Source organism: Labrus mixtus, chromosome 21 (assembly GCF_963584025.1).
Source record: "Labrus mixtus chromosome 21, fLabMix1.1, whole genome shotgun sequence".
In the NCBI taxonomy this organism is placed as follows: domain Eukaryota; kingdom Metazoa; phylum Chordata; class Actinopteri; order Labriformes; family Labridae; genus Labrus; species Labrus mixtus.
Window position 1 is genome coordinate 20,504,333 of NC_083632.1, and position 64,520 is coordinate 20,568,852.

The 64,520-nt window shown below is 41.3% G+C and overlaps 3 protein-coding genes across 7 annotated transcripts; 2 read left to right on the forward strand and 1 right to left on the reverse strand.

Annotated features, from left to right (window-relative positions):
* The first annotated feature begins 11,559 nt into the window (after nt 1-11,559).
* On the forward strand, nt 11,560-18,804 carry ercc4 (excision repair cross-complementation group 4). Its single transcript, XM_061028467.1, has 10 exons — nt 11,560-11,881; nt 13,356-13,536; nt 13,839-14,034; nt 14,134-14,341; nt 14,551-14,731; nt 14,848-14,979; nt 15,112-15,216; nt 15,895-16,540; nt 17,517-17,629; nt 17,763-18,804. Exons 1-10 carry the CDS (start codon nt 11,705-11,707, stop codon nt 18,500-18,502), a joined length of 2,679 nt encoding a protein of 892 aa, XP_060884450.1. The 5' UTR covers nt 11,560-11,704; the 3' UTR covers nt 18,503-18,804.
* A 752-nt stretch (nt 18,805-19,556) lies between these two features.
* On the forward strand, nt 19,557-47,568 carry mrtfba (myocardin related transcription factor Ba). 5 transcript variants are annotated; one of them, XM_061028248.1, is made up of 18 exons: nt 19,557-19,704; nt 24,624-24,706; nt 29,176-29,392; nt 34,587-34,652; nt 34,833-34,888; nt 34,971-35,046; nt 35,292-35,453; nt 35,563-35,747; nt 35,868-35,993; nt 36,091-36,338; nt 36,788-36,844; nt 37,814-37,973; nt 39,402-40,430; nt 40,548-40,670; nt 41,073-41,222; nt 41,366-41,500; nt 41,740-41,800; nt 42,758-47,568. In XM_061028248.1, the coding sequence occupies exons 3-18, from the start codon at nt 29,239-29,241 to the stop codon at nt 43,270-43,272; spliced, it is 3,303 nt and encodes a 1,100-aa protein (XP_060884231.1). In that variant the 5' UTR covers nt 19,557-19,704; nt 24,624-24,706; nt 29,176-29,238; the 3' UTR covers nt 43,273-47,568. The 5 variants fall into 5 exon arrangements, with proteins under 5 accessions (XP_060884231.1, XP_060884232.1, XP_060884233.1 ...); XM_061028249.1 differs by having other exon boundaries at nt 35,566-35,747; XM_061028250.1 differs by lacking the exon at nt 36,788-36,844.
* LOC132955402 (uncharacterized) lies at nt 47,076-51,955 on the reverse strand. The gene is made up of 5 exons (XM_061028253.1): nt 51,349-51,955; nt 50,812-50,958; nt 50,064-50,198; nt 49,840-49,966; nt 47,076-48,384 (listed from the first exon to the last, which is right to left on the reverse strand). The coding sequence occupies exons 1-5, from the start codon at nt 51,617-51,619 to the stop codon at nt 48,276-48,278; spliced, it is 789 nt and encodes a 262-aa protein (XP_060884236.1). The 5' UTR covers nt 51,620-51,955; the 3' UTR covers nt 47,076-48,275.
* Nucleotides 51,956-64,520: the final 12,565 nt, after the last annotated feature.

The following is a 64,520-nucleotide window of genomic DNA, read 5'->3' on the forward strand; positions in this document are numbered from 1 at the left end:
TGCTTGACCCAGCGCTGAGTGCCAAAATGCTGCTCTTCCTCATCTATATTTCAGAGCACTGAGGGTGTTCTGTAATAATGTCAATTTGTGAACATGCTGCAGCACTGCTCCTGCCATTTTCCCGAGCACTGTAATCTTTATTCACATTCTGCTAAGGCGCCGAAGTAACAAGGGTCATGACAGCCTGAAATGCTATACTTGTTGAGCCGGCTGCAGCCGTCCTCCATGCAGCCCTGAGAACTTTTATATCCATTGAGGCTCACTGTTACTTGCACAGTTTGCTTAATTCGTGACTGCTAAAAGGCTTTCAGTGAGTCATACTTTTCAGGAATTGACCCTGAGTCAGTTGGTTCAGCCCGCATATGCAGGCTAAAGAGTTTTAGCCCGGCACCTTCATTATTGACACAGTGGTACTTCTGATATCATATGAAAAAACACTCATCGCAGATTTGAATGAGAGAAAAAAAAAATACTTAAAAAATACAGAGCCGTTATAAATTGAGGGTTTTTTTGGTGTTGGACGCAGACTGAGCCTTAAAGAGATACCAAATGTGGAATGAGGGTGGAAGTAAACAAAACCACAACTGCATCTTATTGTAAACCCACGCAACAACAATGTGATTTCAAGAAGGATTTCATTTTGTTACCCGCTTTGTCAGTAAGATATAATGTGACTTGTTCAAAATATGGTAATATAAGGACTGGGGGTTCAACCTAGAGGAAAAGGAGGCAGAGTACCTACAATTTTACAATTCACTTAGCAGACGCTTTTATCCAAAGTGACATACATCAGAGAGTAAGTACAACACAAGCAAGGATCTAGAAAAAAGGGAACAATGTCAGTAAGAGCAAACGATCAGCTTTGAGTCTGATTGGACACACAGGTGCTGACAGGCAAAGCACAACAATGACGGCAGTTTTTGAAAGCTCTAATCTGTATAGAAAACGTTTAAAAAATCGTAATTATCAAACAAAACCATGGTCATTACCATTGTCTTCATCATCATTAAGTTTGTAGGTATTCATGAAGAGCTGGGTCTTTAGCTTTTTCTTAAAGGTGCAGAGGGACTCTGCAGATTAAATGGAGTTTGGAAGTTCATTCCACCACCGGGGGGCAACAGAGGAGAAGAGTCTAGTTAGAGACTTAGGACCCTGTTGTGAAGGTTGGATCAGACGCCTTTCATTGGCAGAGTGTAGTGGGCGGGAAGGAGTGTAGACCTGGATTATAGAGTTTAGGTCAAAGCTCTGTCAAAGGTGCAAAGTTTGTCTGGGCAAAGAGGTTAGATAAAGTCCCCTGATTATATATACAGTAGGTGTGTTAACGGCGTACTGTGTATCTGAACACCAAGATCATTATACGATCAAAAACATGGTGAACACGCAATCTTCATGAGGCAAACAAGTGTAACTCCATTAATTATCACAATCTCCAGACATGCTGACAGGATCAAACTAATGTTCTGTGTGCTAAACGCCAACTGAACTTAAGCTGTAGATGCTCACTTATGTCCTCTGCTTGAATCCTTGTAATCCTTGAATCCTGTATCCTCTAATGAGTATGTAATGGACACTGGTCAGTGTGTATTAAATATCTGCGGGCTTGATTGTCTATGCCTGTCAAATTAATGTTAAAGATTTATTATAAATCTAACTCTGCTGAATGAGAACAATGTAAGTTTATGTGTTTCTGCATGTAGTGGACAGAGCCTGCATAGAGGAGAGATTAGTGATGCCCACTGTCCAATTAAAAACTCCATTTGAATGTATCATAAAAAGGCACTGATATTATACTGTTGAGTTGGAGCGCTGTTGTGCATCCGTGTGTGTGTGGAACAAGCTCATTGGGAGTGTGTTGTGAACTCGCAGAAGTATGCCCATCTTTCTAATGCGGCAAAGACTTTAGACCAGGGGTCGGCAACTAGCAGAACCCAGGCCAAAGCAACAATATCTGGCTTGATCCATTATTTTGATTGTGACTTATATTTGCCATTACAATCAATGACATACACAAAGACATTCGGAACGGAACAGGGTGTGAGCGGTGCTGAAGTGGACAGCTCCTGGTGCTGAAGTGGACAGCTCCTGGTGCTGAAACAAAGCACCGTCATGGCGGCAGTCATCACCAGTATCACCTCCTCTTTAGCATTTGGCCGACAAAAGAGCGAAAGATTTATTTATGTATTTTTTTTAAAACCCCTATGACCCGTTTGGCTATAGAATACATGACGACATTTACTTAATGTGAAAACTGACATCTTGTTTTTTTGGATGTCCAGTGATATGGAGTTTCTTTCCTGTGTCTTTTATCCCATTCATTGAGGAGATGGTTAACACACACACTAGTTCCCACACACATTGACGGGCCGCCCAAGTATATTTCTCACCTGTTTTTATTCATTATAACGAGAGAGAGAGAGCGGCATGGACACTTGGACATGATTGAGCTCACAGATTTGTAAATAGTTTAGGAAACTGTCCCCACAGATTGGAGATTTGTGCGCATTGATTTGCAAACGTTAATGGGAACGGATGTGCAAACGTTTTTTTTCTTACTTGATCCTTCGTAAGCTCTGTGCGACACAATAAAACTCCTGTTTTAAAGTATCCCTCGCGACGCCGTTATCACAACAGTTGAGCCTCGTGTGGGGAGGCTTGTTATCAAGACGCAGCAAAACCAAGAGAAGAATCATATCAGCATCAGAGACAGAGGAGCTGAGACAGAGACAGAGAGAGAGAGAGGGGCTGAGAGAGAGAAAGGTCAGCTGTCCGTTCATCCCTCTCAAAAACCTAACCCTAACCCCACCGACTGAGGTGCAACAATAATGTCAAAACTAAAAAACTTCTCATGTCGTTACAATAAAAAGAAGAAGTCATTATCAGAATAATTCGGATACACATGCAGGCAACTTTTCACAAAATGGAAAGGGAAAAGAATAAAGATACACAATTTTATGATTTCATGCAGCGTAAAACCAAGTCACAGTCACACCTGGGGCTTTTTGTTTCTGACTGTAACAGTCTGTTGAAAATTCAAGTTTCATTATATTAATGAGTCAACTATATAAATGAACATTTGGTTATGTTCTGGCCCACCATCTTGTCGCTTGGAAAAAATAGTGGCCCGAGGCTCAACTTACTTGCCGACCCCTGCTTCAGACTTCAGACCAGGTCTTAGGTGGCCTAAGGTGCCGTCTTCTTCTGCATCCTCAAGATAAGAACGCGTCACTTTTGCTGCTGCGCGACCTTGTGCGCTAACGGAAGCACAAGTGCACACCTGGCTTTGTTGTTTAAACAACACAAGCGCAGGGCATGAAAACGACAACGACAAGTGGAAAAAAGGAAAGACACTATAGCACTGCGCCTGACAAAGAAGAATGCTTTGTGTCAGGCGTACGGTAGGGTTCTAAGATTTCAAGCCTAGAAAGGATTTCAGAAATGATGTGCAGTTGTGTAAAGACTTCTTTTTCACCTTCAGTTTCAAGGTTTTCCTTCCCGCAGTCACAAACTCTCATCCCTATTCCTCGGCATTACTTTCTCCTCCTTCCTTTGTACCTTGCTCACCTCTCCAGGGCTATTTACTTTTCTTCCAACTCTCCAGATCTGCCATCCTCAAAAAATTCAAGTGCCCTTAAACTTTTCCTTCAGACTTCCTCATTCCTTGATCACTTTGCCACACTTCCCATCATGAGCCGTCATACAAGATCCTTTGTTGCTTTCCCAGTACATTCCCAGCTGATATGTGTCTTTGTCAGCTTCTTGCTATGGGTTTTCCCTTTGGAGTTACTGTCACTCAAACCTCAACCTGCCTTTCTGTTACCTGTAGGCCTCGTTCTACCTGCCTGTCTGCCAAAAAAAATAATCCTAAAAGCTTTTCTCGTTCCCAAAACATCACCAAGATGTGCCAGTTTAACTCCTCTGTCTGCATTTGGGTCCTGTACTTCCATCTCGTACATCAAGTCTAAGCCCTTTTCCTCGGTTTCTCCCTTTTGGTGTGCTGGTGACGTTTTGCTAATTAGGTTCAGTATTTTCTATACTTGTATTTCATTTTAATACAATATAAGCAAAGGATAACAACTGTATTTATAGTGAGAAACGTGAGCAAATTCTCTAGTTTGTGGTCAGTAAATATAAAGAAATATATACTTTTAAAGGGATACTTCCCCCGTTGAAACATGAATCTGCATTGACATTGGGTCATATATGTAGTAGAAATGTGAAATACATTTTGAAGTTGGTGCCTTCTTGACCGAGAAAAGGCAGAAAGTGTCTTTTTGGCTCAAATCCCAGAATGCACAGCACCGCAGGCCACTCCCACTAAGGTCCTCTATATACACCTGTCAGCAGCAGCCGTCTCGCCGCTATATTTATATTTTTTCGCCATTATCAGCTTTCATCATAGAGCCTGTTAGCATAGCTTCTAAACAATATGACGGACGTTAAGTTTCGATTCTGGGAGTGAGTTCCCACCCACTGATCTGTGATTGGTCTGTAGCTTCAGTGGTCGAAAATATGAGGAACTAGCGTTGTAGTTTCACCCCGCTAACCACAACAGCTTCCAGTGACGCAAAATGACGATTTTTGCGTCACTGGAAGCTTTTTTTCAGACTCAGAAATACAAAGATTTCACATCTCAGGGGAAAATGAGGGCGGGATGCACGACCATTCAAAAATACTACCAGGTTTCTAATGATTCAAAGATTAATGCTAATGAGTGAAGTATCCCTTTAAGGCAGGACAGGAATATAAACGTTATTTTGGTTGTTCAGGCAGGCCATCCACCAACGATCCAAACAACCTAAGAGAGCTCCCAGGAGAAGATGTGGTCAGTAACTGAGATTTACAGATAACGACATGCAGTAATATGATGTGAATGCACAGCCAAGAAACAACATGTTCGTCATTACTACTGACCCAATTAGCAATCTCAGCTGCACATCATCTGGATTATCAGCGACCCCACACCACTAATTCCCTGCCGGTCCTACTTGCCATAACCCAAACTGGAACTCCAGTCTGATTCCCTTACATACACCCTGCCCTTTTTTGAGGCCTATCTGATCTCATTGACCTCCAGTCAGCAAGTCCAGACCTGATCCCCTGGCCTGGCATTAAATCCCCTGTCTCCTGCCCTGCAGATACCCCTCAGGCCTCCTGAACCTACACTAGGGATCCATATGTCATCGACCACTCCATCCCCAGTCATTTTGGAAAATGAAAAGTAAAACTTGGAGCTATGAATAGTTTGACATTTTGGGAAATTAATTTCTTCACTTTTCCGGCTGTGAGTTAGATGAGAATATTGATTTGATATTGATGTCTGTACGGTAAATATGAAGGTACTCCCAGTGGCCAGTTAGCTTAGACTGGAAACTGGGGAAACTGCAATATAAAAATGAGAAAAAGTAAAGAAAATTCACTTTCCAGCAACTCAAAATCTCACAATCATGTGAAGCAGCAACCTGTTTTTGAGTCCAGATAAAGTCTTAAACAACATGTGTTTTACGAGGATTTAATGATTTACAGTCCAGCAGTAAATCCCCCCCATTAAACCAACAGATTCGTTTTACTGATGTTGATTTATTGAACTTTATTGGTTCTGGTAGGTAGACCTGTTTTCTCTGGGCACAGCCAGGCACACTGTAATCTTGAGTCCATAGTCTTTGTGTGCCAAGCTAACCAAACCACTAGCTCTACCTGGCAAAGGGCTACTCCAAATCAACATGGTTAATTGTGGTAGAGGAGTTGCAACGCCAAGAAGAAGCAGCCAGGTGTGAAACAGCCATATGCCAAGCCAAGCAAGGCTTCTGGGTGAGATATGGTATCACAAAGGAGTGAATGACATGCAGTGAGCTGTGCAGCATGAAGCGAATAGGCTTCACTTCCTCATAAGGACCACACACTGTATGAAGCCCTCCCCTCTTCTACAAACCTACATCTTTTGGCTGGGAGAGGATGCAACCTCATCTAAGTCAGTTATAAAACCACCCTATCACCTGGCAACACAAGTTGACTTGGACTTGGTAAATGTTTTATGGACTTGAGATTAAAAAGCCTTTCTTGGTTTTCTTATGACTGGGGACCACCACTGTCCCTGGAGGTGGTTTAGACACATAACCTAAATGGTGAGTGGACTTGAGCCTGTGTGTTTTTCTAGTCTTCTGACTACTCAAAGCTTTTGCACCGCAAGTCACACCTACACATTCACACACTGATGGCAGAGGCGAAGTCCGCCCCTTTATGCCAACTAAAACTCACATTTAACTTATCGATAAAACATCAGAGATTCATTGGGTTGGCTTTGAGTCATGGCATTTTAAACCCATTTTTCTTACCATCAAATGACTACTCAAAGCTGATCTTCTCAGAGAAATGGAAACCTGACATGAATCAGCTTTAAACAGAAAAAAACGTGTCAGAAACCATGAGAACAGTTCTATGCATTACGGTTTGATAGTTTGACCCATGTCCCATCTGTTAACATGGAGGAGGCTGATCTTACGACCTGTGTGTGCAGCTAGTCACCAGGGGGAGCTCCAAATGATTTGGCTTCACTTTAATGGAAGTGTCATGTCATCCATCCTTTTTTTTAACAGTCTATTGTCATATTCAAGAACAACAAAACAATCCAAGTGCAGAAGCCTCAGCGATTGAAATTCTCAGTACCTCAGATCAATTTCACCTTTGGACATGATCCAGCCAAGATGTTTCCCTTTCTTTCCAGATTTTGTGCTATGTTAACTGGCCTTAAGTTTCATATTTAACATGAGTGTAGCCTCGGCCTTATTATAAACTCTCAGCAACGGAGCCAATATGGTTATTTTCCCCCGCAAGCTGTCGAGCTAGTCCTCTAAAGAGAATGTGCCTTAACCTCCAGAGGCGGCAAGTTTGGCCCTTAGAGCCTCGCCGACTCTCAGGCTTAGCCCTCCATTTTAAACAAAACCACGCTGCTTCTCTCTCTTCCTAATGAGGGCTGGAGGGATATATCAGCCCTTTAGCTGTATTCATTTCTCTCTCTGTTTTTCTTTCTCTCTCTCTCTCTCTCTCTCTCTCTCTCTCTCTCTCTCTCTCTCTCCTCCTACACTGCAGTCAGGCAGTCGGTGTTAAATATCTCATCATATTTTATCCTCCAGCCTGCCATCAATTTCAAGCTGTTCTCCTCTCATTTACAACGGTGCATCACCATCCGCGATATCAGGATGCACATCCGCTGCCAAAACGTACACTTCTACTCATCTCTCTCAGTGCGATGAAGGCAGATGAAGAGTTTTCTCCCTCAGTGGTAACACGCTGCGTCCTCCAAGCACATTTACGCATCATTCGATTCAATTTCATGAACCATAAAACTGTAATAATACCAAAATCAATTATACTGCTTTTTTTTTCTTTTTTAACCCTCTATCTCTCTCTCTCTCTCTCTCTCTCTCTCTCTCTCTCTCTCTCTCTCTCTCTCTCTCTCTCCCTCTTGTCAGTCCTAATGGTGTCGTGTTACAACTCTATCCGGGCAGCTTGCTTCATGTTTTTCTCCTGACATGAAGCTGCTGATTGTGTCCCACAAGAGCTCCGGCTGCACGCGGACGCTCTCTCTCTCTCTCTCTCTCTCTCTCACATCACACACACATACACACACACACACACACACACACACACACAAGAGGCAGACTCGGGTGAAGTGTGATGTGTGGGAACAAAGTGCTCCACTGCTCTCTATAGGCATGTTCACGACAGTGCATTAGTGTAATCCTCCAGGAGCTCTGTGTGTCTGTGCGCTCTATTACCTGACATGTCTCTCTCTGTTGAGAGTATGACTGTACTCTCACTCATTCAGAGGTACAGTCTTGTTTTCCTTTTCCTTTTTCACTCTCTTGACTTTCTGTTAGGCGCACCTGTTAACCTCTCAGGAAACATTTCCATGAGGCACAGCACAGTGAGCTCGACATCGTGTTTCCTGTTACCTTAAGGCTCATTTTTTGATCAGGCTGAAGTTTTTGGAGAACTTTAAAATGTCTCCGTCTATTTCTTCAGCACGTATGCCCGTTTATGAGAAATGTCAGTGTGAGATCACACCACAGGACGACTTAACAAACCAGACATAGGAATATAACATCTTTAAGCAAAACTCACTTGGACACCAGAATATTACATCTCTGGTATTATAAAAAAACGATTTCCAATAAAGCTGCTGCTATATATCCATGCACATTTTATATCCCCATCTACTTTCAGACAGATCTTTTATTACCCTATTCAAAGAACATGCAGTAACATCTACATCAGTCTTACACACTGAGTTCAAAGTATTAAAGGAAAAGAGCAGAAGTATTAAAATATCCTTTAAGTATCAAAGGGAGAACAATAAGTCTCTTAAAAATGGACCCTGTGACACACTGATATCGTCAGATATGCTGTTGTAGTTGATTGATATGGAGCTGATTTAATAAAGAGGACAGTGTACAGTAGAGTGGAATGGTTCCAGACCTAAAGGTCGTGGCCCTCTGCAGGATAATTACCAGGTAGGTTTATACACAGTAAACTCTATTTAACAACAGTGATCTCTAACAGTTCCGTCAAGGAACTTTAATGATTTTTTTAAAATTCTGTATACAAAACAATATAAAACGAAAAAAATGGAGGAGCTGCATAGTTTGTTCAGGAATTTGCTAAATGATCTATTTATTATCTATACCGCTTTTCCCATTGACGGTCGCGGGGGGCTGTAGCCGATCCAAGCTGTCATTGGGTGAGAAGCGGGGTACATCCTGGATGGTTTGCCAGTCAATCACAGGGCTGAGATGTAGCAACAGATACTGTTACCAACCACACTCACATTCACACCTAGGGACAATTTAGAGTAACCAATAAACCTAACAAGCATGTCTTTGGACTGTTTGAAGAAGCTGGAGTACCCGGAGAGAACCTACTGTATGCACAGGGTGCAAACATGCAAACTCTACACAGAGAGGCTCCTGTCTGACGGGGATTTGAACCAGGAACCGCCTGGCAGTGAGGCAACAACGCAAACCACTGCACCACCGTGCAACCTTGGAAAATGATAGAAGTTCTAGAGAAAAAATGTAAATGTCGACAAATAGTGTGCAATGTAAACAGACAACTCATGAGTCGGAGTACTTGAATGGTTTTGGATTCATTACAGGGATGTTCATAGACTTCTTAGATGTGTCTCTTCATTTTTGAAATGCTGCATATTTAGAACTCTTTTTTTTGCACCAGATATTTATGAAAGGAAATTAACAATATCTTGGAAGTTTCCAATCTGTGAAGTGGCTATTTAAAGAAGTGTGAGCATTAAAAGACTTCTGAAACATGACAGTACTTTTTTAGAAGGTTTCAAAAGCCAATATGATTGGGTGTTACAAAAATCTAAAAAGAAAAAGAAAGAAATCCAATTTTGGAAAAAAAACTTTTTTTGTATGGGCCTGGCTTCAATTTGGGCCTGTTCCATGTTATGTTGAAACAGAAAATGACTGATGACACAAGTTTAGAAGCTCTGTCCTTATGGGAGGCAGGGCTGGCGTAGGTCCACTTATTATCTTCAGTATAAGACTACCGTATTAGTCTTCCTTCATTTGTTGACAGCGTTAATGAAATTCATTAGGGATGGAAGAGTCACTGAAAGATGAGTTTTAATTAATGCTTACTTAACTTTAGCAACAGTCCTTCACCCCTCATTTATTCAAAATCAGGATATTAAAAGAAATGAGTTGACACACGTGTGCGCGCGCACACACACACACACACACACACACACACACACACACACACACACACACACATACACACACACACACACACACACACACACACATACACACACACACACACACACACACACACACACACAGAGTTTCCTGAGTCACTTCAAGGTTAAACTTGAACCAACTTTGCAGAGGAGAATGAAGTAAGAATGAAAGTATTGTCCTGGTAATTCATCATAATGAGTCTCACTCAAAGGGTCCATGTGTTGTTTTTCTATCATCTGGCTCCACACACACACACACACACACACACACAGTCACAACAGATGTAAACATCAAAGTGGCTCAAATTCAAGCCTGAAGTCTCTCAAACTTTGATGAGTCGTGGCCGTGTTTCTGTGATAGAACCTCTGTGAGTTTGTTTTTGTGTCGGTGTGTTTGCATGATGGGCTCGGCACGGTCCTGCTCCTCTGCGGTCGTTACTGAGCCCACACTCTTCTGCTCCCCTCAGCCTCCTCTCTTACAGCGCAGAAAATGTGGGCTGACACAACAGAGTTTTACAAAGCCCAGCTGGCAGGCTTTGTTATGCAACATATTACAGCTTTGTTCCTGTCAGTGTAATACAGGAATAATCCAGACGAAAACACATTAATACTGTCACTAATAAAGCAACTGGCTCTGCAGCATGCCTTTCTGTGCCTGTTTGATTGTTTGATAATGCATTTCTTAGTGCTGCAGGTGACTGAAATTGGATTAGAGTTTTATGTTGGTCTGATACAGATATTATTACTCTGATGCTTACAAAATCCAGGCATTTCACCGGTATTTAACAGATATGAAAATGTATGACTTTGCCACCCCAAAATCAGTTTTATGTCTTCAAAATGTTTTCTTCTTGTCAGCTATAAACGTATCTCAAACTGAATTTAACAGCGTGTTGTCAATGCTTCAGCAAAATGAATCATGTGTATGTATCTATGACAAGAAAAACAATTAGGACAGCACTCCAAAATTGCATTTTAATTGTCACATGAACATTTCAAGCAGACGCTCTTCTTCGGCGTTTAACAGGCGATTTCTCATTATTCTATGACAAACCAATAACCAAAATGTTTGAAAATGTGAAATTGTTTTAATGTGATGAGTTCACATGCTTATGGGACAATCCAACATTGAATATTTGATTAAACAGTTGTTATATTAGTTAAGTTAAGTTTAGTTTAGTTTATTAAACAGAAAATTAAAACAAATAAAAAATAAAACACATGTGCAGGTGAGGTAGAAACCCTTGAGGGCTTATCTGAAAAAACCTCACTTTAAGAGATTAAACAACGTGAAAATAAAATACAGTAAAAATAACAAAGTAAGAATATTTACTATCACAAATAAAATGTACCCGATTGAAAATGACCTAAAACATTGAAAACATAAAAATAGAGCAAAACAGGACATGCAGTATGTAGACAATATAACAAAATCAGGACAATTCACTATTCATTGTTTAAAGCTGGAACAGAAATACATTGTTTCCATGAATTTAGCATGTTGTTAAAACTTAAGTAATCAATTTTAGAAATTCTCAATAGGGCTACTACATTTTATGAAAATATTAAAAATCGATATTTACAATAGAGAGCCCATAATTATTTTCATATTAAATAAGCCAACAGCAACTGGATTAGTCTAAAATGTAACCACTGTTCATTAAACAGCTTGATATGAGATAATTAGAAAGTTGAATCAGTTGTATTACCTGTTATAACCCTCCGTGTCACTAGGTGGCGCTCTTGATCTTCAATGCCTCTCTCTTTAGCGCGCTCTCGTTTGCTTTTCTGTATCCGGCGACCGGATGTGCAAGTTCAAAACATTGAACAACAGATGTGTGCAGCCGGTCAGTGGCTGTCTCATGATGATTTATTTCGCTTTAAGCTAACATTTGAGGGATACAGTTGGGGATTTTATTGCAGGTGTTTTGTGTCTGTGGCTCCAACATGGCGGCCCCGCTGCTGGAGTTTGAGACTGAGATGTTTCTGAGTCTGTTCGGCTCTGACGGGCTGCTGGTGGTGGCGGAGGGGATGGGGATAGACCGCATCCTGCTGCAGTTTATGCGGGTTTACTCGGAGCCTGGCAGCCTGGTCCTCCTGCTCAACACAACCACAGCCGAACAGGTGAGAGACACAAAGGCTGAGGACGTTAGTGTTACTAACAGGTTGCTAAAGGACAAAGTCATATAACACATTGAATCAAGACACAAAGAACTTTCTGCTCTGTGCAGATATTTTAACTAGTCAAAAGCACCGTGTTATTAATAACTACGTAACATAAGTCATGGCTTTATTCATTCACTCATATTCAATTTATTTGCTCATTTCAGTGTATGATTCAAACACAATAACACAACACATCATACAATATTTTTACATAGTAGTTATACACTTTTTATAAACAATCCGGAGCAGGATGAAGAAACACATATAAGGCAAGTTTATGTATGTAGCACATTTCAACAGTTGCTTCACACAATACATCAAAAGCATCATGACAGAGGAAAGAAAAGAAACAAAAAAAGAAAATGTAAAAATCACTGAAATTATTAAATCTGAAAATATGTTCAAATAAAAATAATTCAACTGAAATTAATTGAAATAAATAAATAAAGTAGAAATATAAAAAGAGTTAAAAGTTACAGTGCAGAGTTAAAGTTTAAAATCTTATTAAAGCTGTTTAGTTAAAGGCTGTAAACAGGTGAGTCTTCAACCTCCATTTAAAAGAGCTGAGAGTTTTAGCAGACCTGCAGTTTTCTGTGAGTTTGTTCCAGATATAAGGAGCATAGAAACTGATATACAGTGTATATATATATATATATATATATATATAATACCTACTCACCCCTGTCTTTATACCATACGTTACTGTTGATACAGAATCACATAGCTAACATGCTGTTTACTTTTTTTTCACAAATCATTTCAAATAAACAATACTACTGAAATAATCATCTCAAAGTTAGTTTCTGCTCAATACATTCATCATTTCCAATTTCTTTTTCTTTATTCATTCTTTTAAATAGATTTTTTTAGGTTTATTTTGGGGATTTGTATGCCTTTATTTGAGGGTTAGGACAATGGATAATGCCATATATCCAGGAGAGAGAGAGAGCATGAAAAAATAAATCTTAAAAAAAACAAAACATTTTATGTTCAATAACCTAATCGACCCGCCCAGGTATCGTCTATGTGTGGGAAACATTGTAAAATCTATTACGTTGCCAATTTAACATGCAAGTTAGACAATGTGCAAGTTAAAAACAGAAACTATCCTCTATGGGTTCAAAGCAAGGTCTACTATTTTTTTCTGTGGTATTGAAACAGGTATTGATATCGTTTGATTTTTATCATATCTACGTTGTAATTTCTGGTATCGTCATGACAACCCTTACTCCTAGAACCGTCAACAGTCCGACATAACTCATTTTAACCGAGGCAGCCAAAGTGTCCCACAGCCCACTGTATTGTCCTGTGTGATCAAATCATTATATATTATAAAGTTTTACAGGTACCTCTTTCTGCACCTGTCCTGTGAGGAGGTTTAACTCTGCGCCTTCTTTCTTTAACTTGTTTTTTTTTTTTTTTTTTTTTTCAGGAATATTTCACTGAGCAGTTGCGAGTGGAGGGTGTCACCCACCTGCCCAGGATGGTCACCAGTGATGTCCAGAGCGCCGAGCGCTATAATGTTTACACGGAGGGAGGAGTGCTGTTTGTCACCAGCAGGATCCTGGTGGTCGACTTCCTCACTGACCGCATCCCAGCTCATCTTATAACAGGTCAGGACAGCCGTGTTTCTTTTGTTACAGAATGTTTATAATCGCATTATTATGATTCCTTTGTCTGTGACTTTTTATTTGCATCCTGAGGTCAAAAAGCTCCAGCAACACTTGTAGTATGAAAATCAACTTAAGAAATTAGTAAAACCACAACAAGGAAATAGAACACAAAAAAAAAGGTTTATAACCGCTGCTGTAAGATTTGATGGATGTGTCTGTTTTTCTAGCCCCTCCATGTACTCGCTGTACCGGATAATAACCTACACTAACATGCTCCCACTTCCTGTTCAAACTGCCCTCAGGCATCCTGGTGTATCGCGCTCATAAAATCATCGAGTCGTGTCAGGAGGCCTTCATCCTCCGCCTGTTCAGACAGAAGAACAAGACGGGCTTCATTAAAGCCTTCACCGACAAGGCCACGTCCTTCTCCTCGGGCTTCTGCCAGGTGGAGCGTGTGATGAGGAACCTCTTCGTCAAGAAGCTCTTCCTCTGGCCAAGGTGTGAAAGAATGTTCTCGACTGTTTTCACAGCAGACATTTTAGTCATAGCTGTACCAAACACTGCAATGCTTCTGTCAAAACATGCTTCCATCGACAGGTTTCAAGCCTCCGTAAACACAGCCCTCGAGCGGCACAAACCAGACGTGGTGGAGCTGCATGTTGCTTTGACTCCGGCCATGAGGGCCATCCAGAGCTCCATCATGGATATCATGAGCGCCTGTCTGAAGGAGCTGAAACGCTACAACCCCACCCTGGAAGCTGAAGACCTCTCCCTCGAGAACACTCTTGGCAGCGCCTTTGACAAGGTCTGTCTCTGTGGTATCAACACATACTGGGCTTCTTTGGCACAAGATTTTAAGTCTGAGTAAGATTTCTGATTCTAGAGCATGATTGATTACAGCTAGGAATGGCTCATTACATTTTTAGAAGGAATAAGAAAAGTCAGATCCCAACAACTTAAAGTGGGATTTGAGTTTTAATAATGACTTGATGTGTTTGCCTTACTCCCATGTAGACCATCCGTCACTACCTGGACCCCCTGTGGCACCAGCTGGGAGCAAAGACCAAGGCCCTGGTCCAGGACCTGAAGGTGCTTAGGGTTCTCCTCCTCTACCTCACCCAGTACGACTGTGTCACCTTCCTCAATCTGCTCGAGTCGCTGCGCTCCAGCCAAAAGATCTTTGGATCCAATTCAGGTAATCTTTATGTGCTGATCTTCTGGAAGTGCTGCAAGATGTTACCGTGTGTCATCTGATAAATCATCTCTGTACATGTCTGATCTTTGTTTTTAATCCGTTGCTGTTACCATCAGGGTGGCTGTTCCTCGACTCCAGCACCTCTATGTTTATGAATTCCAGAGGTCGAGTGTATCACTTCCCTGAGAGCAAAAAGAAACTCAAAGTGGGAGCGGAGGCCGAGAAACAAAAGCCATCGTCGACCACAGGTAACAGAGCAAAGATCAGATCTCTGAGAGCTCTGTTCTTCAGAGCAGATATCAGCATGTTTACTTTGTATGTGCACTCGTGTTAAAAATCCACTAAAGGCTTCAGTGTGTGTGTGTGTGTGTGTGTTTCAGAGGTGAAGCGGGAGCTGGTGCTGGAGAAGAGCCCAAAGTGGGCGGCTCTTACCGAGGTACTGCAGGAGATCGAGAGGGAGAACAAGTGCTCTCAACATGAGCCAGGTTAGAGCTCATTTTATTTTAAAGCGTTATGAGGGTCCATCATGTCAACAGTAAATGTCACCCCTACTGAAAATATGAGGCTGTATTCAACTTTAATAACAGAATTACATACAAACGTTTGATTTTCTAAGCGCAGTGTTGGTGCTGAATCACCTTGGTCTTAATGTGATGTTTGCTGTCTTCATTGAACTTACATAGAAAAACTTTGATAGAAGGTTAAAATAGAACTGCATTTAAAATGTAGAATCAGTCTGAATACTGCACCCATAGGGTGTGCTTGGGAATTCAGGTGCTACTGCTGCACAGCAGAGGTCTTCTTCAGGTCCACTAACTGGTGGACGGAGCTACAAATGTAGAAATGTTAGCCTCTGTGGATCATTAGCATGCTATAACAGATCTTCCGCACGTTAGTTTAAAACTAAAGACGCCTTACAGAGGAGAGGTGAAATGTCTTCAAGATCTTCAACCAAGTCCAGTTGCCTTTGGATCAGGCTTTGAATTTACCATGACCTGTATCACTGAGAACCTACACAGACATCTATGAAACACAGACAGCTATGTTATGTTAGTACTATACTGTCAACAAGGTGTTCCTGCAGTTTATATTGTATTTACTATGATTTAGAAGAACCATGTTGTGTGTTAATCAGTCTAAGTTTTTCCACATGTCCCCTTCAGGTCATGTGCTGATCTGTGCCAGTGACGACAGGACTTGTGCCCAGCTGCAGCAGTGCATCAGGCACGGCTCTGACTGGCTGCTCAACCGACTTTACACCCGCACAGTCGGCAAACGGGACTCTGCTGCTGCCGCTGCTCTTGCCCTCGACACGCACAAGAAGGGGAACGGCTGGCCAAAAAAAGGAGCCAAGGGCAAGGAGCCTGCACGGAAACATAACTCAAAGTCAGCAAAGAGTAGAAAGAGGCCATCCCTGACCCTGACCCAGATGGTGGGGAAAGAGGAGGCGGATGAAGCGGCGGTGATGGGCAGCAGCGGAGACGATGAGGAGGACGAAGAACAGCTGCAGCTGGATCTGTCATCGGACGCCTACTACGGTCTCCTAAAGGAGCCGCTGACCGTCATCCACCCGTTGAAGGGCCTCACCGACCCCCACAGCCTGACGCGGGTGCTGCATGAGGTGGAGCCCAGCTTCGTGGTGCTGTACGACGCTGAACTCAGTTTCGTCCGCCAGCTGGAGGTTTATAAAGCGTGCCGGCCGGGAAAGCCTCTGCGAGTGTATTTCCTCATTTATGGAGGCTCGACAGAAGAACAGAAGTACCTGACGACGCTGTCTAAAGAAAAGAAAGCCTTTGAGCACCTGATCAGGTCACAAACATTCATTCCAATTGATTATATTGTATTCACTTATGGAGTATATGGTAATGTGTGTTTGGTTGTTTTCTTCCTTAAAATGTTCTATCAGTTGGTCTTAGATTTTTTTACAGACACAGTCCAACATAGATTTTCTTATTTTTGACATGTAGTCTCTTTATTGCTTTTATTTATTTAAATTAATTGAATTAAGGACCGTGCATATTAATCAACATATCACTAATACGCTATGCGGTGTTAGCAGCATTAACTAAATGTAATATGTAGTCCTAAAGCACTTATAAACATATAACTTAGAAAAACAGGACAGTCCACCAGACAGCACACAGAAGAAACATTTTTTCCACACAGAAAGCAGAGTCATTGGTTACATCACAAATAACAGACCCACATACGATAAGCTGGTAAAAATGCAGGATGAGCCAGAAGCCCCCCTGGAACAGGCACCAGAGGAGGAAACAGATGAATTAGGACATGACTGGTTGCTTTTTAACTAATGTATGAACTATTTTACAGGATGTTTCAGTCTCTGATATGTGCAGGTGTTGTCGGCCTCTCAGGGGCAGCACCATTTCTTTTTAAAGGTTTATGTCAGGGCTTTTTATGCCTTTATTGTAAAGACAGGACAGTGGTAAAGGAGCCCACTTTGAGGGGTACAGCCTCTGTACATGGGGTATATGTACTAACCACTAGGCACCTGCGCCCCAGGCAACACCTTTTGACTATATTTTGTTCTATGCCTAGGTTTGGTTACTGTCAATGTTAAAAATGTTGTTCTTAGTTATGATATATCAATAGTGGAAATGAAAGAAATGTCTGTCCAAAGCTGTGACTGTCTTTTTCAAGTTAGTGGGATTTAGTGTGCTCACTGTCGTGTGTGACCAGGTCGTAAAGCAATATTTTTAAGTGAGAAAATATCACTGCATGCATGCTGACTGTGAAGTGATGTTTTTATCGTTTTTCTCTGCAGGGAGAAGGCTACAATGGTCATCCCAGAGGAGAGGGAGGGGCGAGAAGACACCAACCTGGACCTTGCCAGAAATTTAGAGCCTGCCAATGCCACCACCAACACCCGCAAAGCAGGCATGTTCATTTGAATCATCATTGATAGAGCTTGAACCTTTTTTTCCTTGTTTTTGTTGTCTGAATTTACACTTGGAAAAAGTCTAAAGTTTTCTTAAAAAAGTGTCTTGTTGTTTTCCTGTCTCATGACCAGGCGGCCAGGAGCAGCACAAAGAGCCTTCTCGAGTCATCGTGGACATGCGCGAGTTCCGCAGTGAGCTGCCCTCCTTGCTGCACCGTCGAGGGTTGGACATTGAGCCCGTCACCCTGGAAGTAGGCGACTACATCCTGACCCCGGAGACGTGCGTCGAGCGCAAGAGCGTCAGCGATCTAATTGGCTCGCTACAGAGTGGTCGCCTTTACACCCAGTGTCTCTCCATGACTCGCTACTACAGGAAACCAGTGCTGCTCATCGAGTTCGACCCGGCAAAACCCTTTTCCTTGATGGCCCGTTCAGATTTCAGACACGAGATTTCTTCTAGTGATATTTCTTCAAAACTCACCCTGCTAACCCTGCACTTCCCTCGGCTTCGTATCCTCTGGTGCCCCTCCCCGCACGCCACAGCCGACCTCTTCCTGGAGCTGAAGCTGGGCCGCTCTGAGCCCGACGCTGCAGCCGCTCAGGCCGTCACAGCCGAGTCAGACATGGTGACTGAATCAGCAGAACTCTACAACCCTGGACCTTATGACTTCCTGCTGAAGATGCCTGGGGTCAATGCAAAAAACTACAGGGCTCTAATTAAAAATGCAGACAGTCTGGCAGATTTAGCAAACATCAGCCAGGACAAGCTCGCAGAAATACTGGAGAACGCTAACAGCGCCAAGATGCTGTATGAGTTTCTGCATAATAACACTGATGTGCCTGCGCCTGTGCAGAAGGCCAAACAACGATAAGAGATGGTAAAACCACTGACTTCATATTTATTCAAACATCTTATTGTATTTGTGTGTGTTTCATATTGTAATTCAGGATGGTGCAGTGAGAGTCTTCAAAGTGTACAAATTGGAGGTTTTTTGGAGGTGTGTGTGCAAGTAGCAAGTCGGATTAAGAAATAAAAAAGATAGCTTTGCAGAATATATAAAATAAATATTTTTAAATTCTCACTTAATAGGATAGAACAAATAAACTAAATTCATGAAATGCCTTTTATTGATGTTTTTCATGCCATTTGTCTCAAATTAAAGCTTTTTTAAAACAACATTGTTTGTCTTCTAAAGGATACAGCGCACTCTTAAAAAATATTTCTTTAAAATCAATTATTCTTTTGTGCCTTTTAAAATGGATCGCAAGGGAATCTGGAATATTATGAACTACTTAAAGAAAAGGGTCGAACCAAATTTAAATTATAAATGTGAAAATAATATCAAAAACGACGTAGCTCTGAGTCCTCTTGTTGATAGTCAGAGCCAGCTTATTTTATCATTAATTATGACAAAATGATTATTATTACACAGTGATGAGAACAACACTCCTCTTCATTTATGAAAAGCAGAGTATAATATATTTATGTCGAGTGAGCAATGAACAACTTAAACTCTGACAACAAAAAAGAGGATTCATTAGTTTGAATTCTGTGTGGTTGTTCATTAAGTTTAAAATAATAAAGATGTTCTGCTTATTGGCACAATCCTTAAACAAAGATTGAATAAGGATGGCTGATACTCTCTTTTAGCTTCACTGTGGCTGTTATGTAACTCTGGCAAAGCACATGTGAGAAAGGACATGACATGTGGATCCTATAAAAAATAAAAAATAAAGTTTACAATGGGGGGGATCCGTTTAGCTGTTTTCATGTGGTACAGCCTACTAGAAACACTGTTGGGTCAGACACATGGATGTCTTATAAACGATATGCTGACCGGTGGAGAGGATAGTGAACCCTGCCCTGCACCACGCCCCCCAACAGTTCCTGTCCGACAGCGTCATTACGTCACTCTGCATCCGAAGCATAGACCAGTCGCAGCCATTTTACTCCGCGAAATAAACTTCAATCTCAACAGCTGGGAGGAAAAACACATCACGGACACATATCCCCGCTGACATTAATGGATATCTTGTTGTGAAGCAGTTTGGGGTTTCAAGTCTCCGCACTTCGGTGAGACCACAGTGTCTTTGTTTTTAGCATGCTAAGCCTTGTGTTAGCTAAACCGTGCTAACTAGCGAAACTGTGAGGAGGTTGTTGTTGAGGTGCGTCCGTGATATGCAGACGAGGCTAAGGTAAGAACACACTACAGAGCATGGACATACACGAGTCAACATACGTGTTTTCTAGTCCTTTAATAGAATAATTACCACAGAAGAAGCGTCTTTGTCCTCAGTGGTTGGCATTGACTGCAACTCCCTCACCTGTCAGATTTAAAGTAACCAGCTAACGTTAGCTTATCCCCCCCTCACCCCCCTCCAACACTGAGATAAGAAGTAGACAAACAGAGGTTAATGCGTCCCACTCAAACCTCAGTGCTGTTTAAACCATCTAGTTGTCAGATACATTTTCTTCATAGAATAGAATTACTTTATTGATCCCAAACTGGGAAATTGTGGTGTTACAGCAGCAGGTTATCCAAACACACAATATGAGTAAAAAACACAATATTAGCAAATCTAAACACAATATAATATTAAATACAAAGTAAATAAGCACTAAAAATATCAAAACTAAGAATGGGAATATATACAACCAGGATTTAAGTCAGCATTACTAGTCTTAAATAGGAAGATTAAATATGAAAGATTAAATGTAAATGTGTAAAAACAGAGTTGTAAATGGACAGTATTGACATAAGTTAAAGTGCATGAGTGTAGACATATTATAAGCAGAAACTATACAATAACGGCGAGTAGACAGACAAATGATGTGAACATGAGAGCAGGGATAAAAGTGTTTAGTGTACTATATGTTTATTTCATATGACATGTAATGTTATCTGTAAAATATGCTGAGGCATGGCATAAAGTATCTTTGGTTTTAAGTTGGCAGCACTTTTACTCAAGTCATACTAACAACACACTGTGTGTTAATCCGCTGTGTAATGACTGAGGGCCCCTTTGGCTTTCACAGACTGGATTGATGGTATCTTATAGAGTAAAGTGAGGTATTGCTGCAGCAAAGCCAAGCAGGTTTTTAGGTCTGTGTGAGTCATACAGGCGGGCAGGATGTGGTCGACCACATCCAGTCTTAAGTCTGTCACAGGAGAGGAGTGTGAATTGATAACAAAAAACTAATGCGTATGGGTTAGAAGGGAAAGTAATTATCCAAAGGCTGTCATGTATCCCTGCGCGGGGTGCTGGTTTCCACCTCCCAGTGCAGTATAAGTTTGCATAAAGACTCTCTGCTAGCATGACTTGTAGGGTTTCCATATCTCTCCCTGTGGATAATTAAATGAAAATATAGCGTAATATTACAGAGTAAGCAGCTGCTTTTATACTAGCTTATACTACGTTAATAATCATTTAATATTTGACTGGCAAAGAAACTCTATGGAGTAACTAGTACTGAGATGAGACTCATCTTATCACAGTAAAGAGTATCACCCTGGGCCGTTTATGCGGGTTTTCATGTCTCCGAAGCGTCTTTATATAACCAGCCTACATTATGGTTCATTGCAGTTGGCACTTTCTCAACTCCCCTGTTCCTTCACATTAGGGTTGTTGAAGTTCAGCTAAGTAGCTGCAGTAATTGTCCTTTCCTTTTTAAATGTGACAGTCCCATGGCGTTTGGCTTTCAGAACCTGAGTCCTGGTGTTTTCAAGTTTGTCTGATCTGTTTTTTTAAAGAATATCGTTTCAGTCCACAAAGGCAAGTCAGGAAGGAAACGACAGCACACGTGTGTCTGTGGGAACAGAGCAGAACAGAGACTCTAGTGAATGAGCCACAGCGATGACATCATTTCTGTCTTATCTCTGGATAAAATAAGACATTTTTCTTGGACAAGACTTGCGCTATTCAAGGCCCAGAATACTGCAGACTCAAACTTTAGCTTGGCCCTGTGGGCTTTTCATGCTGTGTGCTTGTTTTGCTAATGTATGTTGGGGTTTTTTATTTTTAACTGTGTCAGTTTTATGGAATGAAATGGCTTATGCAACTAGGAGTTACAAGCAAACTTAAATATCTGAGATTATTCATTTAAATGAGATTTTTGACAAAGTCTTGTTTGCTTCTAGATGGGAGGTATCTTTCTGAAACTGGTCTCTGTCAGGGCGTCATCACAACATGCTCCTGTTTTATACACACTTGTCAGTGGTATGTTTATGTCCTGTAACAGAAGCCAGACCTCCTCTGCTGTTCCTGGTGTATTAGCTCTTTGCAGAAGGTGGCAGTTTCCAGTTATCTAATTCTGTCAGTAAATGACTGAAACCAGGCCTATTTGTAGTAAAGTTGACCCATGGCCTCTCCTTGTCAGTATGCAGGACTTTGAAGTGTTGCTTCTCTGTGTTTGTTGCTGTCATGGATACATCGCCATGTGGGTGTTTTGATTCTTAAACATTTGAATGGCTTCACAATAATCAACCTTGTACTCTGAAAAACATGATTGTTGATTTCTGATAGGGCTTTGATTCACAACGACATTGGAGGTTGTCTGTTTTTTGTTCTGCGAGTCCGCCTCATCGAGGGAGATGTTTTTTGCAACACGTCATATAGCTTCTCACCTGCGCTGCACACGTTTTGGCTTTTACAAGGCTGTGAGAGTAAGAACAGCCTCGGGAGACAGACACACCCACATACTGCCATTGTGCCAGTTTTTCTGTTATAGTTGATCATATATTCTTTGGTGAATTTAGCTTTGGTTGCGAGCCCTGCACTGAGCTCCACAATACGCTTTTGTGATGTGGAGAATCAAGCTTCAAACCAACCCTCAAACTGAAGTCTGTTGGGTGGAGATAATACTGGTGTTTCATATCTTGTTTAGAAGTCTCTTAAAGAGGATGTATTTTTAGCTCCTCCAGTGACACCACAGGGAACAAACGATTGCATTGTCAGTCAGATTGTTGAGTGTTTTGCATAAGTGTCACGCAGCACCTCTGGATTTTTCAGGCTGCAGAGGACATTCAGTTTTTGTAAATCTCCAAATCAGACCAGTTTATGACCAACACTTAGCCAAGCTCTCTTTTTAATGGCAGTTAGACAAACAGTTGCTGTTATTATTGGTACAATGGTACAATTAACATAGCAGACGCTTTTATCCAAAGCGACGTACATCAGAGAGTAAGTACAACACTAATCCATTCATACACCGCCAGCGAAGTAGCAGGAGCAATGCAGGGTTAAGTGTCTTGCCCAAGGACACATCGGACATGTTGCTCAGCTGGGGATCGAACCCTCGACTTTGCGGTTGAGAGGCGACAGCTCTACCAACTGAGCCACACCCGCCCTGTGTCTATGGTGACAGGGCGGGTACATTTTTATCACAGGACAAAAAGCATGGGCTAGCTTTGAAAAAAACAACAGCAACAAAAACACCCAATGGCAAAACGAGACAGCACTGTCTGCCTGGCTGCATTATAATATAGTAGAACTCTGACTGTACATCTGATGGATCAGAGAACTACTCCTTTTTATAGCTATGACCACACATTGTTGAAACCTGCATGGAAAACTTTACATTTTAGCATGAGCATGAGTTGTGGATCCCCCAGTAAAACCCTTTTTTACTCTCCACTGTCGACCCCACCTTTAACTCTAGTGGTGTGCTACCGTGTGTGTGTACACAGTTCTGTCTGTATCAGACCTTTGATGAAACACATGGTCCTTGTTGCCCCGTGCCATTAAAAGAGCAGTCCAGGGCAGAGCGACACACAGCGCCTGCCATCTGGGTCTGCTCTTTGATTCTGCAGGGGCCGCGCCGATGTTTATCCCACAACGCCTCATCAGCCGTGACAGTCGTTTGTTCCTTCTTCTGCCCCTTGCTTGTACACCCGGCTGCGTTCCTGCCTTTCATTTTGCACCCCCAACTCATAAACACACGCAACACGTCGTGCTTCTTTTGCCCTCACCTCTCTGTCCTCTTCTTTCTCTTTTTATGGCTTTCTATTCATGCTTTTTATCTGAGTTTTAGGTTTATTTTCTCTAACTCTGTTCCAGAAAGCTGTAACGAGACACTAGTCACCCCCAATAAGCATGTATTATTGCCTGAAAAAGAGCCTGACAGATATACATACGCAGATCTTGGCTCGTATTTGAAAAATGTTCTGTTCCACTTACTAAACAATGACAAAAATCCCAGAAGCTCACTTAAATTTCCCTGTGACTGCAAACAGAGCTGGGCAATCGGAGGAGAGTGGGCAAGGTGGGAGGGGGGTCTTAAAGAGACAGAAGTTCAAATGAACCAATTCAGGCAGAGGAAGAAATGAGGGATATTACTGATGCCAGTATAAGATAAATAAAGAGGTTTCTGAGCTACACATCTCACAACGCTACTTGATAAGTGTCCCAGGCTGACATGATTAATGATGAGAGTGGGTATAATAGATCTCCTTTAAAGCTTGTGTTTCTGCAGTTTCATGGCTCTTATAATGAGAGCCTCTCCCTCAGACTGCAGTGTGGTGCTACATTAAAGCTCTTCAGAGTTTTTATTGTCTCTCCATTGTCATAGAGACCGCTGCAGGTTTTGCTAGCAACCCCCTGTGATTCATTTTCAGGCCCTGATGCAGATTTAAGTGTCGGCTAGTTTCATTCAGACATCTTGAAGTGGTACCTATGGTCTGTTTTTGATTCTACAATTCGTTTCAGACGAGTATCTTCAGAGACACATCAGTGTTTGGTTGAGCTCTGTGTGTGTATATGAGTTTTTAATTTATTATTTTTGGATGGATTTTAATTTGTTGGATAAAAACACATTAATTTCTTCATTTTATAATGTATTTCTTTTGTAGTGTTGTTTACCCTCATACTGTAAAAGAAAAATCTTGAATCTCTTATTGTATTTGTATGTACTTAAAGTTTTTTTTTATGATTAACTTAATCTTGAAATCTTTGATAATACATGATACTCATGTTTGCCTCTTTGTCTCCTAACAGGTCTGACTCGATGGCTTAACGTGACTTTAGAAACTCTTCTGGACATCTGTTCCTCTTTCCTTTGCTGTCCTCTGCTATTACAGGTAAGCATGACCTCATTAGCTTAATGTTGTTGCGATAGAACTATAACCAAACCTCTGAGTTGCCTTTGTAGATTTGGCCCACAGTATCTTGCCCACATACAGTAAAGCACACAGAAAAAAATTGACGTAGTTGCGCAGGGTTGAAATGCATTCTAAAACGTATTTCTTTATCATATTCTCTTTTATCTTCTTTGTTTTTGTATTTCTACATGAAACTTCATTTTCAGGGAATGGTAAATTGATTTGATGTTGGTTTGATATTTTCAAATGTTGTAATAGCACCTTGAGAATTTGTTGTGGCTGGAGTTGTGGTGCACTCCTGTGATCGCAACAGTTTGATCTAAAATAGTCATTAGACTCTGTCTCAGCTGTCTCTCTGCTTCTTGTCCTGGCGCTCTGAAGAAAGTCAAACGTGTAAAGTATTTACAGATTTATTTAGTTTTGGTTCATGCAAATAGTAAAGTTCAGTAGGTGCACCCTTTCAAGCAGTCAGCGGCACACAGATAATAAACATGGAGGAGACTCCTTGGAGGTACAAGCCTCTTCACACACAAGGGACAACATGATAGCGAGAAGGTTGCTCACTGATGGGACATGGTGCTAATGCAGCAGCAGCTAGCTCCAGTGAAAGTTTGTAGTAATAGTGTGAAAGAAAATGCCTCACTGGTTGCATGTAGCTCTTAATGCTAACTTCAGATAAAGCAAACCACTGTACAAAGAAGGGCACCTATGAACTAAAGATACTTCTTGTTTGTATTCCTTCTAGTGGAATTAAGCCAGAAACTGAATCTAACCAGGAGTGTAGTTTTCATCCAAACTGAGTGCAAACTTTTGGAAACGGCACCATCTCCTGTCGCCGTGAAAACTGGTAAAATTAATTCTCTTTGTAGTTTAGAGTAAGTTGGAGTAACATCCCCATCTCATCGTCCATCCACACAGCGTTTGTGCGTTAATAATTTCTGTAAATTCGCACCTCTGTGCACCTGCTCATGTTGTTTCATTGAAGAAGCAGAGTGGGAAGATCGACAAATACATTTGTTAATAAAATTGATCTTCATACTACAAGTGTTGCTGGAGCTTTTTGACCATGTTGTTTCATTAGCAAGTCACACTGCAACTACTGGTCTGCCATGTATACTGTTGTTTTTTTTTTTTTTGGTGGAACCGTGTACACAGCGGTTGTCATCAAAACACGTTGTCATCTGAACGATGAACTTTTTTCAAAACGACGAGCGAGTCTGCTTTCAGAGGGTCGTCCTTTTGTCAACGTGGCCTAGGTCTTGTTAAAAGTGATGTTTCAAGTTCAAAATGTCTCTTAACAATCTTGGAGTTTGGGATTTGAATTGTCGCAGACTTTGAGAGAGTTGCTAATGTACACATGTCCCTCACAGCGGGTGTTTTTTTTAGGGGGACAGACAAGGGGGGTTGTCCCAGGAGGCAAGACATGGCATTAAACATGGTATCTGTGTATTTCACACACACGGCTTACCCTGAACATTTCAGGACATTTTCAGGAGTTTTGTGCATGTGTGAAAATAGCTTTAGAGATCCTTTAAATTCCTTTTGGAAATCTTCTTAAAGTATTTTCTAAGATTTTCCAGAGTCTTCCAGTGTGTATGATGGATATTAAACACCAGTGAGAGTTTTTTTTTAAACTTTACTTTGAGTTTGTGTTAAAATAAAACTGACCTGACAAGCTGATGTTGAATTTCATCGCCAAACAACCTCCTACTCCCACTGAAAGACAACCTCAGAGAGATGAATGGCACTTGACCACAGTGAACTCAGTCCTGTTTCTAACTGCTTTGTTTTTGGTACTGACGATTTGAAACAAAAGGCTTTACAGCACAATCTGATTGAAATCTTTATGAAATGCTTACATGCTGCAGAGCGGAGACTGGCTTCACACTTGATGTGCTGTTACTGGAGATCTGTTTCTGCAGTTCTGTGACAGAAAAAAAGAAACACTTGAGGTTAAGTCTTTAAACATCAAGCTCTGGCTCGCATCTGTAGCTTGGAGTTTTAGTGGCACTAAATCATCATTAAGGGTCCAGAAAGTGGCTGTGGGTCAGAAGCCAACTTTAAGAGAGTGGTGTAATTTTGTAGTGTTTGCCACATTCACTGTGTGCACCAGTTCAGACTGCGACTAAAAGCCAAGTGAACTGGGATTGGTTTTCATGTTAATACTTTGTTGTATTGATTGGCTGAGCTGAATCTCGCACACAATAATGCAAGTAGCAGTTTCTTCATTTTACATGCACTTATTGAAATCTTAGATGGAGGTGTCATGTTAAATTTCTGACTGCCAAAATCAAAAGAAAATGATCAAACTCGCTTGATTCTTATATGGATAGAGTAGGAAATCTGGGAGAGATAGTGTGGTGTGACATTCAGGAAAGGAACCACAGGTCGGATTTTGTTTCTAAGGACTATAGCCTCTGTACATGAGGTGTGACCAAACCGCTAGCCCATCTGCGCCCAAAACTCCAAACTAGTGGATGACAAGCCTCCAAAATGTACCATAGCTGTGTTGTTATATTTGTTTGTATTAGAGGGTACAATGTTCTTATCTTACTTAAAACTTGTATCAGGTCAAACTTAACTTTAGATTAATAAACATCTAAACATCGCACAAAAGGTAAGGTAATATGTGTTTGGTAGATTATTTCTTTGTTGTAACAATGCTTATTGGCAATAAATCTTAATTTTGGAAAGACAGTTTATTTCCCTTTTAAATGGTGCCACATTTGTAAGCAACATGCATTTGTGGGATAAGCAGCAGAGCTGAGTGTGGGTTGCGCCCATGAAAATCTTTTCTGCCAATGCAGAAAAATACTTAAAGTTTTAATGGTCACATATGCGAAATACATTTTACCATGGTGTGACTAACACGTGTCTCTAGTCTGTCTACAAACCCCCGACAATACAAAGTCCATCCTGTCCATCTTTTGCCTGCTCCACTTTTCAGAAAATGTGTGCTCAAACAGGCCGTTCTGAGATTTTTTCTTTGTGACATTACAAAGGGCAGAAGCCCCTTACCCAGGTGGGTGGCACTTCCACAGCTAGGTTTTTTTTTTCCTGCCCTCTGAGTCTGACAGGGGCGTGGTCAGAGACAGCTCATTTGCATTTAAAGCTACAGAAACAGAAACAGCCTGTTCTGAGCAGGGCTGAAGAGGGGTTTATAGACATGATCAAATACAGGATCAGAGTGGATTTAGAACAAGAAACTTCACACACATGTTTTGGGCACCTCTGAGACTTATTTACACTTGTTGAAAAGGAGGATAATATATAAACTTTAAATAATGATGTAGAAAATATCTTTGTCGTTGTGATTATTCAGAAGTTTAAAAACAGAAGTGGAAATAAAAGGCATGGCAGATGCTGTGGAAATAATGCAAGATAAAAATAGAAAGACTTTGAGAACAAAGTAAAAAGTCATACAATGAGATGAGATTTAAAAACAAAAAAGGTTGAAACACACAGAAAGAGAATAAAAATGTGATCTCCCATTACTACCTGGTCTGTGTTACACAAATAATAACATGAACTAGACATTGTAAAGGGACTTTTTTAAGAACTCTTCTTGCAGCAAGAAAAGGCATAAGCATAAAATGATGGTCAAAACTAGCCTGAGATCAAATCTGCAGCACGAGTATATATTTAGATATTAGCAGAAACCATGAGGCACAGAGCTTGTTTTATAGATCTTTAACTGCAGACTCAGAGATGATGAAACATGGTCTTAAGGGTCTGTTTCGTTTGAAAGCTTCATGTCTTTAGCATGCAGCCACCAGAATGTACATCATTGGGACGTGTTGAAACCACATGTGTCTGAGTCCAGTTTGGTCCCACAGACTCTCTGAGCTGTTTCATGCCTCTGGCGCTTAAGAGGCCCATCAAGGAGAAATAAAAAGCAGCCATAGGAACACAGAGATTCTCAGCCAAAAGCAACACATCAGGCCTGTCTGTAAAGAGCGCAATGGTCCTGGAATGGATAGATGTGTGGTGATGCTGGAGAGCGATAAATAGCAAACATGTAGAGACCCAGCAGTCTGTCATCTGCTGGTTAAGAGACCGTAGGGAAGCCATGGATACTAAACTGTTTGTTTTGTTCCCCAAAATGTTTCCGTTACCTCCGTTTTAAAACCGCCACAGCGACGTCATATTCCTGATCATGAAGCCTGTCTGAACAGAGAGGACATTTATGCCCACGCTGGCGTTGTTTGTCATGAGCAGCGGTTTGAAGTGATTATTCAGTATAATGGACAGCCCCGCTCCTTTAATGAATAATTTGGGCTGAGCTTTTCCAGATGGCTGAAATGAAATGCCACCCTTAGCATTTTACCAGTTTTGGTGAAGTAGTCATGCCAACAGGATGATGGTTATGACTTCTGTTCAATGAGTGAAACAGTCACTAGCTTTCCCTCTAACTTCTCCTGCTTTCTCTTTTCTTTATTTTGATGCAGGTAGCAGCGAGACGTGACCAAAGGGACGTTGATCCGTAAACCCGTGTCCCCTCCAGAGGCAGCATGGAGCCCCAGGCCTCTCAGGGGCAGCTTGGAATAGAGGGGGATTGTGGGATGTTGAATCTGCTGCTGCCCAGTCCCCAGAGCGAGGCGGTGACCCATGAGATGGAGGAGCTGTCCCTGCAGCCGCTGCCTCCACTCAATGAACGCAAAAATGGTAAGGACATGCTGCTGCTGCTGGTGTTAGGGATGACGTCATTATTCGATGTATGTTTCACTACTCGCACGGCCGAGGACACGTTGTTTGAATCTACTTCACAATAGGTTAACTCAGTTGCCTTACATGAGTTACTCAGCGTTCCTGGTTTGCCTAACTGAATATACTTAGTAAGAAAATAATAAACGGTACACAGAGGTGTAACTTCTCCTGCCACAGCTTCAGCTTTATTCAACATACACACACACGAACAGTGAGCTGGATTGCAGCAACAACAACTGTTCTACGGCAGCAACAGGCTGCTGAGCAGTCTGTTACAGATGCCCATTACCAGCCGTGACCAGGAAGAGGAACGTCTGGAATTACTTTGACCAAAAGACTACGATAAGGTGTAGTGCAAGACATATGGGGTTAAATGTGCATTTCATACTAGTTCTATGGTTAACCACATGAGCTTAAAGCACAAAGAGAAACCAGCAGAGACAGACTACCGATAGTCTCATATCACATCTTTGCTAGGTTGTGTGATGATGATATCAGAGCAGAGAAGATCAGCCTGCTTATTACTTAAAACGGTGACTGGAGATATGCTCCCATTAAGTTCTGTGGAAGAAGAAGTTTGCCGCGAGCTGATGGTGTTTATTGAGCAGTTACACTCCTGGTTTGATTAAAAAAAGCAAATTAACTGTCATGAATAAAATAATGTTGGTGACAGTCTTCTAATTTCCAAAGGACAATGTATTTTATAACAGCACTGCTACTAATGAAGGCTCTGGTTTTAGCTAAATGTTCCCATATTTATGATGTCTTTAGAGATATATGAACAACACAGTTGAGTCAGCGAGGTTACAATGAAGCACAGTCACTGACTTGTAATTTAATCTCTGTTTTGCATTGACCCTCACATCCATGTGCTCTAACTCAGCTTCTAAAAGTTCTGAATGATCACTCTGATATTTTTCACTTACCTTCAATAAAAACCTGTCAATAGCAAACAGTCACCGTCATGTTACTGTGACAGTTCACTTATATTAGGAGAATTATTGTTTAATATCAAGCCAAGCCAGAACACTCAAAACATGCTACATGCTAAATGCTACAGTATGCTACTATCTATATAGATATAAAACTAAAGGATACTTTTGCACACCTGTGTTTTTTGAACAACCAATCAAAGCAAAATATCAGACATTGATGTTAAAATGATCTGCATGTGTATTGACAAAAATAGACTCGGTGTAAAATCATAATGGAAGACCCCCTCCCCCAAAAAAGCATATTAGTGGATAGAAAGGGGACAAAGGCGATTCCTGGATTAAATAACTGAAGTGAAACCACCCAACCTGCCAAGCTCTACCACCCTTCATGTACACTGGCACATTCACGCAGGCAATAAAATGGCTCAAAATAGGCCGTTAAAGTAAGTCTTCACCCCCTAAAACTCCCACCTGCTTCTCGTTTGTGCAGCGCACACAAACATTATTCTCGTCATGCTAGCCAGCCTGCATGTTAGCCTCCCTCACCCTCACGATGTCTGTGTTGTTCTGGCAGCCGCATGAGACTGACTCAGACACTGATGGATGGCTCACGATTATCAGGCTTTAGGAGCGGGTTAGATTCACAGCTGCCTTTGCCAGTTCCTAATCATGGCTTAGATGGTTACAGGAGATCAGTCCAGTGCAATCACTGCAATGTTGATCAGCATGCTTAGAGAAATCTAATTTGTCAGATACAGTCAACAAACGCAGGGCTGTGCAGCCAGGCTGGATCAGACACGTTTTCGGATAGCCGTGGGATTTTGAGCTGTTGTGCTCTGTGGCTGCTGCTGCTGTCTGCAGGAGAACGCAGTAAAATCTCTCGACTGTGGTGGAACATTTTGTGGAATGTCAACAGTAGTAGCACCCACTCATCATCTCGGCTTTTGTCATTTCCCCTGCACTGAGAACACGCACCTCATACTTTCCAACCCCGCTAAAGCCTTCCTCCAGCTCTTTGCCAACCGCAGAATCTTCCCCTCTCATATTAGTTTTAACATCCAGGTGTTAATCTGTCTACCAGCATGACAGGTCTGAGTGGCTAAGACCACTTGTGTTGTGTGAGCCAGGAGGATGAAGTCAGGAGGGGGTAAGGCAAGACAAGACCCCAGGGCAGTGAGTTTGTTGGGACGGGGAATGATGTGACCAGTAAGACCTTCCCTGTGAAATTAAGAAAAACACAATCACTCAATCTTTTTTTGTCAATGACTGACTAAAGGTTAAACTGTTATCATTAAATGTAGTTCACTGTGGACTACTTCGTGTATAAATTGCCAAATTTTAGCTGTAAAAATAAGATCTTAAAATGATTATTGGCTACTTGTCATGGGGCATACACAGAATGAATGTATGAATATTGAATTTAGTCTATAATTAAATATGTAATGACTTGGAGGAAGAAGCTTCTGGCTGTAGATTTTCTCCCTGATGTGTGTATTCGATGATCTTGACAAACATTTGCTGTCATTTGCTGTGGCTGCTCGTTGTTTGTGTGAATCTCTGTAAGTTGTGCTGATACTTGTCTCTGGAAAAAGAGGTTTTTAATCTCAATAAGTTTATTTCTAAAGGTTCAATAACTAAGTCCCTATTGACATGTTTAAAATGCAGCTTTTATGAAGTCAATTAAAACTTTGTATGTATTCAAAACTTGTTTTTCTTTAATAATTAATTCTGCAGTTTTGACCGCTTGCTTGGTATTTACAAACATTGATAATTTTCCACTTTGGTTTTCTGCACTGATTAAGCAAACAAATATCAGATATTGGAAGGCAGATTTTGTTACCCGTTTCTTTCTGTTTCCAGACGTTATGCTAAGCTAAGCTAACCAGCTCCATCTTCATACGAACAGATCTGTATGAAGGCGGTAAAACGTCTCATCTCACTCTCAAGAAGAAATCAAATCCAACGTTTTTCTAAAAGTGTCCAACATTTCTACACTTAGCTACACTAAGCTAGCATTTAGTTTGTTGGATACGTTTTGAATCAAAGTCTAGATAACATTAAAGTGTTAACTTTTTAGAAACAGGCTCTTTCCTCAGTTGACCAGATGACTGTGTGTATGTGTGTGTACATTAACAGTCCTGTCATGTCATCCACCTCTGCGCTCAGTCCGCTCAGGTCACAGGTCAGCATGTGTTTGTCAGCCTGCGTAGCATTTCCCAGAGGAACTCAGGACAATTCCACTGACTGGAAGTCTATAAATATCACCTTAAAGCAACATGTCTCCACTGAATATCTTTCTCCAACAACTCGCTGAGCGTAGCACGGCTGTTTATCTATCAGCCCAGTATAGTGTCTTATCACGCTGTGCAAAATGTTCATGTGAAAATGAGCGCTAGGTTGGGATATCAGTAAATGATTTACAGTCCTAGTTGGAGTGAAAGTAGCAATGTTTCCTTATAGTTTGGAGGGGGGGAGGAGGAATCTACTTTTCTGTAGCCGACAAGGTGATGCAATCAGTTAAAGGTTACAACCTCAGCATATTGTGACAATAATAAAAGCTAAAGAGATGAGAGACAGTGTGGGAAGTGGATGAGGTCAGTTGATTCCTGTTGGACGCTCAGGGCTTGTGTTTCACTGTAAGTCTTTATGCAACCCTTCCTGTGAATAGAGAAGCATCTTTACTCATGGTCCGGGTGAGATTCGTGGAAATGCTCACCTCTTCCTGTTAATGTCACACTTGTGTCATCCCAAAAAGCAAAACGTTGTCTTTTCAGCTAGAAGATGGAGTCGTTTTTCGCTCTTTGTCTTCAGTCAGTGCTGACTCAGACTCAGTTAGATGGAACCAGTGTAGTCCTCCACATCTGGTGGTGTGAGGATCGCCTGTAGCCATGAAATAATCCATCCCAAACCGGCTGAGTAACAGGGGGAAGTGAGAGTAGAGAGGAGCCGGTTGTTTTTGTGTAGAAGAGGAGGAGTAAAAAGGGCCGGGCTGAACGCTACTTAACCGTGATAAACAGAAGGGCTGCAACACTGTGGTTATTTGTTATAAACGAGTTAACCTCGATGCACTGGGACTAAGAGGATACGACCCATATTGTGGGCCTTAACAAATGTTTACACTTTGGGTTTAAATGGCTTAATCCCTCCGCTGTAGTTTGGACTGCTCTGTCAGTCTCAAACAATGGCCTGTATGGAGGTGGAGACACTCAGCGACTGCTGCACCGGGGCCAGAGCAGGTGAGCATTCCTCTGCCCTGTGTTTATTTTTATAGTACGTGTATGCTGTTGTCAGACAAAGCTGCAGTTATGGAAGCTTTGAGAAGTAATGAAACATCATTAAACATTGAATAATCATGATGGGGGTAAGGCTTTAAACATCTTTGCCTCTTTTTTTATTTCCTTGTACTCGTGTTTTGTTTTCTGTCAGCAGTGATCCAGTCATTAACCTCGTTGCATCGTATATAGAAGACCAGGAAATGTCAGACCATAGTTTAGAGATTATGAACAAAGGAGGAGGTGTGATTGTTCTAAATAGCAGTTACTTCCAGGAGTGAAGTAACAAAGAGTTTCAGGTTTCTCTGTGCAGAAGTTTAACCACACTAACATGCACTTCTCTTTGAAAACCCATAGACCGTATAAAACACGGACGTAGATATGCAAACAGGGTTTTTTTTTCTTCCTCAAAGAGAGGCGGTGCTAGTATTGTACCTTTCCTAACTTGTACATGTGCAGATGTACCGTGCATACTGGCTCAACACTTTAACCAGCAGCATTAGGAGTTTTACTAACTGTGCACCTCACATTAAACCCTTATTTAACACAAATGAATGTGCCCCTGTTCAAATTAAAATCATTACAACATAAAAGCTAATTGGATCATTTTGACAGTTAGAGCAAAGATTTTGAATAAAATTAACCCTGTGGGAGTCTGGGGGCCATCCCCCCATGAAATTCATTCTTGTAGTCTGGTGTATTTTTGTGCACCAATTTGGCAAAATGTGTTATTTTCTCTTCATGAAAAAGGGGACCAATATGGTAATAACAGATTTGCTGTACTTCCTGCATGGGTGTCATGGTAAGTTAGTAAGTGTTATCTTTTCAGTTTCATCTAATTTTCTTCCCTTTTTGTGTTTGACCCTTTTTTTAAAATATCTACTTGGATATTAAACACACATAATGCCTCTCTTTATCTCACTTTTTTTTGTCTTGTGTTTTCAGTCCTGCAGTTGAGGCTTCAGCAAAGAAGAACCCGGGAGCAGCTGGTGGATCAGGGCATCATGCCACGTGAGTACCATCAGGGCCAGGTGTCCATCACTCACCACGATGACAATGAAGCATGGGCGGGAACTTGACAACAAACGGAGTGTCTCATAAATTAAATCATGAATGTATTTGCCCTTTTTTTTTTTAAATAAACATCATTTGTCCTAAATATCTGTTAATGAAAAACGTTCGGTGTTGCAGCTCTGAAGAGCCCGGCAGCTTTCCATGGGCAGATTCGCAGCTTGGAGAGAGCCAGGGTAGGTCAACTAGTTTGTTTTAAATGTGGACTTGAAAAGCAGCCTTTGGTACAGACTGTTCATTATCCGTCTTTGTCTTCAGACTGAGAATTTCCTCAAGCACAAGATCCGCAGTCGTCCAGAAAGAGCAGAGCTGGTCAGGATGCACATCCTGCAAGGTACCTGGGCACAATGGTTCTCACTATGTATATGTTGTGCATCATCTAGTGTTCTCGAAGCAGCTTTAGATCAAGCATTTGAGTAAGAAAACTGTGTCTAGATTTGAATGGAATTGGCAGCAGTCAAGATGTTATGAATAAATATTTACTTATCCAGCACCATAGACTATCAGTCAAAAAACTGACAGTAGTATACAGAGGGGCATATACTCAACCTGTTACCTTTCCCCCGCCCCCCCCCTTAGAGACCGGAGCAGAGCCCTCACTTCAGGCCACCCAGATGAGACTGAAGCGAGCCCGACTGGCCGACAACCTGAACGAGAAGATCGCCCAGAGACCCGGCCCCATGGAACTGGTCGAGAAAAACATCCTGCCGGTTGATTCCAGCGTAAAACAGGCCATCATCGGTGAGAGCCAGTGATGATAAAAAATGACTACTGCCTTCAGGGAGAAGCATTTGACTTAGTGGCCATGCAGGGGAGAGATGATGATAAAGTACTGGCTTTTTTCTCCTAGTAGGCCAGGTGAATTATCCCAAAGTCCTGGATGAAGACAGCAGCGAGGCCTTGTCCCCAGAGCAGCCAGCCAGCCAGGAGTCTCAGAGCTCCATCCCCTCTCCCGTGGAGAGCAGAGTGCCGGAGACACCCTCTCCAGTCCTAGCACCTCCTCCTCCTCCACCCCTACACAATACCGTGCTGCAGGTCAGACACAGGGCTAGCACCACTTGTTTTCATGCATGCTCGCCCCTAAAACTTGGGCCTCACACAAGTTCAGAGTTTGCATTTCAGGCATGAGTGTCATTTTTGTGTCATTTTCTTCAGGCATTCCCAGTTTCTCCACAAACAGCAGCTGACTTTGTGAAGGTGATCTCCATCAATGAGCTGTCTTCCAGCCGCCCAGCTATCCAAACAGCCGCTTCCTCAAAACCAGGCCCGACACTGGTGAAAGTAAGGGCACTTTTTTTCCGCCCACTTCTCTAACATCACCTCTGTCTGTACGAACCGCTGGACAAACCTGTATGTTGTCTGTTTCCTCATGCTACAGCAAAGCCAGCAGAAGACTCCCTCAGAGAAGAGCCGCAGTAAGAAGAACAAAGAGCCCAAATCCCGGGTGAAAAAGCTCAAGTACCACCAGTATGTTCCCCCAGACCAGAAGCAGGAGCCCAGTGAAGCCCCCATGGACTCCTCTTACGCCCGACTACTGCAACAGCAGCAGCTGTTCCTCCAGCTGCAGATCCTCAGCCAGCAACAGCAGCACTACAACTACCAGACCATACTACCTGCACCCCTCAAGTACGTGTATCACACATCACAACTAAAAATAAATATCAATCAGGGATGTGATTCTTCCAGAATTAGCCAGAGCTTCAGATTTTCTGACCTGAAACGCTGACCCATGAGACGTTAATTATCCATATGGATGTTAGACGATGTTTAGCTGGAACTCAATATGCTGATTTGAAAAAGGACGGCTGTGTGCCATCTTTCCAGTTGTTGATTGTTAACCATGCTGCGAACATACTCTAAAGTAACGTAGGAAGTCTCCATTAGCAGGCGGCTAATAACACAGATGTGTTGAAGGATAATATTATGTGTCAGTTACAGGCAGCTGTCTGCTATGATGCTGCAGAGGTCAAACACCTCAGTTATTGTTTCCTGATTTAGAAAAACAAAACTGCCATGTATAACTAAATAATGACATTGTGATTTATTTCCATTCATATTGATCGGGTTATAAACAGCTGGCAGCAGAGCGACTCATCTGTCTTCTCACACTGTTTCCATGCAGGCTGGCCTAAGTGAGTTACTATGACAACAGGGATGCACCTTGTCTGTCAGTTAAACTTTCTCCGTTAACTCTCCGTTCTGCTGCCGTACAGTACTTCAATTCTGGAAAAGGCTTCAACCTATTTTTTGTTTTGTTTTGTTATTTTTGCAATTCATTTAAATTTTCCTAAAACAGTCCAGTACTTTGTAAATGAAGAAAGATGGATGAATGTATTCTTGATGTGAGCTTGTACCAGATTCAAAAATAAAGAGGTTACATCTAAAAAATCAAAAGACACCAAGATGACAAACTATCAAAAATTATGCAGAAAAGCCATAAATGCAGCTGTTGTCACACTAGCATCTAAATTACGAGTTATATATTTGTGCTGCTTAAACTTCGATGCACGCTGTGCCCTTCTCTCTGCTTTTTTTTTTTTTTTTTTTATCCTTTGCCAATCAAACGCCTTAATAATGGTGTTGAATTGTTTCCCCTCTTTGTCTGTACTACTACAGTATTTTCTTTAAAAAAAGCACACCAACATATTTTCCCTCTCAAATGGTTTGGCCTCTCTCCCAAAGAGTTAATCTAAAAAAATGCCCTGAAAGCAATCCAAATGTTGTTTTCAACGACCCAGAGAACCGTTTGATTGTCTCCAATAGCTCGTCTGCAACTAATGATATGAATAAGTAATAGGATGTTGTTTCACCTGCTGCTGTCGTTCTTAATGTCCTCACAGCAGCAGCATGGACAAGCTGCCTTTAAACTGTGCTGGCGCTCTGTTGTTTGGTGTAGGCGCAGGATGGATGCTCTGCTCATATGAGCAACAGATTTCCGTTTTCTCTTTCCTGTCTTTCTCATTTCTCTCTCTCTTCAACAATATCTTCTTTGTCTACCTTCCCCCCTCCTCTTCCCCCTCTTTCTGTTTCCTATTTATCCATTGTGTAGATCATTTCCTGAAGTTATGACCTCATTTTTTTTCTTTCTTCCCCCTCTGTAGATCTGTGGCGGAGGGGCAGAGCAGCAACGGCAGCACCCTGCCAACCTCCATCATGGTGTCTCTGCCCGCTGCACCTCAACCTCCCCCCGTGGGTCGTCCAAACAACTCGCTCTCCAACCGCAGGCCGGGGGTCCTGCCTGCCAACCTGGAGGAGATGAAGGTATTTTGGAAACCAACGTGCACCGGCAATGTGCACGTTGCGTGTGAATGTAGGCTAAAGGGGGATTTTAATCAGCTGTATGAAGACATCTCACAGATACAACAGGAACGTTTCCATAGAAACATGACTGATCCTCACAAGATCTGAGAGGGGTTTGGCTTTTTATTTTTTCTCTTTATTTTAGCTTTGATAAACTCTGAGTATCTTTGTTTTCTCTTGCAAAGACTGAATATTTTACCACTATTACTAAAAACTATTGTATTTTAAAATGGTTATTTTCAACTGAAAACAGTAGGCTCGCCTATTGAGTGAAAAAAGTCCTGTGAAGAGTAAAGTGGGTTCAAGGTGAGGGGTCGGATGAACTGAAACAGGTTAGCTGTATAGCCAGTCTTCCAGTCTTTGTGCTAAGCTAATTTCAGCTGGTTGTAGTCTAATATATTCAACCAACAGACATGACAGGGGTTTCATTTTCTGATCGTACATGTAGGGCCTCCCCAAAAAAAGGTCAACAAATCAAATCATCAACTCCAACTTGAGTTAGCATCAATAGAGCTCACCAGTGACCGGCCACTTTTTCGGGTAAAGTAAATTTCCCCATTCTCCTTTGGTTTTTCACAAAATCCTTATATCAACAGATTGTTGCCTGAAACCAAGACAATCAGCTACCCCAATACTTGGGACTATATTACATTTAGTTCAGCACCAAAACAGCATTAAAAAACGGAAAAAAAGGCAAAGGTACAAGACTGTGTACATCATTTATGTCCGGAGTCAAGGAACTACCCATCCCACAATCCACTGTGAATGATATTGTTTCTTCTTAAAAGTAACTTTTGTCGTTGTTAAAGTGTTTATACTGTTAATGCAAGTGTTGTACTATCTTGTAGTTTGTGTTGTGGAAATTATAAACTGCATTCACAGCGGCATGACAAATTTATTAGTACTTTTCGTGTTAGCTAACTAACTAGCTAGCATGCTAGCGAAACTTCACAATACAGCACAGAGGGGCGGGAAAAATTGCCATTGTGACAGCAAGCTGAACCAATCTGATGCGTCGCTGTGACCAATCTAGGATCATGGGTAGTGATTTTTTTTTTGAAAGAGATTGCAAATAAAGCCTCTTTTTCTGAAAACGAGGTCGATTCTGGGGTAGCTCAGGGTAATTGTACCTTGGATGGTTATTATATAAAAGCCAAAAATCAAATTCGCTATGGAGAAAATGAATGGGATTTTTACTTCCAGCATCACACTGTTGAGCTCTATAGAAAAAAAGAAGGAACAAATAGTTAAAGCCAAATGTGGTTCTACTGACAACCTTCTGAGGTCGGTGCAGCTCTAAAAACTTTCAAAAACAAAAGGACAATGTTTGAATTTTCTTCGATTATTATTTGCACTTATATACAATAAATGATGTTTTTATTTGTCTAGGTGGCGGAGCTGAAACTAGAGCTGAAGCTGCGCGGTCTCCCCGTGTCGGGAACAAAGACTGATCTGATAGAAAGACTGAAGCCTTTCCAGGACAACACCAGCATCTCTGCTCCTTCCACCATCACTGCCCCTTCCACGACCACCCTCTCCTCCATGCCCATGGAGGTCACCTCCACCAACACCGCCCCTACTATAATCCTTCCAATCCAGCAGGTAGCTGCAGGGAGTGTTAAATCCACACCGCCGGTCTCACCCAATCCCACTGATCGCTCCACCCTGCAGCAGGATGTAGGCATGTCGGAAGGACCCACCGAGACTCCGATGAGCGCCGGCTGGGCAGATCCAAGCTCCTCCCCCCTCCAGTCGTTCCGAGTCCCGGAGGAGAAGGACAGGAGGCTGCATGAGAAGGAGCGGCAGATAGAGGAGCTGATGAGGAAGCTGGAGCAGGAGCAGAGGCTGGTGGAGGAGCTGAAGATGCAGCTGGAGGTGGAGAAGAGGACAGGCACCACAGACTGTGCATCTCTGTCTCCCATACTCACCACTGTACCTACCATGACCGCTGGTCCTGCTCTTCTGAACTCAAACGTGGTAAAAATGGAGGGTACAGTCCTGTCAAACTGTTCTTCCACCACAGCTTCAATCCCAAACTCCATCCTGGGCTCCCAATCTCTCTCCCCTCTGCCAACTGTGGTCAAGTTAGAGGATGTGACTGTGTCCTCCGGCAAGCCGATCCAACTTCAGCCCCAAACCCAGCTCATCGCCCAAATCCAGCCACAAGCCCAGTCCCAAGTGACCACCAGCCCTCAGATACTCCCGCAGTCACAGAGAAGCCCCAAACCCCAGTCCCAGCCTGCAGCCCCCAGCCTGCAGCAGTTCTTCATCAGCCACACAGGCCGTGTGTCCCAGGTGCTGGGTCAGCCTCAGACCTTGTTGACCACAGGCCAGGCTGGAACCCAGATCCTCCTCCCAGTCTCACTACCCAACAACACTACTGCGATCCAGCTGCCAAACAACACTGTTAGCCTGCAGGTACGCTAAATCAACTGACAGATACGTTATGTTGTGTTGTTATAAATCTGGATGTAAACGCAATTTTTTATAAATAACCAACTCCTAATGACTCATTACTCATCCCTCATCCCTCAGCCGGTTCTTCAAGCCACAGTCTCCAATCCAAGCCTGGTTCAGACTTCAGTTCCTCAATTGAGAACCACTAACATGGAGACGACACTCAACAAGCACATGAACAACCGAAACCCACTGATGCAGGTCAGTCATAACACATAATGTCCTTGCTAAAACGACGGTGCTATCATTTTATTTTACTGTCAATGAATATGTTGTTGTTTTATTTCTGGATTAATAGTCAATGTGTTGGACAGCAGAATGTCAGAAATGAGGTGAAACTGTCCAATTTCTCACAACATTTATTTTGCTTTTAAAAATAACCTCAACATAAAAGAAAATGTCAATGTTGACAAGACATGAGGCTCATCTCCTCTCCTCCGACTGTGAGATTGACAGGAGTGTGTGTTAGTAAATCATGTCCTATTTCCTCTACTTTCACTTCCTCCTGTTAAAAAAAACAGCCCACATTGTTTTTGTCTACGATGATGTCATTTCCATTATTCATGATGAACTGATGTGAGACTCTGTCTGGTGTCCTCACAGACTCTGACTATGTGCAATAACACGTCGGGTTTGGAGAACCAGGCTAGGCCTGAAATGAATCCCCAGTGTTTCCTGAGAAGTTCCCCAGAGAGCAGGGTCTCTCCTCGGGCTTCACCCAACCACCACATCTCCAACGGACCATTCAATAAGGTATCAGTGCAGAGTTATAACTGGAGGGTTAAAGCTAGTGACTTTCTTTTTATTTGGGGACATTCTATGAACTCAATAAGTGTTTGCTTCTTACAGAGGATTCTGAGTTCTGCCTGTTTTTTCTCTCTCTTTTATTCTCACAGTCGTCCTCTCCTCAGCCTACCTTCATCCTTCAGCCCACCTCCCTGGTTTCTCAGCCTCCGAAAACAAAAGAGCCTCCCCGCTATGAGGAGGCTGTCAAACAGAGCCGCAACATGCACGTCAACAACATTTCACAGGTTAGAAATGCACCAGCCACAGCTCAACACACACACACACACACACACACACACACACACACACACACACACACACACACACACACACACACACACACACACACACACTCAGCTACATTATCCTTCAGAATACTAAAAAAGTGTTGAAAGCTATGAATCTATTTTTGAGTCTTCCAGCCTTGAGGATTTGTTTTTTTTCTTTCTATGGTCTCTTAACCTTTTTTTGACTGTCTTTTCAGGTTCCCACGGCAACCAGCCAGCAAATGGATGATTTGTTCGACATTCTCATAGAGAGTGGAGGTAAGGAGTCATACACAGACAGAACAAGCATGAATCAATGTAGTCTCAAGAAAATGCTGCAGCAGTGGTTTCTCTTTGGTACATCAGTACTAGAAATGATAATTTATCTCAGCCTATCAGAGGCGTCTAAAAGTAGTTTAAAGAAACTGGATGGGAAGGAAATTCTAACCAACAACAATACAGTAAATATACTGTGCTTAATGAGTCGTTTCTTCATTCACAAGTTTGTGCAAACCGTACAAATGGTTCAAATAGTAAATTAATTTGTGGATGTGTATAAAATATAAAGTAAAGGATTAACTGTTTAGCACAGAATCATTGATTAATGGTCATAATGTTGACATAAAGCCCCAGTGTCCACCTAGTGTTTTTTTTTGGAGCGCCAGAGTCTTTTTTCAATTGTTTTCAATGAGTAGAGAGCGTTCTCAGCAGAAAGCAGCTGCCTGGAGAAAAAGTGCAGAGCCCAGCGTCTTTTCGTCCAGCTCTCCGCCTTTTTTTGTGCGGCCGTTCCAAATTTTCAAGTTGAAAATCTTTCATCTTTTCAGGGTTGCTGTTAACATCACCGGCGGCCCTTTTCTAAATGTATAATATTTCTTGTATTTTAGCCGCCTATGGATCGTGTCTTGTACTCACATCCTCTTTGCTCCGTGTCTGATCGGGAAATAAATGATCTAAATAAAAGACATGCAGTGCAAAGTAACGGAGCAGTGTCGGTCATAGAGCGGCCGTTGTTAACAGACTGTTGTCTTAGAGACAGGATGGACGTGCAGCGCTTTTCATCTCGCCGCACAACCGCTTCATGCAAGCGCTCCGGAGCGCACAGTCAGTGCTTTTCTGCCCGGAAAAAAACACTTTTCCTGTGAGAATTTAGTTTCAGTTATTTCATTCAAAGAAACTCTCATTGGTGGAACCCTCATAATAATCAAAAAATTTTAATTCCCTGTTCTCCTTTTGCAGAGATCACTCCATTCATCCAGCATGATCCCTCAGTGTCTCTCACTAAGACCCACCCAGTCACAGCGAACATCACCACCCTGCCCGTCAGCACCGCCATCTCCAGGCCACCTCCGCAGATCCAGCTGGCCCCTCCCCCGACCCTGAGCCCCGTCATCGGTCAGAACATGCCCAGCCTCTCCTCACTGGCCTCAGACAACCAGCTGGAGGCCTTCCTGGAGCGTACACTGGCCGACACCACGGCATCATCAGACCCGCGCACGCAGGGCCTGATGCTGGAGCTGCAGGCGCAGCTGATGGAGCAGCAGCCCTACTCGCCAATGGACACGTCAGACCTGTCCTTCTGCGACTCCTCCTCGCCGCCCTCCTCCCTCAACATGGGACTGACGGACCCCGGCCTGGACAACATGGAGTGGCTGGACCTCACCATGCCACCGGGTCCAGCCGGGGCGCTCACACCACTCGGGATACCTACGGACTTCCTGGATTCACATGACCTGCAGCTGCACTGGGACTGACGGGGGGACAGCTGAAAGAAAAGATCCAGAGAAAGGAGCCGCAGAGCCACAGAAAGGATTTATGGATGGATAAGAAGAAAGGAGGAGAAAAAGGAGACTGCAAAGATGAAACGGTTTCAAGCAAAAAAAAAAAAAGAAAGAAGGCAAAATAAGGAGGAAAAGTGGCATTCCTGTACCATCTCTCTCTGCACAGACCATCCATACCACCTGTAAAATTCCCACTTTATTACAATAAGAAGTGCTGTACAGGCAGTGCACTTAAGTGAAACTACGAGCAGGAGTTTGCACAGCTTTAAAAAGAGGTCTCCTGACGCCACTCACGGGATTTTAAACGTGATTTTAAGGATGATTTGCAGATATAAGAAGACAGAGCCAAATACCACTGGTAGCATGGACTGTTTGTTAATACACTTTAACCCACACTAAGGGCCGTTTTCACATATGCACTCCCCAAAAACTTCGGGACACTGTCTCAGACGCGTGGGGGGAAAAAGAAGACCCAGAAGCAACAGAGTCCGCTACACACTGCTATAATGAAATGATTTGCCTTCATATCAATGCTACAGTACGTGTAGTTCTAAGAATCACAATATCAACAAAAGAGCTAAGAAGAACATACTGGAGATCAGAAACAATAATGAAGCCGTTTAATTATGCGCACACCGGTCGCATGCAGGCACTCTGGTCGAGCACTGATCGCAGGGAATAAACATCACCACTCCCTCGAGGTGAATTCTCCAGCAGCGTTCCCACATCAGCTCATTTAGACTTTCTGTTGGAAAAATACAAGGGGGCTGTTTTGTGCAATTTGCAAACAAGGCTCAATACACCTGAACTTTGTCTCGGGACAGTGAGCCAGATATCAATGGCCGATATTTTCCTGACTGTTTCTGCTGGAAGTCTTTTGCCCGGCTGGCTTTCAGTTTGAACATGTACTCTGTGAGCACAGTAGCAGCATTTGAAAGTGTTCCCTAAAAAACTTCTGGAGTTATCCAGACATGAAGCCGTCTGTTCTGCTGAAGCACACTGTGCCATTCAGCATATCAAAGCTACGTCAAAGCACAATGACTGTGTGACAAGAGTGCAGAAGAAACCCAGTTAGATTGAATAAATCTAGGACATTAGGTCCTCTTTATTACACGTTTGAAGCTGGCCTTGGACAGCTACGTTTTATCACTACAGGTTCTGATCCTGACCACTGGGAAGTCTTAGACTGACTGGGGGTCTGGGATGCTCTATCCTGTCTTGGTGCTGGACAAATCAAATGTTTAAGTTCCCTTTAAGTCTAACGCACGAGTCAGCCAATTTTTAAAGCGACCCCCAGCTGAGAGGAGGTGAAGCCTCTTTTCTCACTGGTCCACTCTAAACATTCTGATGATCATAGACGACATGTTTGCTGACTAATCTGATGTGTTGTATCAGATGTGACTGTTTTCTTCCGACCCAACACGACCCGGCTGGTCAAGCCGATGAACCAATGACTGTAAAGAACAAAAACGCTCGACTTAAGTCGGACGACGAGAGGAGCAAGCTCCTCCGCCTCACGTGAGAGCTATGCACTAAAAAAAAAAAAAAAAAAAAAAGGCGCCTCATCCACCTCAGAACAAGGAAATGTGAACTTTGCATAAAACAAGGTGTTTTCTCATATGAAGTGATCCGTTTCAAAGATCACACGGCCAAATGCTCCAGAGAGATAATGCAGTTGTTGTCCAAGAATCAAACTTTGAATGTAGTTTTTAAAAGATTGAAGAAGAAAAAAAAGGACATTTAAAAGTTGGCAGCTGTTTTTTTTCTCCTGACTTTAAACTGACATAAAATGTTGGAAAGGGAACATATATCAATTTATAACACAAGCAGACACGTATAGGAAAAAGGGGTGAAATGTGTGTGTGTGTGCTGCAAATTATATCAAGGAATCAAGATGTCTTTGGAGGAGATGAGCTTTATATGGAGCTGTCCTACAGTATATCCCTGCACTTTGTGTGTGTGTGTGTGTGTGTGTGTGTGTGTGTGTGTGTGTGTGTGTGTGTGTGTGTGTGTGTGTGTGTGTGTGTGTGTGTGTGTGTGTGTGTGTGTGTGTGTGTGTGTGTGTGTGTGTGTGTGTGTGTGTGTGTGTGTGTGTGTGTGTGTGTGTGTTGCAAATTACTACACCTCTAGCCAACTGATGTGCTAGCTAATAACTACCTGTTGCTAATAAGTCAATCTGCTTTAACAGCGGCTAGCCATTATGTGGAGGAATCAAAATAATCCAACATTCGATCGGTGAAACAGTCTCACTTGTGATGCGTCTAAACGACTTTGTTTCCCGACCAGGGAGTAAGTTAAGCAAGAAAGCATGTTGATTTGTGTGTGTATGTATGTGTGTTTGTCTTCCTGTCTCTTGCATGTTCACCTGTGTCTCTGTGCATGATTGTATTCATGTTTAATCTCGGGCTGTGTCGCCTGAAAGTCGTCTGAAGAAAATGTGCTGATATCTCTAACATCAAATCTTTTATTACAGATCCGACATATTCCAAAACTCTACTAATCAATCGGCTTCTGATGACTGTTTCTGCTTCGTCTCTGTTGTTCAGTTGGTGTCCTCCAGTCCAAAAAAAACACGCAGACACCTCTGAGGAGAGACGCACAGCCGTCAGTGAAGAGGGTTTAGCGACTTTTAACTGATTGCATCATATCCTGCTAACTGTTTCTTTCAAAGCTAAATGTTGACTTCCTGATTCAGTATGGATCATATTCCATTAGGGTTGATGCAGTTTATCTGTAAGGCACTTCAATAAAACATTTTTTTTTTTTTTAAATCAAATGATCATTACATTAAAAACACTTTATCCTGTCATTTCATCCATAGGCACTAGAGGGCACTACCTTGTTTCTTGTGCAGCTCCCCTTCCCATTTTCACAGGCAACACATGCTCACCTCAGGGTCACTTCAAGCAGAAAAAAAAATCTCATACTTTTTATTTTTTTGACGCTGATTTTATGCTCACATCAGCAATAACTTGTTGACCCGAGAGCCCTTAATGCCGGTGCTGTTTTATCATCAGATCAGGCCAAGTTGAACTCCAAATACTGCACACACCTGCATTTTGGCTGTGTTGTTTTTCTTTTCTTTCTTTTCCTCGTCAAAGCTCCGTTCAGACACGACCTCAGTCGTCCTCACCCTCTGGTTCGTGCTCCTTTGGTTTTAGTTGCAAGGACCCTGAACCCCACTAAAAAGCTGCCTGCAGGGTTCACTTGTATTTCATTTGGTTTTTAAGTGTTGAGTCTGATATAGAAAGAGCTGTTCATGTGCATCCAGGAACAGCTGATGAGTTATTGTGGGTTTTTTAAAATTCTGGATTCTTTGAAGTTTTGAGGATATCAAATTAGATACTGAATTACCAAAAAAAAAAGGCATCGGGACGTAATATCACATTGAGTTAATTTCTCACTTTTAAAAAAAATATTTATCAGTTTTTTTAAGGGTGTAAAACAAAAGAGAAAAAAATACTCGTGTTCTGCTTATGTAATATCTGAAGAAGAAGATTTCATGTGTATATTTTTGGTTTGCATTTTTTCTTTTTTTCATGTTATTTTCCATATCAGATATAGTCAAACCTCTGGGCTGCAGTCTCTACACATGTATGCGATGAGCACTCAATGTGACACCACTTAACATTGACAGGGACAGCAAAAAGCAATAATGGCTGCTCTCCCTTGATGTACTGTACTGTATGTCAGATCCTGCCTTGGTTTCATTATTATGAGAACCTTTAGTTCAGAGTAATAGATAAAGAAAAAAAAAGTTCAGAAGCACTTACATGTGAGTGGTTAAGTTGTGGTTTATTTTGAATAACCCTCGTGATGTTAGAGGGTTTTTTTTGGAAACACTGTTAGTCTGAAGGTTCCTGTCAGCTTCTTTACTTTGTACCAAATGGAGGTAAAGGTGTTGGCTCAGGCTTTCCCATATCAGCTCGTCTGCTTGTCTTCATTCCCTTGTTCAACATCATGTGAACATTGAACATCTTCAGGTGGAGAAGCTGGACCACAGAACAGAACTACATTTTTATTATTAAAACTGAAATTCACGGGACATTATTGGAAGGACACCATCCTCTGTATCTCCACCACCCATGCCACGCCTCTTGTTGTTTGTATGCCATTTGTTTTGCACATTGTGTACATATTTATATAGATGTAATGCATATTTTTATACATGTGTAACATCCATGGGTTCTCTATTTTGTAAATATTCCAAAAGATGTATATAAGTACTGTATGCCTTTATGTGTCAATAATAAAATGGTGTACTGTGAACACCTGTCGTAGAAGTGAATACCAAAACAATTCACATCATAAAGTGTGAAATAGCTTTGTTCACAGAAGAAGAGAAGAACGAAGAGAAAAGCCATCACACATTGGACCAGGTTTTGGATGACAGTCTTCTATGGTGGACTTGTTTGTTTAGAGGTGAGTGTTTGCATAATGCCTCGGATGTATTTCCATATTCCTGTTTGATAATGGATGTAGTCAAACATTTTCCTCCCTCCTACAGACAAACCACATAGCTATAGTCTGACATCAGCAGCAAAGAGGCTGCTTTAAATCTGGGCATCAGTGTTCTGACGCATTCTCACAACTTATTGAAGTGAGCGGTGTTTCCATAACAGTCGAGGTGAATGCCCGCATGAAGTCCGTGATATTCAGATGTCTCGCAGGCAAAACTGAGGCTGTCTTTGACAGCAAGTCATAACAGCGACATGACAAGATCATGGCAGTCATAGAGCCATGTTTAAATAAATATACCTGAACCTTTATGCAGTTCATATCAGCGCTGTTAGTCGCCTCCAGGCAAATGTACATCATCAGTTGAGCCAAGAAAAAGTCAACAAGTAAAATAAGTTCTCATCCAGATGAAAAGCAAATATGAACATTGTTCCACAGGAAACAGTCTCTCCTGTATAGAAGACATGATATCTTACTGTCCAAGTCAGATTCAGGCTGATGAAACTTTAACCTCTTTTTCAGATTGGCCGGTAGGTGTGTATGTGTGCCTGACAGTTTGGACACTTGTGGGGGACGTTCCTCAGACGGTTCATGAAGAAAGGGATCAAGCAGCAGCCTGCGATGCACCTGTAAAAGGAAGGGAGGTAGATGAAGTAAGAGATCTGGCCTGTTACAGGAAGTAAGGTCAGGTTTAATCTAAAACTGCCTGTGTGTTTTAAAAAGGTGCACCAGTTGTGAAAATCAGGGCAATACCGATTTTCAGAATCACCATTTAACTGATTGCCATTTCTGATACCAATAGTTTTTTCACTACTTATTCATAATTCCTAGTTTCTGTTTATCAAATGAGCTATGTGATTTGGTGTATCACATTGCTGCTAGTGGGCTCTCCTCTTGAAATGTCACTGGAACACAAACTGCAAGTCTAGATCTTTCCAAGAGATTGTATAAAGATGCCCACAGTGCCAACATTTTCTTTCACGGTTGACCATGCAAATAACTCAGATGATCCAACAGGTGACTTCCTCCCAATAACAGAACACTTCTCTCTGAATCAGCAAGCCTTGCCAGTTTTGTGACATAAATAAATGATCACTCAGGTTAATACTGGGCAACTTAAACTACAGGTCTGTAAAGCCTAATCATGCCACTTCACAGCAATAGGGCTAAAGTTAGCAAACATTAGCTTACTCATGCTAGCTTTAGCTACTGGATATAGCCTACCCAAGTAAGGTTTTGAAAGCAAAACCTCTAAGTGTATTGAACAGAATAATGGAGGGTGTCTACCTTCATAAAAAAAAGTTTTTAGCTGCAAAATGTTAGTATTTGTAAATATAAATTACAACTGGTAGCATTGTGAAGCTAATAACGTATGTCTGCCATATTAGCACACTACTAGTTTAGTTTCTTAGATCCATATAAAGTAATTAAAGACCTTTATTAAAAGTCAAATTAGCACTTTAACATATTACATGTTCTTATAACAAAAAAACTCATCAGTAAGAGTAGCTAATAAATAAAAAAAGTTCCTCTCATGAAAGATTTAATCTTAATCTAAATCAACACTGGCTTTAATCCATGTATTGACCTTCTTGCCAGGAGTTTCAACAATAATAGCCTAAGTCTCTCATACAGTAGCTGTCTGTTGGCTATTAAACTAAAACCCAAAGATAATTAGCATGTTTTAGCATAAAGACTGGAAATAGGGTAAACAGCTTGTTTAACTCAGTAAGAGTATTTATTCTGTTAAATCAGTCAGCCAGTGTCAAAAAGTACTGATCCAACATAAACCAGAATTAGGTTATTTTTAATCCTTTGCTTTTGAAAATAGAAACTCAAGAAGATATCCATTTTACTGAGCTTTACATGCAGTTTCTTAGCATACAAAACCAGGCTAGCTTTTTTTATCCTGCTTCCAGCCATTATGAAAAGCAAAGCTAACTTCTCCTGTAGTGCAGACATGAGACCCTGAGCAAGAAACAGAATAACTGTAGTTAAAGAAATAACAAGCTAATCCTTTAAGACCACTCTTTAGAAAGCAGTCAGGCATTGTCAAAATCTTTAAATTGAGTTGAGATGTACCCAAACATGATGCAGAAGCAGGAAAGCGTCCACACAGCCTCTCCAACTTTTTCATGGGTTTCTGTGAAGACGACCTCATGACACGATGGACACTGAGTGACAGCTGCCATTTGACCCAGACTGTCCACTTGCCCACAAGAGAGAAAAAAAACAAAAAAATAAATAAAAAAATGCATAACTGATAGTCTTACGCCTTTAACGTGTGTGTGAGGTGGTGTGACTACCTGGAACGACTGGGCCTGTTGGTCTTTCTGTGGCAGGTGTAATGTCCTCCTGTGTCCGCTGGAGAGGTGGCAGCATGTAGACCCCACCGAGGGGTTTCCTAGTATAATGAATAGTGGGACTTGTTTCCTGTTGACCTGATTTCAAAGAAGTAATTAGAGCTGTCAGCCATAACTAGTTAATCACAATTAATTAAGGTCTGAAATCAATGCATTCATTCTTTTATTCACGATTAATCGCTTGCTATTCTGTCCCTTTATGTGCCCGTGGATAAGCCTCCGCTGTCTCCCTGTAGTCACAGGGATGCAAAAGAACGACACTGCTGCATCTTTGAATGACTAAATGTTTTTAAGGCAGCTCAGTTGAAAGTAATATCAACCTCATGACATCACATATCTTACGTTCCTTTGAGTGGTTTTCATTTAGTTTTTGATCCGTAACAAGTTTATTTTTCTGTAGTTAAGTTAATATTGTAACCTTGGATCTACCAGTTGGTCCTTACTTTATTTCAAAATAAAAGCAGGGTTTAATTCAAACAGCTAGTAAAGTACCCTCAGCCTATACAGTAAAGAAATTCAAGCTTTCCAATTTTAATTTGAAATGTGAATTAAAGAAATTTAAAACATGCTATTAAAATTTTTGATTAATCACAATAAAACAATTGTAACCTTTTGACAGAATTAATATAATTTTTAAGTGACATTATGGATGCATTTAGTAATATCTTAATGTAAAAAAAATCTCTTAAACTGAGAGGGATGGTTGTCCAAGAAGTGCCATTGCTGGATTTGGAGCTCTTGTCTTGTTTTCTCAACTCCTCCATTTGGACCTGCAGCACCTCCAGCTCCCTCTGGATGGCTTCCAGCTCACACAGTTTGTCACTGTCCTCACTGGTCACTGATATCAGAAGAGATAGTTACAATCATGAGGACATGTTCATTGCAGTAGTTTTCAATGGAGCCCTGATCTATGCGCAAAACCAGAAGTTTTTGCAGAAGTGCAAAAAAAACTGCAGTTCCTCAAGTGTCTGCTTAAGGCTGGCAATTAAAAAAAAAAAAAAAAGATTTTCAGTATGTTCCTTTAATATTATATTGTACACATTCAGTAAGGTGATGATAAGGAATTAATGAAAAATGTGTGGGGATGCAAATTAGTCTTCATTTTAATAAACCAGGTTTTAAAAAATGACTTATTTGAAGAAATCACATTGTCACTGAATTAGGAAGTTATTGTGTGGACTTATCATTCTCCTCATTGAAAAATGAAAAAATTGAAAGGATGACTCACATTCCTCTGTGGGTCCGTCACTATTGTCATTTTTCTTGACTCTTAAGTTTTGCAGCTTAAGCAGAAGGAAGCGCCTGTTTTGTAGCTGCTGTATGCGAGGCTCGATGAGGGCCAGCGTTGGGGGGGCGATCTTTGGCTCCAGTGGCCCCTCGAAGGAGTCAAGCTGGGTCACATTCTGCTGCTCTGGCTGTTGGTCTGAACTTACGTCTGTGTTTACCTCCATGCTGTGTAACTGTCTGAACGCCTGAAGGAGCACGTCGGGGTTCTCCATTCTGCTGTTTATGAAGTCGTTTTAACCGCACATTTAATTAAAAAGAAATTGTATAATCAAAAAAACAGAAAAAAACACAGCCTGGATTCAAGTCCCAAGTCCTTTTAAAGCTGGTTTAAGTCGTGATTTTTAGCTTCTCATTTGTAGTCCAGAGAAAGTAATGCTGTCACATGTCAAACATTTCTGTTGACGATTACCAGAAAATAAAGGTTTCTCTGAACTTCTTTAAAAAAGAAAGACATCCATGGCAAAGTAAGATAGACTTCTCAAAGCGATCCCTTTCCATCATCTGGCTGTCGGCTCATGACATCTAAAGCATTTGATCTTATGTCACGTCAACACGTCCTTTTAGAGGATACTAAAAACAGAGAAGATGTAAAACATGCAAATACTGCTGCTGCCGCCGGCTGAACTCAAACTGGACTATGGTCCAGACAAGAAGCCTCTTGTTACACTGCAACCATTTTTATTCTTATTATTTTATTCTAGCAGGCTCTTGATTCCATCTTCATATCAAACCCCTCATGTACTTTTGGCTGGTTGGTCTTTAAACAAGCTGGTTCAATTGTTGTTAAAAAAAAAAAAGAAAAACAACAACACAATGCACAGTGGAGAAAGGTGAGGCCAAAAGCTTTGTGTGACATTTGCACGTCACACATCTTTTCTGTTTTGAATAACATCACACATGTCAGTGCTTGTATGAATTCCAACTGGAGTCAATACCATTATAAATATTGCTTGTCCTTTTTTGCATCCTCTTTTGGAAATACATTTCAGATACCAACAAATAACATGCAAACCTGACTAAAATGTGTCCTATATAACCAATTATTATCTGCCTTAGTGGAAACAGTTCAGTTTTTTTATACATCTTGTGATGTTTTTTTCACATGTTGACTGGGGGGTCAAATTAAAAAAAAAACTTACGTATTTTTGTGTAACAATCTCACGATATTTAAATTAAAATGGGATGACGGTAGTGTGCTTGTTTGGCTTTGTTTGTCAGGCCTGTGTTAATGAAATCTGATCAAGCCCTCATGAATAATGATATAGATACATTATAGATTATAAGTCATATCCAATTATGATATTTCCTGAACTTCAACTTTGAACTGTTTTTCCGTCATTTTTATGAAATGTTACATAACAATGCTTTGAGCAACAATTGTGTTTTTTCCTGCTACTAGCAGGCAACGAAAGTCATGTACATTAGCATTGATTTTCTGTGCATCTCATGAATGGACTTCCAATGTGCACTGTCCTTTTGCTCCTTTTTTGGGCTCAGCAATGTCCCGAAAAATGTGTCCTGTCCGTGAAGTGCTTTTTACTATACCAGCTAACCACTTTATATTTCTGTTGTAATGTGTCAGCCCACATCAATGCACGGTTGGTTCATATTTTCTTTGTACCTCAGAGGAGCTTCAATAAGAAAATGTTGTTTACAGTCATGAGGACAACACAAAACTGTGCTAATGCAAGAAAAACCAAAACAAGACTGCTTAAAGATGCTAAAGTGCAACATGGTGCTGAGATGAACGCCATGTTGGGTGAGCTGTGTGTCCTCATCACACACATTCACATTTTCTAATGTCTTTTTTACAAATGTTACACATTATAGTTGTAAGGTTTAAAGTTTTATGAGCTCAGGGAACAAACATTCAAATAACCCAAAAAACTTTGACAACTTTCTGCTTCCTTTCAATTTATTTTAATCATTAAACAAATCGGAGTATATAGTGTAGTGTAGTTCGATGGTACACAGATAAACAGATAAAGCTCAAAGGTCATAACCGCACCCTGTACATAACTACTGTACCATGGTCTTGGTCGATTTTGGGTCTAAAAATAACGCAAAGCTTGTGATGTTTGGAAGCACACAGTGTACCTGCTTGTTCAACTGTGAAATGAGGCAGTTGGCCCCGTATGACTGCAGCCAGCCACCGTAGCATCAATAAAGCCCGGAGCCAGATATAACATCAGCAGAGCAGATGATGTCTGACCTATATTCAACACTCAAAACCGCACCATTCATACACATTGGTCTCATTTCAAACAATTGCCAACAGATAGTGAATACATGCATTCAGATAAGGACTGTATTCCCAAACCTTTATCAGTGACCTCATTTAATTTCCTTTTGTCTCTGTTTATAACGTTGTACTGTTTGATATGGTGGTGTAATCGACTCGGGTTTCCTGGCAACTATTACTCAACTGTGGATTTTATTTAGGCCACTGCGTTCAGGCAGAGAGAACTGGTTCAACAGTGACAAGAAATCATGACTACAGTGTTTTTAATTTTAAGTGTTTTAAGTAATGAGTGGAAGTAAAAATGATAGTGTTGATCTTGGAGCTCACCACTAGATGTCAGTGTCTCACTAACGTAGCAGGTCAGGCCACAGATTATGTCCTCAGTTTAAAGGGTTGACGTCACCCGTCCTGCAGTGGCAGACCTCCATCCTCTTTTTTTTTTTAATTCATCCCTCAGCTGCATGTACAAACTTGTGTTTATAAGAAGATTTAGACAAGCGTCGTGTTTTTATGTATCTCTAGAATCAGTTTTTAAAGTTACTTTTCACTCATACACACACACAGCTAATGTCTCCGCTTTGTCCTTGTCAGTGTGCGTATGTGTGTGAAATGCACACAGATCACATAGCAGTAAAGTATGCGTATGCACCACCTGTCAGGGTATAAGACACCCAGGGAAGGATACACATAGTCATTGAGGGTTAATGAGCTTCATTATTCAGCAGCAGGAAGTTCTCACGTATCTTTAGACAATAGTCTTACTGTACTAGAGCAATTGTTAAACACTTGGGCCAATGTAACCTCTTTGACCTGAAACAACCCTAAATGAGTGTTTTAAATAAGTGTTCCATTTTCAGGGCCAGCCCTAGAGCTTTTTAGGACCTAGGGCCACATCACAGACCTAAGTATCTGGTATCTCTTAAGAGGGCATTCTGGGAGATATTTGATTTGATTTTTGTTAAAGATGCTACGTTTGAAAAATCAATATTATAATGTTTTTCTTTGCTGTTTAGAATGAAAACAAATCTTGAGTGGATCTGTGTTTAAACACAACCTGAAAAAATAATCACTGAAAAAGAGGGAACACTTACAAAGGATGTGAAAAGAAGTTTGTGTTTAAATGACCGTTTCATGGAGAGTGCAAATATATGGAAACAATCACACAATCTTGTGTGATTTAAACCTGTGTTGACAACACTGTGAAGGGGGTTAACTGTAATGAAAACAGTCAGAGTGGCTGTATGGTGCAACTTAGAATCTCATGTCATCCACTCAACAGTATAGACAGGCAGGTATCATTTTTGAGCACTGTACCACTTTTTCTGAAATCAACAATATATCTCTTTCTCAGAGCCAGTTGGCTAACATATGCTAACAGTTTGCCGCGATGCCCATTGATGTTAATGAATGACAAAATAAAGGTAATTTCCTCCTTATAAGTTAAAATATTACAAAAATGAAACCTTTTGATTCTCCTTTATAACCTTCACTAGTCGTGTACTTTTGACTAGCTACACATTTCACACAGCTAACAATTAAACACAGAGGTAGCTAGCTTTTTGGGTAGCTATTTGGTATTTATTTCCGATAATCGAACAAGCTTCTTTTGCCTTCATCTAGTTTATAAATGTGATTAATTAAGCTGGCTGCCCTACTTTCATTATAAATTCTTAATATAATTATTTTTAAAAGGTCATTTATAAAAGAACAGTCAGTTTATTTGTAAGGAGTGAACCAGTGCACTAGCCTGTTAATGTGTTAAGCAGCAGCAGCAGTAATATTAAGGAGCTTGTAAACAGGGAACATTTAGTTCAAACTTACATTAAGATACTTATAATAAGCAAATGACTCCACACCAATGTTAACAAGAATATACTGAAACACTTTCACAGCACTGGAGCAGCCCCTCTGTAAATCTCAGCCACAACAGAGGGGCTGTTACATAACCAATAACACCCAGAGGTGGTCTATCAAACGACTTCATCTTAAACATAACCTGTTATACCTCAGTGATTTGTGGGTCAGTCTGTGTTCACTCTGTTGTCTTTCATTCAGCTGTTTGTGAGAGACGGATGAGCCGAGTGTATGTTGGGAGCAGCATGTTGTACTGTTCAGTCCCTCCCAGAGGATGATGATGACATACAGTTGCTGAGAGGGTTGCGTCATGCTCGGATTAATGTGTGTGAGTGTGTGGGGACATGAATTTATGTACTTATGAGGACCGAACAAGATCTGTCTTTTAAACCACAACTGTATCCTTTTACTAGATGTAATGACTAATGTTGAGTCTAATATTTGTTCTTTATTTATTATTTTTTCATGGGTCATACTTATTTAATAGTTGAACTTGTTTTTTTCTTTAATCAGTTAACAGTCTCAATTTAAATGTCTGCCATTGCACTAGAACATTTGATTGAGTTTAGGAGTTGAGTTTTGGGTCAGGATAAACATCAGGTACAGATGAGTGTGCTCGTGATAAATATCACTGCGGATACTCACGAGTGTGGGATGACAGTGTGTGTGGGAGTGTGTGTTTTTGTTCCTGTCCTCTTGTCTGAATAAAACCATTGTAACAACCACATCCTGTGCAGCAGCCTGCAGCTGGACTCTCACTGACTAATACGAGGAGAATCTAAATACGCACACACACACACAGCAGTTGGTCTCACTCATGTTGTCAAACATGTTGGCTTAACATGAGTGGCAGTAATGATGTCATCTTTGAACTGGGACTGATTATTATTATTTTATTTGACTTTTTTAGCCAGGCGGGGCAGACAGACGAGATCACTGCACCATTCAGGCTGATCCGAGGCATGCGGAGGAAATAGAAGTGTGTTTGTGTAAGAGGAGAGAGGAGAGAAACATAAAGAGAGACGAGAGGAGGAGAGGGGGGGGGAAACAGGACGGGAGAGGATGTAGGGCACGCTGCCAGCATGCAGGTCTAATATGAAAAACGATGTCTGCAGCTGCAGCGACAGGCGAGCGAGGATGGATCCAGCTCTGCATCAGAGACACTACATCACTTTCCATCGCAGACGCCTAGTTTTGTTCACACACATCGCTGCTGCAAATCATCTGTTGCAACAAGACAGTTATGTAATAAAGCTTCCACTTAAAACACAATGTGCGCTGTAACTCAACTGCAAATTTAGAGATTAAAAACCACACAGCACCTCATTGTTATGTCTCCAACGTGTTGCAACAAAGCTAAATCACAGTGACAAATCACAGGAGTTTCCTGGGGTGTAACCACAGCGGGTCGCCTAGCAGGGGTCCATGCTCATTTTTCTCAGGTGGATTGACTTGTCAACACATCTGCACTCACTTCTGTTCCCATGATCTCCCTGCAATACAGATAGCTACATGAAGCACCTGAGCATGTGTGGAACACTAAAAAAAGTCATTTTGAGATACACCAAAGGCTACAGTGACAGTAAAAGAAGAAGACTAGTCCAATTGGTTACTAAGGGCTTGGTGCTCTAAAATAGCAAGAGGAGTCAGCGTTTCCACTGCGAATGCCAGCCCAAAAGGATAAGGGTTTCTTTTGTGTGCTTTAGCCCTGTCCTCACATTGTGGGTTAGTCAGTAAGTGGGTATATTATATCTCAAAATCTAAAGCATGTTTTAGCATAAATATTGTACAGAGATTCTTGTTTCCCTAATGATGAACCCTGATGACTTTTTGTGATCACCAGACGGTACAGTGGAGCTTGATATCTTTTTTATGCTTTTTTTTTGTCAGTTCAAACAACCAACTTTAGACAGGATCACCTCATACACATGCACACGCAGGGTTAAGTGTCTTATGGACATGTTGCTGCATGAGCTGGGGATTGAACCCCCAACCTTCTGGTTGAGAGAAGGAGTCTCTACCAACTGAGAAACAGCCAACCCAATGAACTTCCATTTACAACACCGTCATTCTTTACTTTAGCGCCACCATGAGGAGGCAATGCAGCGAGTCCAATCAGCAATACATACAGTACATGGTGCCATTTGATGCATTGTACTAGAGTGAGCTCAGACCTCATCCGTAGTTGCTTGTGGTCTAATAAATATCCACCTCTGTGTTTTTACACATTTGCAAACGCAGATAACTTGATTATATTTTCTTGTAGTTGTACTTGCGTAATATTTCAACGAATGCTGTAGCTTTAATCGTCACGGGTGTGAAAATGAGAAATGAGCAGATTGCATTGCATGATTGAACACTGGAACACGCTAACATAAAATAACTGTGCTGGCATATACATTGCTGAATTGTGTCACCTGACATTCAAGCTGTTTAAAGTGTGAAATGTGGGTGTTAATGAGAGGCAACACTGATGTGAAAGTGAGCACAATGCCATCATAATAATGGCATCTTATAAAGTCAGTTGAACACTAGTGATGTATAAATAGTCACGCATGCATATCTAAGTGTTGTGAATGTTACCTGCCTGTTAACATAAAACCTGCTATGCTGTCTTCTCATTTCCCTTCTATTTTTCTTTGATGTATACTGTCGGTTTCTGCTTGCTGCAATGGCCTGATTCCCCACAGGGATCATTAATGTTTCATCTAATCTAATCGAATCCCTGCTGTCACCACAGAGCCGCCGCACAGTCAACACAACAGAGCGGCAGGATTGTGGCGGAAAATCCTGTTTGATGTAAAGCAGACAGAAATAAGCTCTTAGTGTGTCGTAGAAATTAAGCTGAATGTAAGGGAGGAGCATGGGAATCTGACAGCTGATGATTAACTTTGCTCTGCGTTAATACTCATCTGCAGAAACAAATCTGTACCGCAAAGGGTTAACAGCCATATTCACTGTTCCTGTGTTAACTTCTGTGGCTGTGACGTCCCGCAGTGTAACAACCTGCTAATTTCACCTGTAAACGTGTTTTATGGCTCGTTTCTCCTGGGGTTTTTTCCCTTTGAAAATCTCTTTCACTGCATTCCAAGCTTGAGGTCTCTCTGTGAAGGGAGTCAGAGGCAGACAGAAAGTGAGGAGGAGAAAGAGAGCCGTAATGTGCATGCAGAACTCACAGAGATGGAGCAGAGGGGAGGAGGGTGGTATTGAGAAAAAAGAAAGAGGATAGGAAAATAAACAAAGAAACACAGAGTAATCCTGATGCATTACATGAAAGACATGGAGAGTATGTATGAAGACCACACACACACACACACACACACACACACACACACACAGACAGACACACACACACACAAGGCCGTACAACGTGTTACTTATTTGACATTGTTCCTATAATTACCACATTACATAGGAACAGAAACAGCAAGCATGTGTCTTTTTTACTTCCCCGAGTGGTCAGTAGCCGTCTCTCTATGGTCTTAAGCACATTGACAAATGTACAGACACACACACACACACACAGACACTATTTCCCCTATTCCAGTGTAAGTGTTACGTATTCTTCATTGATGGTGTATGTGTGGCTGCTCAGTCCAGTGTTAATGCGTCCAGCCAGGCAGCACTGATACAACAGTGAGAGCAGAGATAAAGCTGGCTTTGTCTGTGAATCAGGATCTCGGCCACAGAGTGGCTGAATTGGCACACAGCCATTGTCACGGGTTCACTGCGGTCAAAGACACACACACACACACACACAGAGACACACACACACACACAGACACAGACACACACAGTTGGCGACGTCAGTATGAAATCACAGATATTAAAGTGGATTTTGGGAGACGGTTTGACATTAGTGAATCATTGCCTTTTTATTTCGGGACTTTGATGAAATTACAATTTACAAAGAGGCTCATCCATCGGGCTGAGAGACAGGCTTACATCACATTCATGTTGTGTCTGAGCAGAGCAGATTTCAAAGGAAATGTACAATACTGTCTGTGTGATCTAACATAATAGAAAGACTGCAGTCCTTCTGATTAAAGCGGTACTTTAAGCTCCATTTACTGCTTATTCACTTGTTTGAGGTGGATCAAGCAGCAAGCTGTAAACAGAACATTAAGGTTTTATCATCTCAATATGTTGCAACATTTGCATATTTTTTTATGTTTCTGGCCTGCTTAAAAACTAAGGTCAATTTTTTTAAGCTCAGTTTTGGTCTCAATCAACTTCTGAGTAAAACATACCCAGCCACCAGCTGAGAGTACCCCTTGGTGTAAAGTTACATCCGACCTGTAGCTGAATGTTACGGCCAACTTGAAGTTAGACTTAAGCCCGGTTTGTGTTGCACCTGGGTGTATACACCTAGGATGGACACCTGGGCGACATTATTTACCAAGATCTTTACACTACTTCGTCGCCTCTTCCACTGTCTGTGGTCCCCCATCACATCCATTGTTGATGGCAGCAGTTATCCATTTCCATGTCATTACAGTAGCTTTTGTTTGGTCGCGTCTGTGTTGTTGAGTTTCACAGTGAGAACGTTTTTATGATACTCATACATCTCTATGCATAAAATAAAACATAAAATGTTTGTTTTATCTTTTCTTTTTCTTTGTTTTATCCAGAACTTCTTGAATTTTGATGAAAGAAGCTTACTAGTGGATATAAGTGTGTTGCCTGTTAAAGGCTTTATATGGGATTTTTTGATCCAGCAGATGTCGCCCTTGAGCACCAGCATGAAACCAAAACAACTTGCGGTGCATTGTTGTGTTAGCATGCTAATGCTAGCTATCTTTATTATACTCGTATCTTCACACTGCATGTAAATTTACCCGAAATGAGCGTGATCTAGAAACACAGTTAAGCAGTGAGTACAGTATGTTATTCTTCTTTTCTCTAGTCCCTCAATTAAACTACTTTTATACACGAGGGGAGGAGTCAGCCGGCCGTCCCAACGATGTAAACAAACTGAAGATAGAACTCTGAAAACTCTGAAAACATCACAGACAGTGTAAGTGTTACGTATTCTTCATTGATGGTGTATGTGTGTATTGATGGTGTGTTACACCCATTGTAGACAGTCATGACTCACAGAGTTATTTTCAGAGGATATACTTGATTTCTATTACATTTAAGTGTGAAAAATCACATATAAAGCCTTTAATAGTCACTGCTTGGCGAGTGTTGACACTCAGCACAAGACGGGGCACAACTACGACTTTTGTCAGGTTTGGTGTACTCAGTGTTAATTGAAATCAAAAAGCCTGTTGTAACTAAATCAGTTAATGCCCAGCTGGTGCAGACGGCTCCTATGCGCCACTATGTTCATAGTCGCTAGCCTTGTCTACCCATGGTGCTTGGCAGGAAGGGTGCAGTGGATTTATAAGACTTTCTTAAAATTAGCACACCTTCCTGCTGCGCCTGAAAACAATGCTGATGAGAGCGGTGGAGAAAGCCAAGAACAAACCTTGGGGCTGAATTATTTTTTTTAAACACCCAAGGCAGTTTGGAGGGCTGACCAGGAAGAGACAAAGAGTGACAGCAACTGAAGTCTTCCTCCCCAGTTTAAGCTAGCTGCTACCCCATTAGCCTCAGTCAGACAGTATGTATTAGAAGGCTTTTTAAGTTGTCTTTCTTGAAAACTATAACATGAAACCAGGGTTTTTCTTAGTTAAATAAATGCTTCTGGACACTACACAACAACACACAACAAAGAAAGCTGCGGTCATTGTCCTAGCATGAAGAAACCCAAAGATCACAGAAGCTGATAATGTTGAATGCTAACAAAATCTTAGTAGAAAGAACCCCAATGGTTAATTATTATGTCATATATCTGCAATATCATACAGGATCAGCAGTATTATTCTCCATTTATATGCTGCCTCTTGGCCAAATAATTGAACACCACAAAGTCTCCATTCACTGCTACGCAGATGACACACAGATATACCTTCCTCTGAGACCTGAGGACGCTAGGAGCCTAGCTGCTGTCAGAAACTGTCTAAACGATATCAACTGCTGGATGGCACAAAACTTTCTCCAACTGAACAATTCTAAATCTGAAATCATAGTATTCAACCCGCCAAACTCCACTCATATCTCAAAGAGCAGCCTCGGTCCCTTATTCTCCAATGTCCAACCCACCGCCAGAAATCTAGGAATAACATTTGATTGCAATCTCACCTTTGAATCCCATATCAAAACAGTTGTCCGATCATGCTTCTTCCATCTACACACCATCTACAAAATTAAAACAATACTAACCCAACCAGACCTTAAAAAGATCATCCACGCCATAATTTTCTCCCGACTTGACTACTGTAACTCCCTCTTTTCCGGAATCACAAATAAGTCACTGTCTCGCCTCCAGCTAGTCCAAAATGCAGCAGCTAGGCTTCTTACTGGTTGTAACAGACGACATCACATCACTCCAATTTTAGCTTCATTACATTGGTTTCCTGTACGTTTTAGAATCGATTTTAAGATTTTACTCATTACTTTTAAAGCACGGACGGGGCTGGCTCCAAGCTATATAACAGAGCTACTGACACCATATGAGCCAGCCCGCAGTCTTAGATCCTCAGGTGGGGGCCTCCTGGTCGTTCCAAAGTCGAGACTTAAAACTAAAGGTGACCGGGCCTTTTCAATCAGGGCGACTTTCCTTTAACCACTTGTTTCTATTTCTTTTACTGCTCTTACCTTCTTGTTGCTGTTATCTTTTGATTTGCTTTTAGCTCTTTTAGGTTCTTACATCTTTTTAAATCTTTGGTCCTCTTGGTCTCAGCTCGTGTTATTGGGTTCTTGTGTTGCCTGGGTTCTTATGATGGTTCTTGTGATGGTCGGGTTATATATGTCTGTTGGGTATCGTGCACTTTGGGTTCTTTTCTGTTGAATTGTATTTAATTATTTTTAGTATTTTGCATTTATGTTCTTCTGTGTTTGGTTTAGTTTGCTTTGTTCTTGTTTGTCAAAGCACTTTGTAAACCTGTGTTTTTAAAAGGTGCTATATAAATAAAGTTATTATTATTATTATTATTATTATTATTATTATTATTATTATTCTGTTGAATCTCAGGTAATTTAGATTTTGCAGGAAATTAAACCTTCACTGCATACTCTGTCATTAAGAACTCATAATAACTTTTTCTCAGTAGGCTATGACTCTTACACATTCTCTTCTCTCCTTCTCTTACGTCCGCCAGACTCTTTGTGTTTTGTTACAGTGTGTTTGTGTCTGTGTCACCTTTCTCCCACTTCCTGCTGCTAGCTGCAGCTTGTCCAGTAAAGAGCTGGAGCCTCCACCAGTACAGAGAACAGGGGGCGATGGGGTGCTGGGTTACAAACACACCACCCAATGTCACTCAGTCTGTTCTGCTCTCATGCCCCCAACCAAATAGTGAGTAGTGTCCTCCACAGCACGTGTCTTTAATCCTGAAACTGATAATGAGCTTCCACAAGAGTAACATTTTCACATGAAAGTAATCTTAACAACAATTGTTTGGTTTTTAAATGCCAAAAATGAACAATCAAGCAGGACAATCACTTTAGGTTAGTGCTACTTTTAACTGTCTGCTTTTAAGCTAGCTCATGTTCTCTAGATGGAAACAGCAGCTAGCTTACAGTTTATAGCTTAAACTGCAAATTATATGTCGTCTTTCATTTTATTTACTCTCAACAGCTGAAACATCATTCTGAGGGTTTCTATCTGTAACTACTTCTGTAGTCTACAAAGTCAAATCTGAGCTCCTCAGCATGAATTTGTTTCTTCAGCTAGAATTCAAAAACATACTAGCCATACAAACATCTTTAAAGCCTACGCTTAACATGCTTAGTGCTTAAGATGTATATGTTTCCCCATTTTTACTTCAGGTTATGTGGGAGTCAAGTAAGTTAATACTTGTGACCTTTTCGCTAACGTTAGAATAGCAATAGCATCCTTGCCAGTCTATGGTTAGTATAAACTCAAACAGGACTGTCATTTTTAAAGATTGTTTTACGGACACAAAGTCATTATTTTTACATTCTACTTTTCTTCACTGAAACACATAGGGCGCCACAGGAATGAGTTTTAAAACCAGGAAGTAAAATAGCATTTTAGCGCCATGGTGCGCTTCCCTCAAACACAATGTTTTTTTTGTTTTTGTTTAGATGCCTGAAATAAGGTCTGTGATTAACACAAGCGTAAGAGATGTTTGCGTTTTGTTGTATGACATTAAACATGTTAGTGAGTACCCCCACTTGGGAATTTTGAAGTTTTTACATTTCCCTAAAAAAGAGGTTGCTAACAAGTGGCTAAATGAAACTACAGTGCGGTTGTCGGGGACATTAAATGTCGTCATCCCTTTTTGAAGTTACGATTAGAAACAAGGACTCCTGTAGGTTTAATTTTTGGGTGAAGGCAAAGATTAGATTAATAAGCAATTTATTAAGCTACAGTTTCGCTAGCTGGTCGAAACTGCTAGTTAGCTTGTTGGAGACATCCTGAAGCATAGTGGTGATGACGTTGAAGCCATGCAACCATGGTGTAGTTCTCTTGGAGCATGTTAGCTTATTACTTCTGGGGGTTGCATTAACTCTTCAAACATCATAAAAGTGGTGTTCATTTTCGAAGATTATCTTTCTTAACCAAATGCAAAAGCATAATAAACGCGTTTGCTACAAAGCATATTTTCTAGGCTTTTTTTGAAAGACCCAATAGTGATGCTAACTTCCGGGTTGGCCTACAAAAATACTTCATTTTGTTTCCTCTCTATTACATGAATCCTTTAAAATACTTGTGAGTAGCCATTCTTCTTCACTGCTTTTGTTGTTGCACTGCTACATTTCTTAGCGCCTTCCTGCCACCAACAGTCATTCAGCGGAACAGCTTGAATAGTGTGGCAGGATGTTGATTGGGCTGAGTATCTTTATGTCAAGTCAAAAACATTTTCTGTATGGACTAGTTACATAGTGTGTGCTTTAAAGTAATGTAGCTTATTTGAATGAAATAAATTGTAGAGGCCAAAAGGACC

Bases quoted from the DNA above. Each gene is read 5' to 3' on its own strand.
- mrtfba (XM_061028248.1), top strand. From the start codon at position 29,239: ATGGAGCCCCAGGCCTCTCAGGGGCAGCTTGGAATAGAGGGGGATTGT. The intron at 35,748-35,867 runs GTCAGACACAGG...CATTTTCTTCAG, and splicing joins TACACAATACCGTGCTGCAG to GCATTCCCAGTTTCTCCACA. The intron at 36,845-37,813 runs GTGAGTTACTAT...CCCCCTCTGTAG, and splicing joins TTCCATGCAGGCTGGCCTAA to ATCTGTGGCGGAGGGGCAGA.
- LOC132955402 (XM_061028253.1), bottom strand. From the start codon at position 51,619: ATGGAGAACCCCGACGTGCTCCTTCAGGCGTTCAGACAGTTACACAGC. The intron at 50,199-50,811 runs GTTTAAGAGATT...CTTTGAAATCAG, and splicing joins TTGGACAACCATCCCTCTCA to GTCAACAGGAAACAAGTCCC. The intron at 48,385-49,839 runs GTACATCTCAAC...TTCCTTTTACAG, and splicing joins TGCTTCTGCATCATGTTTGG to GTGCATCGCAGGCTGCTGCT.
- ercc4 (XM_061028467.1), top strand. From the start codon at position 11,705: ATGGCGGCCCCGCTGCTGGAGTTTGAGACTGAGATGTTTCTGAGTCTG. The intron at 13,537-13,838 runs GTCAGGACAGCC...AACTGCCCTCAG, and splicing joins CCCAGCTCATCTTATAACAG to GCATCCTGGTGTATCGCGCT. The intron at 14,035-14,133 runs GTGTGAAAGAAT...TTCCATCGACAG, and splicing joins AAGCTCTTCCTCTGGCCAAG to GTTTCAAGCCTCCGTAAACA.